General features: G+C 35.3%; 1 pseudogene; it reads left to right on the top strand.

Annotated features, from left to right (window-relative positions):
• Positions 1-15,188: 15,188 nt before the first annotated feature.
• On the top strand, positions 15,189-58,487 carry LOC119254316 (40S ribosomal protein S4, X isoform-like; annotated as a pseudogene).
• Positions 58,488-72,089: the final 13,602 nt, after the last annotated feature.

Genomic DNA, 72,089 nt, shown 5'->3' with positions numbered 1-72,089 from the left:
GTCAGTCAGCCAATGCAGTGATAGAATGAGAAAAGAAAGCAATGCTTATTTTATCTTATTATTGTTTTATAAAAACAGTTGATTTATTTAACATTAATTTATATATTCTAAGGCAAAAGGAAAAATAAACTACAGAATTTTTTTTTTTTTTTTATTTTTTATTTTTTTTAATAGAGGCATGTCTTATTTATTTATTTATTTATTTGTTTGTTTGTTTGTTTTGTTTATACATGCACTGGGTACAGTCAGAAGCGCGGGAGGGTGAGAGAATTCACCAGAGCCAGAGCTGGGAGCAGAGCAGGCAGAAGGACCGAAGTACACTGCTGAGGGGAGCAGTGGGCGGCAGGAGAGATCTGCGCGCCATGTGGGACCCTCCTCTGGTGGCCGGGGAGCAGCCGGGGATCGAACCGGCGCCGCAGAGGCTTCGGGCAGCTTCGCAACCCAGCGCTCAACCGCTGCGCCACCGGGAGGCCCAAACTACAGAATTTTTAAATCAGAATTGCTAGCAACTCTAGATATGTTACAGTACAAGCATTTGTTCATGCAACAGGTTTTCTAGAAGCTATCTTTTCTACTTGCAGTGAAAGCACCACTATCGCTGGACTATGACAAAAACATGTTGCTTTTGGGTAGCTGAAAACACTTGTTAGAGAGATCAATGTTTTTTATTCCTCATGGCCAATTGTTTTCTGTCATGGGGTTCCATGTCTTTAGTTGAAGGGTCCTGCTCTCTGTTGTCCTGCAGGGAAGAAATGACTTCATTTCATTTGTAAATTTAGGAGGAGCTTGACATGCACATACACTCTTCTAATTCCTGCTTCCAGGAAACTCATGTTCTACACTACTTTCCCAGACTATAAATTTTGCAATTTGGTAAGCCCCAATGTGGACAGAGCATTGGTCGTTTTCCAGTACAGCTTGCATCTAACTAGGATTCATTAATGGAAAATTCATTTGTCTTTATGAATATAATAATAAAAGCCACATATTAAAGTTGGATATTGATTCCTATATGCCTGATTCCTCTCTACTCTCATTTTGTCACAAGGTCATGTAAGTGTAGCAATGATGATATCTACCTGTATAGCACATAGATTGCTATGTATAGGGGCTAAGTGCTTCAATATAATGACATTTCAATCTGTATTATTCTCATTTTTCACATGTGGAAACTGAGGCACACACAGGTACCCTTTGTTATATAGACTGTGAGCAGTGGGGCTGGAATTCAAATCCAGGTCTCTGGCCTCCTATCTTAACCTGTGCCACAAGGCATAAAGCTGTTCTCTTTAAAGTCCCTTCAAGTTCTAATTCTCTAAAGTCGTAGACTTGTCCAAAACTGGCATGGTGGCCTGGTGTAAATGACAGTATTCTGGAAGAGGCTGTGTGAGTGTGAAAGGAGTCTGAAAACAGAATGTATCCATCCTCTCCCCATGCTTTCCTACAAAAACTCTCCCCCCCAAATTAAATGCAACATTTTGCAAAGTGGACAAAACCCCTGAAACAGAGAGAGATTGTTATAAGTATTCATATCAGTTACAACAGTATGCTTCTTTATTTCTTGCCTATTTGAATTCATAGGCTGAGATTTGTATCTGCTACATAAGAGTGGAAACTCACAGCTCTGCATTATTGAATTGGGTTCATTTAGTCAATTTAGGCTATCAGTAAGCCATGCACGCTGCAGTCACCATTTTTAGTAAAGTAGACATTCAGCTGTGTTGGCATAAGATTAAGGTGATTCACTATTTTATCTGAAATATTATAGAATTTTGACTGATCTTAATTTTTCATTAAATATAGATGATAGGTAAGAGGAAAATATGGAATATACTACCTATTTGATTACACATAAGTCTAAATACTGCAGTAAATGTAGCACTAAGTAAAACTCATTTCAAAACTGTTAGAATCTTGCTTCTCTATATTGCTTCTCAGTATAACAAATATGACTTGACTATATTTTGACAACAGGCTTTATGTAAGCTGTGCTTTTTATAGTTCTTGCAATTGCTATCAGGCTTCACTTGTTTAGTATATTCATAAATGATTTAAGCATTTATCTAGTTTTGTTTATGCATTACATATTTTAAATGGTAATTAATCTTCCTTATATTGTCATTACACACATATTATGTGAAATAAATATAGATATGCAGATAAGGATAGACTCAAAATATCTCTATATTGAGTTATAATTGTTCTAAATAAATTCAATCTTTTTTACAATCCTCCAAATTATATATTTTTGCATCGTTCTAATGCTTATTATATTTGTTGAACTAACAATATCTATGGATTATTTCACTAAATAGCAGTTAAGTAAGTTCTAATACCAGGACTTGTTTTTATACTGAGGATACAGAGTTGAGAAAATTCTTTCTATAATGAAGTTTGTGTTTTAGCAGTTAGTTTCTGGTCTGTGGTGAGAGAGAAATTCCTTTCCTTGCTTTTGACTTTAGGGCACAATTGTTCTGTATTTTTCAGTAAGTATGGCACTTGTTGAAAACATGTCTGACATGCTTTTACTAATTTGAGAATATCCCTCTTATTCTTGGTTTGTTAAAGGGTTCTTATCAGGAAGTGGGCTTGGATTTTAATACTTTTAAATTTTGCATCTATTGATATGGTGGTTTTCATTTAGACTCTTAATATCACTCTGTAATGATTGATTTTCTTTTTCACAGTTTTATTTTTAAACCAATTTATTGAGGATTGATTCACATGTAAAGTGTTGTACATGTTTAATGTATATAACACAAAGTGTTTGAGGAGAAGCATATGCCAAGACCCCTGATAATCACCAGGGGTGATTCTCTGAGTTTGACTATAAGTTTATGTTACATTTGTCTTTTTGTCTCTGGCCTTTTTTCTTAGCTTAATGTCCCCCATGTCCATCTGTATTATCACACAGTGGCAGAGTTTCCTTTTTTCTTAAGACTGGATAATCTAATGTATGTATATATTATATTTTTTTCATTTATCCATTAATGGGTATTTAGAAAAGTTAAATAAACTGCATTCAGGAATAAATTCCAACTGGTGATACTGTAGCGTCATCTATGTTCATTTGTGATACTGAAATTTGGTTTTCCTGTCTCTATTTTTTGTATTATGGCAACACAGACCAGAATAAATGAGGTGAGAAATATTTTCTACTCTTCAATTTCTGAAAGTTTCCATAGAATTAATGTTACTTCTTTAAAAATGTTCATTCAGCATTGATGAGTGAAGTCATCTGCATCTGGAGTTATCTATAAGAGAAGGATTTCCACTGCACATTCAGTATATTTATAAAAATTGGGTCATTCAGACTATTTGTTTCTTCTTGACTAAATTTGGTAGCATGTATTATTTGAATTTTCTCCATTTCATTTACACTGTGGAATTTATTAGTATAAGATTGTTAATAATAGTCTCTTAACACCCACTTATTATCTGTAGACTATGTAGTAACCCCAAGTAATATTGCTGATACTGGCAGCTTACGACTTTTTTATTAATACTAATTAGACTGGTGAGAGATTTATCAAATGTATTGATCATTTCAGAGAAACAGCTTTCCATTTCATTTGATTTTTCTTGTTTACTACTTGATTGATTTTCACCTTGACTGTTAATAATCCCCCCTTTGTCCTTGTTATTTGGATTTGTTTATTTTAGATTTGTTTACTTTTCCTTTGCTCTTTTAAGGGAGAAATGGAGGTCATATATTTGGGACATTATTTTTTTCTGATATTAATTTGAATGCAATGATTTCCTTCCTAATGTTGATTAGCTTAATCTCAGATTTATTGCATTTTCATTTCTATTCATTTAATTTTGATGATGAGATTCTTTGATAAATAGATTATTTAGATGTGCTAGCTACTCATTTCCCAAATATTTTTTTTTATATCCTTTTGGTATTGTTTTATGATTTAATTTCATTGTCTCATAGAACATAATTTTTATAATTTAGAACATTTAAAATTTGTCAAGGCTTGTTTTATAACCCTAAGTTGTTTTATCATAACAAAGAGTCTGTTTGCACTAGAAAAAAATGAGTTTTCTGTTATTTAGAATGGAGAGTTCTATAAATATCTATTAGGCAAAGTTGTTTAATAGTGTTACTAAACTCATCTCTACCCTTACTGAATTTCTGGCTACATTCTAGATTAACTACTGGGAGAGAGGCTTTACATCTTTGACTTTAAATGTAAATTTGCAAATTTTTTCTTGCAGTCATTTCAATTTCTGCTTCATGAATTTTGAACTTTGGCTATTTATACACATAATCATTTTAAGTTTGTTAAAGTCCTCTGGACAAAGTGACTGCATTATCATTATGTTATGGCCCTTTATGTCCCTGATAATATCCTTTCCTTTGCAATCTACTTATTCTGCTATTAATTACTGCTCCAGCTCTTATAAGGCTAGTGTTAGCTTGATAGATGGTTTTCCATCATCCCATCTTATTAACCTATAGATGTTTCTATATTTTAAATAGGTTTCTTTGTAAATAGCAAATACTTTTAAAAATATTTTTATTGTAGTGTTTAGACTAGTTATGTTTAAGATGATTGTCAATATAGTTGCCTTTAAATTCTATTCCATCTCTTTCCTTTTCTTAATTTTTTATCCTGTTTTTACTATTTCAGATTTATCCATTTGTTGTCTTATTAACTATTAGTTTGTTCAGGCTGCCATAACAAAATACCATAGTCTGGGTAACTTAACTCAAAGAAATTTATTTCCTCACAGTTTGGGGGAGGGGTAAATCCAAGATCAAGGTGCAGTCAAAGTTGGTTTCTTCAGTGGCCTCTCTCCTTGTTGTGTGTGTGATTCTTTCTTTTTTTATTTTTTTCATATGAAATTTATTTTTACTGAGGTGACATTGGTTTCCAACACTCTATCTTACTTTTTTAAAGATTGATTAATTTATGCACACAAGAACTGGGGTACAGGCCAGAGGTGTAGGTGGTGAGAGGATTCACCAGAGAGTGAGGAACAGAACAGGCAGACTGACTGAAATACACTGCTGAGGGGAGCAGTGGGCGAGACAGGAGAGGTCTGCCTTACCATGTGGGTTTCTCCCTGGCTGGCCGGGGATTGAACTTGTGCTGCAGTGGCTGTGAATAGCTTCATAGTGCTGTGTCTCAATCCCTTGCACCACCAGGGAGGCCCCCAACACTGTATCTTATTCAGTGGTATAAGATCACACCCCTTGGTGATTATTTTCTTACTGCTTCTTCACAAAATCATCTCTCTGTGCTCATGACCTTAGTGTCTCTTCTTTTGAGGACATCTGTCATAGTGTTGTTTATGACCTCCCTCCCCAACAATGGAGTCATTTTAACTTAAATGTCTATTTAAAGATCTTTGTTCTTAATACAATTACATTCTGAGATACTGGAGGTTGGAACTTCACATGTGAGTTTTGAGGGGACACAATTTCGTCTAAATATTGGCTATAGCTCTTTGTTGCATACCTTTATTTTTTGATTTACAGTATATCCCATTAACATGTAGCAGTGATTCGGCCTCCCCTGGTGGTGCAGCAGTTGAGCACTGGGCTGAGAAGCTGTCCACAGCCTCTGCAGCGCCGGTTCGATCCCCGGCCACCAGCGAGAGTCCCACATGGCTCAACAGGCTTCTCCTGCCGCCCGCTGCTCCCCTCAGCAGTGTACTTTTGTCCTTCTGCCTGCTCTGTTCCCCGCTCTGGCTCTGGTGAATTCTCTCACCCTCCCGCGCTTCTGACTGTACCCAGTGCTTGTATAAATAAATAAATAAATCTTAAAAACAAAACAAAACATGTAGCAGTGACATTGTAGCACTTAATGCAGTTTCCACTTCCCTTCTTCTGACTTTTGTGCTGCGATTGACAACCGTTTCACTTCTGCATATGCAATAACCCAGAATATATTGGCATTATTTTTTTCAATAGTCATTCATCTTTTAAAGATATTTAGTGATATATTTGTAAAAAAAAATATCCTTTACTTACACATTTCTTTCTAATGTATGTAGTTTTATTAATTATAATATCTTTCTCCCATATGTGCTATTTGGGATGTTTCCTCTGGTATTTTCATTTTTCTTTTGGTATTTTTAATTCCTGTTGTAGATCCACATTTCTTTTTCATTTTATTTCATTTACTGTACTAATATCAAATATCTTGTTCATAATGGTTAATGCTTCTAGAAAGCTAATTATTTAGATTTTTCCTGCTAGGGCAGTAGTAACTAATGTTAATAATGTTGATGAGTCAAATATTAACCTTAATACTATTGAGGGCTAAGTATAGACTTGAATTATTTGCTATCATTTCCATTCCCTCTGAAGACCTTCACTAAACATTTACAAGTCTGCTAGCAGTGGATCTTTATTTTTGTATTAAAGAAGTCTTTGTTTTTGAAACTTTATTTCTTAATCCTGTTTCTTTTAAATTTTATTTTTTGAAAATATGACTTTGCTGTCTTATGGATTTGATAAGCAAGTTGCTGTTGTTTTTATTTTATATACATATAATGTGTTTATATTCCCTGCTTTTAGATTTTCTCATTTTTACAGTTTTAAAAAATTTTAGTGTGGTTTGTTTTGATTTAACTGTATTATATTTCTTAAGCTTAGGGCTCATTGCATTTCTTAAATCTGTGACTATAATTGTCATCAGATAGGCAGAGTATTTTAAATATAAACATTCAATAAACATATTACTTTTTGATTTTTTTTCTGTTAACCCCTTCTGAGTCTCCTTATTTCAATTTATTAGGCCACTTTAAATTATTCCATAGCTTGATAGTTTGTTAATTTGTTTAAATATTTTTTCTCTATAAACTTTATTTTGGATAGTTTCCTTTGCTTTGACTTCTCAATCATGAAACTTTCCTTTGCTATGTTTAATTTCCCTTAATTCCATTCTTTATAATTTTTACCTCAGCCATTAGAACTTTCATCTTAGCTGTCCAGTTCAGATCTTCTAAAAATATCTTCTGTATTTCAATTTAATATGTTTAATCTTTCTTTTCAATATTTGTTCATTAGGAAACCATTAGAACACTATATGATATACGCTTCTACTAATTTAATGTCAATATTATTTCTAGATAAGTGTTTACTGATTATTTTTCCCCCTCCTCATGGATTCTGTTTATATGACTAAGTTTTGATTGGATGCTAGGCATTACCTTGCTGGGTTCCTGGATATTTTTGTTTTATTCTTAAAATTCCTTAAATGTTCTTTAACTTTGTTTTGGAATATTGTTTAATTACTTGGAAATGATCTTGTTTTTCAACTCTTTGGACAGTGTCAGATAAATATTTTGAGTTATTTTTTGCTTATTATTGAGGCAAGGCTCTGACTGTACTACTCGGTATCCCATAAATCATGGGATTTTCCATTCTGGTCAACAGGAATCACTCTCTTTGTTTTCTTTGTCCAAATCTTGAAAACCATTACTCATTAATATTCCTCTTTTGCCCCCGACCTTTCATTGTCTCTTAGGTGGAAGTGATGGTGGTAAACCTAGGTCCTGTTACACCATCTAGGCTAAAAATATTTAGAAAAAAAACATATCTTTGTTAAAAAATAAAGTTTACATGTTTTGATAAAGGTATAAAAAAGCTTATTTTCTAGTTTACTGTGTTTTGTTTTATTGTTTACATTGGTAAGTAATGTAGAACCACTTTGCAAACCTTGCATAAATGATGTGAAGTTCTACCATAAACCTATGGAGATTGTGTGAGTTTTCAGCTTATTGTTTTAATCTTATTTCTGATTGAAATGTGTTTGATGTGAGTTCAGGTGGTGATTATTTTATGATAAGTCATTTCTTCTATACTATGATTTTATAAGTAAACTCATTGAAAGTAGAAGGGTCACACCCTTCAGGTATATATAATAACACTGCACACACAGAAGTCCGCAAATATATAACCTCTTCGGCCTCATCGTCTACTGCTGTGCTGGTCCACAGGACTCTTCAAAGATATAAAGTCAAATTCCAGTGATTTTTACTCCCTCAAATTATTTTAAAAGCCCTAAGCAATCATTGTATGATAGAGGCACAACTACTACAACATGACAAGCACTAAACAAATATCCCTGAAAATTATCTGACATTAAACATAGAGTCTCAAAAACATTTTATCAAAGTTGATACATAGTTAATCATTTTCAAAAGACTCTTATGCTCACAACATGTTTACATCAATTCTAGATGTAAATACATGTATAGTATGAGAATGTTGATTCTAAAACCTAAACATCAAATGAAGTGTTGAAATAGTGGAGTCGTTCAATGTTTGCAGACACTTGTATGTTTTTCAATTAATACATTGAAAATATTTATACACTTCCATGTTTCATTTTCATAAGTTTTCAATAATCTTTGAAACATCTTGGTAAATCCTGTGATTCTTCATATAAAAATTTGATTATAAAAATCACTGACCTTGGCAGTTACATGATACCTCATAAAGTTATGATGCATTTATTTTCAATTCATTTTGTTATTTTTAAAACAGAATTTGTCCCACATTAGGATGTGCAATTTAAACATTTTTTGAGATAAGAGAAATAGATACAAATGTAACAAAAAAATATTTAAATTGAAGATAATTATTTATAAAAAATGAAAGAAAACAAGTGTTTGTCAGGGACTTTTTTTTTTTTATTTCCTCTCTTTTTTTTAAAACTTTGCACTCCGCTGTCCCCTCTAATGGGACATCGGAATTCTAGCATATCACCCGGATGTCCCCTCTCAGGAGACATTGCAATTTATTAGTGATTATGGGGAATTGAGTTATTTCAATGCAACTTTTTGAGACATGCATGTTTCCCTGAAGTTTTATCTTGAAATGGCACAAGAAATTAAATCAAAATATCATAAAATTACTAAGATATATACAAGAAATGTCAGCGGGTTTTGTGTCGGACAAGAACGTGAGATGCGTGCTCATGACGGTCTGAGCACTTCGCGACGCCACTTGAAAAGAGCGATAAGGGGAGTTTGTAGAAGAAAGGTCAGTTTTCGAACATAGCGCGCACTGTATAGTGAGATATATAATTACAAATAAACGAGTCTACATCTGGAGGAAAAGATTTTCAAAGCTGAGCTCATTTTGGTTTGAAGCTTCACGCAGTGCACATAGATCTAACGAGGAGAAAATCGGAAAAGTGATTCTTTTCTTAGTGAATAAATTGTTTGGTGAAAGCTATTTTGGTAAATATCATCTTGTCAGTAATAACAATTAGAAATTTTCAACCCATGCATTTATTTATATTTTTTATTAGAACAATAGCAAAGCATCCAACCACAAATGAGTCTCATGACACAAGTAGTAGTGAAGATGAGCTCCAGATAGACCTCTATACAGACATGTCAAACATGCACTAATCAGCCTGCAATGCATATTGGGGAGTGTTACAAAACATCATACTGTACAAAATTATAAACAATATTGTTTTTTTTGCAAATATACATTCCTCGATATCACCCAGTTCATAAGGACCAATTCATAAGTCCAATATCATTATAATACGTTACTTGGTTCCAAAATTATACTAAATAATACGAGGGTCTGTAAATGCACGTTTCCGCCGCAAAGTAGCGTCGAGTACCTCGAGTACCTGGTAGCCAATGTCCAGAATGGTTCGGAGTGCAAAGGGTTAAATTTTATTTTTATATTCCCTATACAATTGCAGCCCCCTTATTTTGACCCCAAACTCTCCTTTCCCTGTCCCCCCCATAGTGTGTCTCTGGTTCATAGTTGTTTGTTGATTTTGATTTTGATTTTGATTTTGATTCTTTCTTATATTCTTTTTCCTGGTCCCTTACATCCGGTATTTTTCTTTTTCTTTCTGGCTTATTTCGCTGAGCATGATCCCTTCCAGCTCCATCCATGTTGCTGCAAATTACATGTGTTTATCTTTTTTGAATGCTGAGTAATATTCCATGGTGTATATGTACCACATCTTCTTGATCCAGTCATCTATTTTTGGGCATTTGGGTTGTTTGCAAAGCTTAGCTATTGTAAATTGTGCTGCTATAAATATAGGTGTGCAGGTGCTCTTTGGTATTAATGTTTCTGTGTCCTTTGGGTAAATACCTAGGAGTAGAATTGCTGGATCATATGGAAGCTCTATCTTTCGTAGGTTGAGGAATCTCCACACAGCTTTCCATAGTGGTTGGATCAGTTTGCACTCCCACCAGCAGTGCAGGATAGTTCCTTTCTCTCCACATCCTTTTCAACATTTGTTGTTGCTATTTTTTTTTTTTTTAATATGTGCCATTCTCACTGGTGTAAGATGGTATCTCATTGTAGTTTTGATTTGACTTGCATTTCCCTGATTGCAAGTGATGTTGAACATTTTTTCATATGCCTGTTGGCCACTTGTATTTCCTCTTTGGAGAAGTTTCTTTTTAGCTCTTCTGCCCATTTTTTGAATGGATTATTTTCTTTGTTTTTGTTGAGTCTCATCAGCTCTTTGTAGATTTTTGTGATGAGTCCTTTATCCTTAGTGTTGTGTGCAAAAATATTCTCCCAGTTGGTGGGGTTTCTCTTTGTTTTTGTTATTGTCTCTTTTGCTGTGCAGATGTTCTTTAATTTGATGTAGTCCCAGCTGTTTATCTTTGCCTTCACTATCACTGCTTTGGGACTTCTTAACATTGGAGGCACACCCTCAACACTTCACCTCATCTTTCCTATATATAGATTTTACTTTTAACAAGATAAGGGTTTTTTTCCATATAAAGGTTGATGGAGGGGAAATTTTTAAAGTCAAGAACTTTGAACTACTGCTGTTTGAGTAGAAAAAGAATTTCAAATATTCCTTAGAAATAACTGTCTCATTAACTTCATATGGATTTTGTCAGCACAAAGACTGTATGATTAGGCATTAAAATTAATTTTCTAAGAAGCTCAAGGGAAATTAGATTTCACATGGGCTCAGTTTGGCTAAGTATTTTTTTTTTATCAGAGCTGTAGGGTCATTTACAAGAAATAAACAAATTTTCGAAGTGGATACAACTAATATACAATATGAAGAATTTTTACTAATAATCATCTGCATGTATCCATTTATACCATTGCTAAACATTCAACAGAATACCAGTTGATAAAATTACCAGTATTTTTCTTAAGAAAAAGAAAAAAAAAAGCTATATTTTTCTCTGTCACCTCTTAATTATTCCTCCTTTTTCTAACACCTTACATACACCTAAAAGTGTTTAATCTGAGAAGATGTATTAGAAAATTATTACAAAATAATAATTTAATTATAATCAGAACATCTTAAGAACTTAAGCTTGATAGATTATACTCATAAAAATATAACAAAATGTGGCTCTATAGATTATACTCATAAAAATATAACAAAAGTGGTTAAATCTTAGCACTATCATGCTAAGATTTTGAACCCAGGCCAGGGAGCTAACTCACATGGGTCAGCAGACCTCTCTAAACCTCTCCTGCTCCTCTCAGCAGTGTATTTCAGTTGATCTGCCTGTTCTGCTCCCTACTCTGTCTCTGGTGAATCATCTCACCCCTCATATCTATCCCCTACAACCCAGGTTTGTATGCATAAATTAAAAAAAAGCATTTGAGGCAATGTTCTAAGATTATTAAACTGTGCACTATTTTGTATTCTGTTTTTCCACTGACCTTATACTCTAAACATAAAATGCTCTTTTTGTGACATCATTTAAACTTAGCATCTCTTAGCTCTCTTAGCCAAATTTTTCACTGTAGATGCAAAAAAAGTTGTAGTGGTATTGAATGATTTAGGTAGGGAGAATGTAGTGTCTGTTTATACAAGAGTTATTGTCATAATAAGGAATCATGAGAAAATAAAACAACTTCATGGATTTTTAGCCAGGTTAAAATTATTCTGAAAGAACATCTACATCAAGAAATGCATCTTTTAGCATTTCATTGAAAATTCCAGGGCATATTTAATTTCATAAAAGAATATTAGATGTTGTGTATTTATTTTAGTAAGTGCAATATAATAATCTTAGAACTACTAAACTGCAAAATTTCTGCTGCATCAGCCAATCCATGTTTGTATCTACAACTTTGTCAAAAGCCAATAAAGCAAAAAAGCTTATTCATCTCGCTAAGGGGTTGTAAGCTCTATTTATTTAAAATGGAATTCAGAGATTGGTTTTTCCATTTTGATATGAGTCGTGTATCACTTTCATTTAGTGGCATCAAATGTTAAGCCTCAGTAAAACTGCCTTATAGAAGAAAATATATGATGTTGACTCCATGATAAACAATTCTTAGATGAAAGAGAGCACTAACACTGAGATAAGTTGCATATATATATGTATGTATATATATATGTTAATAAATAAATTCAGGTATTATGTATAGTTTAGAAAGGCTCTATTAGTAAAATAATAGTTCCTACTTTGGGATGCTAAATGTAATAGTGTACCATCTCCATTAAATCACCTTGGCTGGTGTAGTTTTCCCAACTGATAAGCTGGAAGGAAATGAGAAACTGAACAAAGACTCCTAAACTGAACCTGTGGTTAATGATTGTTTTTCTAAATCTATAGCTCTCCTGCAATCCAAGTGTGGAATATTGTTGTACTCACTGATAGACTTCTCACCCTAATTCTCCTTAAAAATCAAAACAAGAGAGAGAAGAACACAGGCACTATGACGATGGTGCACGGGTGAATTGGTGGTGGGAATTTTACAGGGAATGCACCTGAAAGGAGAAAGCATACAAGCATGTGTTGTACAAAATTGAACAATGATGAAATATATATATATATGTATAAATTTAATTATATATATATATATATAAATATATAAATCCAGTTAACAGATTATACTGATTTTTCCCCTGAGATATCATTGTGTGCCTCCCTCCCTCTTTTTCTTTCTTACTGTATTTATTGAAGTATCATGGCAGGAAGGAAAGACATGTGAGAGGCTGCTCCTGGTCCATGCTTATAGCAGCTGCAGTATTAGGGCAGTGGGCTCTTCAGTGACAACGGTTGATGTTATCCTGGCCCCCTGGTAGATTCAACTTTCATATACATTTTGATTCTTCTGTCCCAAGTCATTGGGACCAGTCTGACCCTTTGCTATGGTTCCGATGGTGTGTTCCTTGGTCTTTTTCTGTAGACTTTGCAGCTCTGGGCCCACCCTGATCTCCTGGACATCTGCCCATGAATGGATGGATGATTGTGGAATTTGGTTGCAAGTCTGTTGTTTGAAACACTGTCTCCTCCACTCTGTCCTTTCAACTTCTCATCAATTAAAAATATTCAAACACGCTGAGAGTGTGCTTTTGTGCACATGGGTATCCAAGCCCTTACCAAGGGCAATGTGGGTTTTACCCCCTTAACATTTGGGTTCACTGGGCACCCCTTGGTAATATAGATTCTCACCAAAACCCTAGTGATCTTCCATATTAGACCATTGGTCCCCTCTTTCTTTTGCTCCCAACTTCCGACCCATCCTCTGTTCTCCTCATCCATTAGCCTCAGTTCTGTAATAAGATTTCTAGGATTTGTTTTGGTTTGTTTTTGTCCATTTCCTTTCTTTATTTTTTTATGTTCCACATTTGAGTACAACCCTTTGTATGCATTTTCTACTTTTCATTTTATAGTTACCATCTTAGAATATAGAAGTGGGTGGGCCTCCCCGGTGGCGCAGCGGTTGAGCGCTGGGTTGCGAAGCTGCCTGCAGCCTCTGCAGTGCCGGTTCGATCCCCGGCCGCCAGGCAAGGGTCCCACATGGCTCGCAGACCTCTCCTGCTGCCCGCTGCTCCCCTCAGCAGTGTACTTCGTCTGTCTGCCTGTTCTGCTCTCCGCTCTGGCTCTGGTGAATTCTCTCACTCTCCCGACTTCTGACTGTACCCAGTGCTTGTATAAATAAATAAATAAATCTTTAAAAAAAAAAAAAGAATATAGAAGTGGGTGAATATTGATTTTCCAAGATGGAAACTGCCTTTATAATTAAATTTAAATGTTTGGATAATTCTGTCATTATAGTCTTAGTTTCCCCTGTATTTTATTAAATATGGTTATATGCAAGTGTGACCCATAGAGGCATTTGAATTTGTGAAGCCTTGCTATTCAAGTCTTCTCACACATGATGAAAGCTCCTGTGCAGAATTTCTTCCTTCTAGCCACTCAGTCCTCTACACAGGCAGCCACTCTACACTGGCAGCTGTAATAAACTTCTTTAAATACCTGTACTAAGTCATCTCATTTTTGTAGCTTTCCACAATTCATGATAGTCTAGTATCAAGTATGTTTTATATTCTAGTTCTGTTGAACTTCAGTAAACATTGTTCCTCTTCATCTGACCCCTTTACTCATATTAGGCCAGCTTAGCAGATGTTTTTTATGTGTGTCAATTCACAATCTTTAAATATCTAATTATATTTACCTTTGAAGGGGTCAAATTTGTGTTCATCAACCTTGTTTGATGGTGTTCCAGGAACAAAGGATACCCAAGCATAGGAAAAGTTAAACTTTGAGTGTTATTTCTTTCTTGTAGTGTAAGTCCACTGATCAAATGTTAGACTGGAATAATAATAATAATAGGGTCTCCCTGATTGTGCAAGGGGTTAAGCACCACACTATGAAGCAATCCGCAGCCTCTGCAGCATGAGTTCGATCCCCTGGCCTGCCAGGGAGCAACTCACATGGTACAGCAGACCTCTCCTGTCTCACTGCTGCTCCCCTCAGCAGTGTACTTCAGTCAGTCTGCCTGTTCTACTCCCCACTCTGTCTCTGGTGAATCTTTTTACCTGCCAGCATCTCTGGCCTGTACCCAGCTCTTATATGCATAAATAAATTTAAAAAATCTTAATAATAACAAGAAGTTACAATTAGGGACTAACAAAGTGCCAGTTACTCTACTAAAAATCTTAGATGTGTTATCTATTTAATCCTCCCAACAAGCTCCTGGAAAATATATTTTTATTTCCCTTTTATAGGCAGGGAAACTAAAATAAATGGGTTTATGGAGTTTGTCCATAGAGTGGGAATTACAGTTCAGCAGGTCACTAATTTAGGCACTCACAGTCATTATCTTTTGTCACTAAAAAAGAAAGAAAACAGATTCCAAAATGTTTAAAGCTGTAGATATACTAAAAAGGAGAGAGGGTTTCATTTAATCACTCACATTTACTTGAGTGCCTATTTATGTATGAGGCAGGGCTCAGCATTAGAATATGTTGACAGACACAGCAAACATCACTGACTTTATGGAGCCTACATTACCATGGAAGGAAGCAGAAAATCCAGGTAGGAGCAAAGCAAGTAGAAAAAATCTTAAGTGAACGAGATATTTTATAAAGGTCCATGCATGTTGTTAATTGAATGGTTCAACTGGTTTAAGCACACAGGGTCACAGCTCAGGACATTATGTGAAAATTTCTTACATTTCAAATAATGGTTAAAATTTGAAGATCCCCTCCCTCATTTTAGTAAATAACTTGGTGGCCAGAATTAATCTTGGACTCAACTTCTTGATACAAGATTATTCCTATTTCTTGTCAAAAAAAGTCATCACAGCACTGTTTTATGTTCAATACATATTCACAAGGAATTAATCAGTGGGTTTTGTCGTAAATATCAATTACATGTTTGTATGAGAGTGTATATTTTTATCAGTTGCAAATACAGTTAGCGGCCTTTTATTGGACTTTTCAATTTTATTGCATAATTCTCCTGAGAATGTTCAACTATCTTGAGAAACTATAATTTTGTACATCTATCAGATGTTCCTAAGTGTAGTTTTATCATTTTTCCATATAGAATTGCTCTGAACAAGTAAATGAACAAGAACACTAGATGGAATTCTCTACAATGGTTGGCTCATGATTTTTTTAATCAGGGTAATGACAGGCAATGACAGCTTCAGATATTGTTTTGGGCCAAAAGTAGCTCTTAAACCCCAATCAGCTATCTCTCTTTTATAAAAGTAATGATCCCTGAATATCTTAAAGAATTCTTCAGTGATTTGGGGAAGAGAGAATATTATTAAAGATCTTAGAAGACTAATTTCTTGCATTGAGATATGTCAGACAATCATGTATAACAACACACACACACACACACACACACATACACACACAGAGTTATTACCTCTAACCTACAAATTATACAATTGATTATTTGAGAGATTAACTGGCCCAAAGCATAAAACTTGTGCAGACCTTGGGTGGGGATTTAAGCCTATTGTTGCAGAGTCCAGATCTTGCATGACAAGACAAAAACTTGCAGTTTTCTGTATTATGTTGTGAAACATTGGTTATTCAGTTGTCTTTCCATGACTAGATACTTTTAGCTAAAGTATATTCATTAAAGTCATGTAAAAACAAGTCTACAAAATATCATGATTAATCATCACTGAGTTTTTTCCGGTGGTCAGCTCAAGAATCAGGACAAATTCTAATGCAAATGCCACTATAATTGGCCCCATTGTTTTTGTATAGCTACTTGCACTAATAATATAGTAAACACCACAGAAGGAAGATAACTACCTCTGTAAACTGATCTACCTGGTGCAAATGACAATAACACCCAAAAAACCCTCTGCATTTATGTTATTTTTTGTAAGTAATATTGCACTACATAGAATGAAAATAAATGCAATCTCAATCTTATTTATTAGTCTCTTATTTTTCTACCATAAATGATATTTAAAAACTATAATCTTTAAATTGAATCAGCACTAAGACTGAAGTATCCTTTGTGGATACTTCCTGTATGGATTCATATGGATAAATCTCTAGATTCATTCAATTCTTCACAGAGAATATGATTGCAGAGTTCCTAATTCAGCATACCTCATTTAAGTAAACAACATCTCTTTCAGCATTCTCTATGTAACAATGCCAATAAACATTTTATGGGGGAACTGCACAGTGCCAAATAACTGAGAGTCTTATTCTTTCCTTATAAAGCTAATCTTTTAGCAAAGTGCACAATCCTAAGTCTGTTTTCCAAATTAATGACATTTTAAAGATAAACATTGTTTTCCTGCATAGTGATAATAATATTTGTTCAGTGTAATTTATGTCTACATGGTGGAAGAAAAACTTTGCTATTTTCCCATTCATTTTTGTGGAAGGACAGAGTGCACTTTCATATTCTGTGTGTGTGTGTTTGAGGAGGTATCATATAAGCATGTGTGCACGCTAATTGATTTCCTTATACATGCCAGCGCCATGGAAGAAAATCTCTAAATTAGTTCATGTGAGTCTATCCCAAATCTTTAACTCCTATGAACCATATTAGCTTAATTACAGCTATCTCCCATCGCTGGATTTTTCAGTGGTTTTTAGAATTAGTCTAAGTATATTTTATGAATTTATTGATAGTTACCATTTTCTGTATGTCATATCTCCTGAAGCAGAATAAAAGCAATTATCTTGCTTTGTATTTAGTGGAAACACAAACATTTTTAATTAAATAAAATGATTCTTTCACTTCTGTTGTTTGAAGTTTTTATAATGAGAAAAATTGGGAAAAATATTACAGTGAGAGAAACTTAAATTCCCATAACTACTCCTCAAGGGCATAAATAATCACTATATTTAATTAAATAAGTACATATGTAAAACACACACATATGTTATTTTTAATATTGTATATATAATATTTTTAGTATTGTATCTCAAAAACATAAGTAGTTATAACTATTTTAATGAGTAAGAAATTAGTTAGATCATTGATGGACTGACATTAACCTTTTAAATAAATTCTTGGAATCCTTAAATCTTTATTGTTATATAAACATTCCCTATTTTGGAATAGAACCTCTCATTGGATAAGTATATATTTGCCACAAGCTATGATAATTGAGTATACACATCTTTCATAAGAGAAACTCATTTTCATTCTTAAAATTTCTCAGAGGATATTCTTTGCCTAGTATATGTGAAAAACCTTGCTTGTTATACTGAAGAGAAATTCCAGACTGTGTTTCTGAAATGCTGGTGATTGTAAAACCCTTTCAAATTTATAGAGCCTTACTCCTCATTAAAATGAAGTGGGGATCTGTGTGAGGAGGCACTGGGCCCTCACAATGGGGAGTGTGGAGGAGACTTAGTGCACTTCTTCAGGGAGCTGGGCACCAAGTTTCCAAAATAAGCCAGAATAGAAATAGTGAGCCTTGCCTGCTTTTCAAAAATCCTAGAAAATAAGTAGTTTCCCCTGACTATTCTTTAAAAGAAACATTAAAACACACACACACACACACACACACAGAGTAATGGTGTCCTCAAGTGAACATATTTTGACTTCAAAATTCTGAAAGTTGTTTGATGAGATTCTATTCAAGGAAGTGCTATTTTTGAAATTCAATTGGTAAATGTTTAAAGCATCGATTCAGACAATATCTTAAAAATGTGGGCTAACATAAATTTGCAAATAGGTAAATTTTTATGTCTATCTGTTTTGATGAATTGAGATTTTACTTTATTTTTTTAAATTTTTTAAAAAGATTTATTTACTTATTTATACAAGCACTGGGTACAGTCAGAAGTGCAGGAGGGCGAGAGTATTCACCAAAGCCAGAGTGGGGAGCAGAACAGGCAGACTGATGAAGTACACTGCTGACAGGAACAGCGGGTACTGCACGAGAGGTCAGATCCCTATGTGGGACCCTTGTCGGCAGCCGGGGATTGAACCGACGCTGCAGAGGCTGTGGGCAGAGGCCCGATGAATTGAGATTTTAAAATAAGATGCAGCAGAGATGTAATTTTCATAATATATTAATCAGGTCATCTTATGTGGAGTGTGTGAATGGGCTGCGAGGGAACAGGCAGCTCAGAAACACCTAAAATGATACCCTGTGCATGCATGTACGCCTTTATGGGAGGAGTGTGTGTACCTTTCCTCAGATTCTCACAGTCTTTGCCTCTAAAACCTTTAGGTCCTTGACTCTAAATATTAAAAATACGTCACCTTTTAAATCTTGTACTGGTTAATAAATGTGCCTGTCATCTCTTGGATCATCATTTTTAAATATTTTATTATTATTTATAGTTTACATCATTGTTCATTTTTAAACCATATTTGCTTCCCCTGGTCCAGCCCCCCCACCTCAGGTATAGTCCCCACAGAATTTCCTTCACCAATGCACCTGTGCACCATCACCACAGTCCCCTGGGCTCTTCTCTCCCTCTGACCCCTCTCCCTCCTCCTCCTCTGCAGTATGTCTCTGGCTTATAATTGTCTGTTTTTGTTTTGTTGTGTTTTGTACTGTTATTGTTGTGTTTTGTACTGATATCTTATTTGGTTCCTCTATATTATTCCTATAAGTGAAAGCATCCGATATTTTTCTTTTTCCTTCTGACTTATTTCACTGAACATAATTCCTTCTAGTTCCATCCACGTTGCTGTGAGTGGCATGAGTTTAGGATCCTCATTTTTTACTTTTTCTCACACTAGGTCCCCAGAAAGCTGTACTTTCTTAGCATTTGTGGCTTAACATTCAATATAATAATTAAAAACAAATCCACCAAATATTTTGTGAAATTGTGGAATCAGTATTTTATTTCACACAGAATTGATTCATATATTCTGATTTTAGTTCACTCTGTTCTCCTAATGTATAGCTAGAGGATGTATGGTGATGGGAAGTGGTTGGTCTCTAGAGCCCAGTGTTCCGTTTCTATGCTTACTCTATGATGTGACCTCATGCAAAATAATTGGTCACTATCACTAAAAATAATAATAATAACAATAATGATAATAATAAAAACAGTATCAGTTTGATGGTTGTTTTCTGAGAGATAAATGAAGTCATCCACATGAACCTCTGAGAAACATATTAAGTATACAATAATTGTATCTATCACTAATATCAACTAGGTGGGCCTCTCATGAAATTATATTAATTTCTTTAGCTCCCATGACAATCCAGTAATACAGATTTTATTGTTATGTCTTTTTAACAAATGAAAAATTGAGACATGAAGAAACAATTGACTGTCCATGGTTAGGTATTCATATGTTGCAAAGTCTGTTCAGAACCTGGCAATATTTATTCTAAGCAGCACTTCATCTTTTTCAAGTTACTATTACCATTTTGTCTTTTAAAAATTTCACTGTCTTGGATGCCTATTATAATTGAAATATCTGTAAAAGAAACCACAGTAAGAGAATTCTTAGAAAATATGTAGATTTCACAAAGGTATATTTCTTTGTAGTGACTGGACAATAGCTTTTTTTTTTTTAAGTTGTGTATCTGGAAGAAATACATTCTAGCTAATGTTGTTTCTAGAATGTCAAACAAAATATATATTCTAAAAAGAATGGAATCATATCCATATCTATCTTTATGGCCTCATGTAGGAAAAAAAAATAACCAGTGTCATTTTCATTTTAATGATAAAAGAAACAGTTTTTAACTGATGAGAGATAAATATTGGTTATTTGCATGAGAGGACAATATCCACAAGTCAATGCAGACAAAGACAGAACTGAACTGACTCCCAGTGTAGTGATTTAATTACTATATTAAATGGAACTGATTTGCAGAAAATCAAATGGTAAGTTTATAAAGAAAAGACTTCTGGATTTTACCTCAGAAAAATTTGTGCTGAAATCATCAATTTTATCTCCAGGTGCTGGAGTGCAAATTATATATTTTCTTCTTCAGCAGCTATTTCTGACAATAAAATGATGGGATATATAATCCACTGTTTTAGAAATAAAATGACTAAAGAAAAATGTGCAGACTGAGTCTTTGTTTTAATAGCTGCCCAGGATAAATGAATCCAGAGAAAATCCATAGCACTGTCATAATGAAATGAATATGAATACACAAAGAAACATGAAAATTATTACTTGTTTTCTAATATTAAGACCATCTTATCCATGTCAAGTATATGATAAGGCTGCTATATAAAAATATATAAATGTCTGTAAAGTTCACATATAACAGGTGATCTGAGCATGAAATGCATTTAAAGCAAAACCCGAAAAAGACTATCAAATATAATTTAAGAGCCTCCAAATATGTTGAAAGGACATTATCTTTGATATTTCAAAGATTGATTGATTGATTGATTTATACAAGCACTGGGTACAGTCAGAAGCACGGGAGGGTGAGAGAATTCACCAGAGCCAGAGGGAAGAGCAGAACAGGCAGACTGACGAAATACACTGCTGAGGGGAGCAGTGGGCGTAGCAGGAGAGGTGTGTGCACCATGTGGGACCCCAGCTTGCGGCCGGGTATAGAATTGGCGCTGCAGAGGCTGTGGGCAGCTTCGCAGCCCAGCTCTCAACCACTGTGCCACCAGGGGAAGCCCTCTTTGATATTTCATAGTGGAAATATGTTCTCCTATGATCGATGTTTTACCTTTTACTTTCACATTTCTTTCTACCAGTAACTTCTTTCTTTCATAATAACTTTTAATTTTCTTTAAACTTGACACTTTGAGCTTTTAACATGTATTCTTCACCTCCTGTTGCATGCTATTGAAAGAGTGACCTGCTGTTACTCTACTCTCATCTTCCAGAAGATAAACATGGTTAGTCTAAAATAAGCAATGTCCAGCTACCCAATAGTCAAATGAAAAGCGTGTGCTGTTATTTTATTCCTCTGTTTCCCCACTGCTTTGCCAGCCATTCTCATGGCAGGTGCAGCTACAAAAATATAAAGCCTGGCACCCAAAGTCTCTGTATGACTGTATAACCCAAACCCCTAATGATAAGGAATATACATGTGTTTAGAATATAATAAGAATGTAAATTTTATATTAGGTATAAATGTTATAGATTTATATAGATATAAACATCACATATACTTATATAATATGCAGTATGTTTTATATTCTATATTGTATTTATATATAAATGATCCATCACATATAATTATGATAAATATGTATAAATGTTTGTTGTATTTCATTTCTGAAAATATCAAGACTATTGTATGGATATGAACTGCTCTATTCTCACTAAATGTGCCTTTCTTAACCCCGTACTCTGGTTATGACTCTCTTTCCCATTTTCTGCAACTTTTAATAGCAAATATTGAAGCCATGGTGTGCAGTGGAGTTCCTACTTGTTCAGTTCTCATTCTCTACCTACATGGAGTCTTTGAAAATTACAGATTTGAGTGTTCTTTCCACTCAACTGGATCTATTATTTTCAAGTGACTTTTCTTGTCAGCCTCAATAGTTTGTACTTAGATCTTGCTATATACTCAAATACTTGGTAGCATTTGAAAATATCACTACTCTCTCTTCCCTTACCTGCTCATGTTCCTCTGACCACAGCGGCTCCTACCTCTCCATCTCTGTTGGGGGCCCTATTCCTCTTCAAAGTCCTTTCAGAATGTCAAAGAGTCTGTGTCCCTTTTCCAGCTAAGTTTCTATTTAACTTATTGTGTGCCTCCATTTTGTAACTATTGGGTGTGTATATCAGTGAACAAAACAGACAAGAATTCTTGTCCTCATAGAGCTGCCATTTTTAATGGGGGGAGACAGGTCAGATAAACAAGATAAAAAATAAATAAAGGAGGTATGGAGTTACTGAGGTGTCAGTGCATTTCTGAATTTAGATTTCTGCATTTTACTGAACATTTCAGTGACTAAAAATGAGATTCATATTGCTACTGAAATTCAGTGGAAGACTGAATTATTTAAGAGTGACTGAAAAATATTGTGGGGTATATCTGGTATTTTACTCAGGGTTAAGAAAATAAGCAGACTGGGTACAGCAAGTTTTGGAAAAAACAAAACTATGACAGGAAAAAAAAAAATAAAACCTTCCCCCACCTTGCTTGAACCTCTCAATTTCAGTGTTTTCAATAATAATAAGTATTTTATAATAATTTTTTTTACTATTTTTGTTCATATGTCATTTTGTTGCTTTTGGTGTTGTTATCAAGTGAGGCTTTAAAATGACCAATCTATAATGTCACTCTTCTGATATAATTGCTTTACATTCAGACTACAAGCCAGTCACTAATGAGAGTCTACATAATCCTATGTGATCTGTTCCCTTGATTGACTTTTCAACCTATTTCCTATCATTTTTTTTTTCCTGGCTCATGGTGATGCAGACAAACCAACCTTTCTGCCATTCCTGAAATATTCCCAGTGCACTTGAATCACTAAGCCCCTGCCTTGGGTATTTGGAATTCTGTTCAGAGCATTCTTCCTACAAATATAGGGATGGCTAGGATTCCTGAGGAAATGTTCACTTCTCAGACAAGTTCTTTATAAAATATTACACCACCTCATCTGATTCACTGTTATTTCCATTCTGATACATATTATTAGGAGCCTTTCTGGAAACTCTCTGGTCAATTGTACATCAGTGATAACATGCAAGAATAAGAATGAAAGAGGAATGAGCCAGATACATATGATACAAATGACAGAGGTATTTCTGTGAAAGGAAGACAGATGCTGGTATGAACTGTATCTATTACCCTCTCTCTACTTTGCCATCAGGAAGATGAAAAGGTCTTAGTAGCTCAGGAAGACTAAAGGGCCTTAGTAGCTCATTGGAGAGAACAGGATATGATTTCTACCGATTGTCCTCTGACCTGTTTGGTGGAATACATCTGATTCACACAGTGCAGTTACACAGAAAAGACACATCTTTTTTTTTTTTTTAATAGAGGCATATTTTTATTTATTTATTTGTTTGTTTGTTTGTTTTGTTTATACATGCACTGGGTACAGTCAGAAGCACACGGGAGGTTGAGAGAATTTACCAGAGCCAGAGAGGGAGCAGAGCAGGCAGAAGGAACAAAGTACACTGCTGAGGGGAGCAGTGGGTGGCAGGAGTGGTCTGCGCGCCATGTGGGACCCTCCTCTGGTGACTGGGGAGCAGCCAGAGATCGAACCAGCGCCGCAGAGGCCATGGGCAGCTTCGCAACCCAGCGCTCAACCGCTGTGCCACCGGGGAGGCCCAAAAGACACATTTTGAGATGGGGCATAAGAGATGTCTTTTCTGTCTCTCTGTGCAAGTTTCTCTGGGTTCTGCATTGTCTCTGAATTTAAAAGTAAGTGCCATCTCCCCAGTCTAATAAAGCTCACATTTTCCTTACTCTGAACATGATGTCCCATGATAATTTGTGAATAGGAAGATGATCATGATGTCAAAACAAATGAAGGAAACCAGCATAATGGAGAGAGCCTGAATTGAGAGGCTAAAATGAGTTTCTAGCATTTTATTTAATAATTGGTAAAGCGAGTGAAGGAAATAAAACTGTTCATAAACTGGAATAATAGCATACAAGAGCTGGGGTACAGGGCAGAGATGCAGGGGGGTGGGGTGAGAGGTTCCACCAGAGACAGAGCGGGGAACAGAACAGGCAGACTGACTGAAATACACTGCTGAGGGTAGCAGTGGGCGAGATAGGAGAGGTCTGCTGCGCCATGTGGGTTTCTCCCTGGCTGGCCGGGGATCGAACTTGTGCTGCAGAGGCTGTGGATTTCTTCACAGTGCAGTGCTTTATCCCTTGAGACACCAGGGAGGCCCTGAAAAAGTATTTTCACATGCTTTGAGTGTTAATTTTGGAAGCAATATTTAAATCCTTTAAAATAAAATTTTAAAAAATGGCAGTACTCAAAGACAAATTGAAAAATTATTTTAGAAAACCCTGTCACATAAACCTTTCCAATATTCCAAAATTTATTTGGAATATCTGCATTTGTCATGTCACACTACAAATTGTGAAGAATGATTTTAGGGAAAGTGGGAGTAGAGTTCTAAAGGTCATTTTAGACTATTTGCAACAATTAAGCTGTGTCTACAATAAAAACAACATAAAACTTTTCAACATTAAAATGAAGACATTCAAAGTCAGCCAAAGTTTATCTTTTTTTGATTGCTGAGTAATATTCCATGGTGTATATGTACCACATCTTCTTGATCCAGTCTTCTATTTTTGGGCATTCGAGTTGTTTCCATAGCTTAGCTATTGTAAATAGTGCTGCTATAAACCTAGGCGTGCAGGTGCCCTTTGGAATTACTGTTTCTGTGTCCTTTGGGTAAATACCTAGGAATGGAATTGCTGGATCATATAGAAGCTCTATGTTTAATAGGTCAAGAAATCTCCACACAGCTCTCCATAGTGGTTGGACATGCAGTTTGCAGCAACATGGGTGGAGCTAGAAGGGATCATGCTGAGTGAGATAACCCAGAAAGAAAAAGAAAAATACCGGATGGTCTCACTCATAGCAGGAATTTAGAAAACCTAAATAAGAGACCAGGAAGAAGACTAATCAATACAAAGTAAAAATCAAAATCAACAAGCAACTATAAACCAGAGACACACTACGGGGGAGGTGGGAGGGGCAAGGAAAGGAAGGACTAGAGTCAAAATAAGGGGGGGACAATTGTATGGGGAATATAACCAAAATGAAAATGCATACATTGTGCAAAGATGAAAAAAGATGTAAGAATTATATAAAATAAAATATTAAAAAACACAATAAATTTAAAAAAAGTCAGCCAAAGTCAGATGTTTATTTACTAAATTATAAATGAAATTGCTTTAAATTTTATAGAATCGTCATAATATATTTATATAAAATCCCTTTGAGAAGAGTTGCTCATTCTCACTTTACGGAAATGAAAGAGGTACTGGACAATAAGTTTGCTTAGTAACTTATCAATAGAGTGTATTTCTATTAATGTAAATGTTAAAAAGAGTGAAAAACAATCTGATAAATTCATATAATTCATCTTTCCTCATATCCTACGTGCCTAGTTTGCAATCAACTATTAATCCTAAAGCGTATGTATATAACAAAGTAACAACTATAGCTTTCAGTATCAGATAACCAATGACTTAATGTTAAAATGCCCAGAACCAAGTATTCATTCTTTTTTTTTTTTTAAGATTTATTTATTTATTTATTTATACAAGCACTGGGTAGTCAGAAGCGCTGGAGGATGAGAGAATTCACCAGAGTCAGAGGGAAGAGCAGAGAAGGCAGACAGATGAAGTACACTGCTGAGGGGAGCAGCAGGTGGCAGGAGAGGTCTGAGAACCATGTAGGACCCTTACGGTGGCCAGGGATCGAACTGGCGCTGCAGAGGCTGCCGGCAGCTTCGCAACTCAGCGCTCAACCCCTGCACCACCAGGGAGGCCCCCAAGTATTGATTATTTCTTATTCATTGTTCATGTTTACTCTTTTTAAAGACAAAAGCATCTCTTGAGTTCCCTGTTTTAATATTGTGGGAAAACTGAATAAAAGAAGAGATTAGATAGATCTCATTTGCATTGTCTTTACTTTCCTTATTTATACAGCTAGGAGAGTCTACAGGAAGACCTGCAAATTTCTTGGGCAATGTATAATCTAAATTCTTTAATTTACATTTTCCTTCTGTTCATTTATTGGATTATAACCCCCCCCCTCAAATATTTTAATCAAAAGCAATGAGAGCTGTCTTTGGAGAGTTAGTACTAAATCTGTCATTTGGTTCCCTTTTCAAACTCAGTCATATAAGACTCTAAATTGTTAAGTCTTTCTGATCTCAAGTGGTACTCATTTTCAACATTAATTTGTTCAACACATGAATTTATATTTGTTATATCCTGAGTACACTACTGAGTGTGTCAGATAGAGTGGTGAGCAACATAAGTTAACAACAATGGCTTTATTATGGGGGTCGTAGACAATAAATGGACCATTCCACAAAAGGATGCAAATGATAAGGATTAATTTATTGCACTATGGAAGCACACATAAGTATTTCCAGTTTATGAAAAGCTTCCTGAAAGTCAAGAACCATAGTAGATGGTATTGTTATGATGACTGAGAGTTGAAGGGGTTGAGGTATTGACAAACAAAGGAGTATAGTGTCCACACTTTTTAGCTGTATGATCTTGGAAAAGTTAGTTTGCCTTCCTGTGCCTAAACTTATAAATAAAATAAAAACTGCTTGAGTGTTTATGATTGTTAACATATAGATAGAGAGATAGATAGATAAGGAAATTACAAAGGCACATAATATATTGGCTTTAGTATTGATAATGTAGTCCTATAAGAGAAAAGAACTTGAAAAGTTTGGAATCAAAAGAAAGAACATAATTTCATGTGACTGATATTCGTTGTAATCTGCGGGGTAAAAATGATGTTGGGCAGATCAGTAGATATCAGTCAGTGAAATACTTCACTTGTATTCTGAAAAATTTGCAACTTTATTCAAATTGTTTCAGAAAAATAATGAAGGGCTATAAATTAGGATGTGGTATGATTAGACCTGCTTTTAGAAAGAGCACTCTGGTCACTGCATGGGCAATTAGTTGGAAGCAGAGTCAGTGAGACCAGAAGCAGAGACCAACGCAAAGGGTATTGTCGTGACCTAAGTGAGAAGTAATGGTAATTCGGGTATGTCTAATATCACTAGAGGATTTTCACACACACACACACACACACACACACACACACCTACACCTACCCACCCCCCACACACACCCCCAAGAGGTAATAACAGATTTGTTTATTGATCAAATATGGAGGGGAGGGCCTCTCCGGTGGCACAGTGGTTGAGCGCTGGGTTGCAAAGCTGCCCACAGCCTTGGCAGCACTGGTTCATTCCCAGGCCATAGGGCGAGGGTCCCACATGGCACGCAAACCTCTCCTGCCGCCCGCTGCTCCACTCAGCCTTGTCCTTCGTCAGTCTGCCTGTACTGATCTCTGCTCTGGCTCTGGTGAATTCTCTCACCCTCCCGCACTTCTGACTGTACCCAGTGCTTGTATAAATAAACAAATAAATCTTAAAAAAAAAAAAAAAAAACAAATATGGAGGGTGGTGATGAAGAACAAACCAAGAATGGAATTCAGGGCTGGATTTAATCAAATAAATGAACGGTGGTATTACTCGCCAAGAATAATAAGAATGGAAGAGAAGACAATGAAACTCTGTTTGGGGTGTAGTGATGTTGAAATTCCACAACAACCAAGTGGCTTCACCTTGTGTTCTCTGGGTGTGTTGGAACTGATTCATATCAGTTTTCAAAAGCCAATTGTTAATATTCAGGAATTATATAAACTAGCTGTTAAACTATTGGTAGCTTGAAATTAAGCATAGAGGGAAAATTTATCCCAGAGGAATTTGCAAATGCTACAAATTATGCCTTTTCCCCATGTAGATACCTACTGTACCTTTTGATTTCAGGAGAGAATTCTGACTAGGAGACATGAACTTAGTAATTACCATAATTTTATGTAATTCAAATCATTCAAGCAATCCCAATTATTTCAGAAAAGATAGTCAAAGATGATGGTCTGACAATTCCAAAATAAATGGGGCTTGTGAAGAACTCAGCAAAGGAAATACAAGAGGCCTGAGAAGTCATCAGGAACTCTGGAGATAAAAAGCCAAGAAAATAAAACATTCAAGATTGAAGATATAAAAGAGAAAACAAAACAGGACTCTTCTTGGAAAGAAATTTTCCAAAAATTTATTTTGGGTTTAAAGTTAAGATAGGGGATCAATAACTGCAAAAAAGAAATGACAAAAAATAAACCCACGAGTAGAAATTGGTCCCTCATGCATCCTTAATGTAAGTAGGGGAATTTTCTCCCTAAAAGGATATATGAAAGTTGCTCATGTTAATTTGATATGTAGTGGTGTTGGTACTTTATGGTATTGGAGTCTTTATTGGTGAGTGTAAAGGACAAGTTGCTGTTGCTCTTGCAGGTATCACTCAGAAGGCGATGATGCCCTCATTATGATATGGGATATATCAGATGAATGTTGTTTGTTCAGACTTATAAGATAAAAGACAGTCTTTCACCCCACAAATATCTCATAAAAAGAGACTAAAAGCACAACTAAACATTTTTGAAAAGATAAAGCACTTACCATAAAATTTGAGAGTCTCTTGCCTAGGAAGATTTTGCATTATTTAAGAATGCATGAAAAAAACAAACAACCTTATAATCATTTATTATCAGGGACATGTAAGTCAAAACCACTGTGAGGTAACACCTCACAGCCATAAGAATGGCCCTTATCAAAAAGGCCAGAGTCAACAAATGTTGGCACGTTTATGGAGATATAGGAACCCTTCTAAACCATTGGTGGGAATGTTGACTGGTCCAGTCTCTATGGAAAACAGTTTGGAGGTTTCTCAAAATATTGAAATTAGATTTACTATTTTATCTAGCAATTCTTCTCTTAAATATTTACCCAAAGAGTACAAAAGAAAATCACTCATTTGAAGGGAAAGGGATGTATGCAGCGCTTTGCTCATTGCAGTACTATTTACAATGCTAAGCTGTGGAAAAGCCATCCTAAGTGCCTAAAACCAATAAGTGGTTTAAGAAGACTTATTATATATGCCATAGTGGAATATTACTTTTTAAAATGGAATGTTACTCATTAATTTTTTTTTAAAAAAGGAGAAAGATTCATACAAGGCATTGTACTTATATTGAATATAGAAAAACAAAACGAAGGAACACCCAAAAACAAAACAAACCCTTGAACTCTGCCTATAGAACTGAGACTAACAAAAGACAAATCAGGGGTTGGGAACAAAGGCTGAAGGAAGCTCAGTGGACAATTTTGGAGAATTACTGGGACTTTGGTGGTGGGGGTGGTGCAATATCATGCATTTGTAGGGGTGTGAACCTGTACTCTTAAAATATATACTGCATTATAAATCAATATTACCTCAAACTCTTTTAAACATATTTTTGATTACAAACAACAGAAAAATTTACTTTTATTTGAAAACAGGAATCTTTTTTTTCTCAAATAGCAAGATATCATAAGGCAGTTGTCTACTGACTCTGCATTTCTCTATCCCTCATGGTCACAAAGTGGATGTTGCATGTGGTTGTAAGCAATTCCCAGACAACTCCAGCATATCTGCTGGCTTGGCTAGAACTGCATTACTTTGCCACTCCTAGTTATAAGTTAAGCTCTCTAACATTCATATTATAAATATTCAGACAAAGAGAGAGTTGTCTGGGGCATTGTGTGATAAGTGTTCAATTTATCCTTCACATTTCTTTCTTCCTACGTGAGAATGCCACAAGCTAGAGATGGTGATGGTGAATAGAGGAATAAATAAATAGAGAGTAAGAATCTCATGACACTAGATATAACTGACATCTTTCAGCTAATTCAAAAATAAATCTATTCCCCAGAGATACACATTTAACATGTAGTGTGTGTTTTGTGTTACTGAAACAGAAAGAACAGATGAGAATGTGAGAACTACCTGTCATGAATTGGTCATCATAATAAGGTAAATAAGCCTTTATTTACCTTTGAAAAGCCCAAATATCGTGTTTGAATTACTAAATGCTTCTAAACCCCACTCCAAGTGGATAACTATCATTAGGGGAAATCTGGGAACCTGATCTAATGGGAATCACAAGAGACTATAAGACCAAAAATTTGGTCCTTATCTCTGACTACTCTTACATTAACTCTCCCTCAGTTGCAGCCAAAGAAAAGATGCTTCAGATGATGTTGTATCCTGTAGCTGACAACATCTGCTACCTACCACAAGCACAGCCATTTGTTTGGCTAAATAAATGTGTGACCACAGGGAAATCACTCTGGCAAATTTACTGACATTGCCAGGGTGTTTCAGTAATAAACCTGGGAATCAACTTATCTTATGATACAGATGGCTGCAGCAGGATTATGCCACAATGGGCTCTAGGAAATGAATTATCCCACCAACTAGTTTGTGCTCTAAAATGATTCTGACTTACTCTTGATAATTGACTGGAACTTAATGAGAGTATTATCCCATTATACTTAGTATGGCAGAGCCTCTAAAGATTTCTCAAGTAATTTAGGGTTCAGACATAATTGCAACACTTGTATTTCTCTTAGGGGATTTTGCAAGGCAGTGGCCTAACTATTTGGTATATTTTTGTACATGCAAACTTGTTCATTTCTGCTCTTCCTGAACCTGGGTCCAGTAATTTATGTGCCTTGTCAAATTACAGCCATTTATTTACCAATGTTTAATTTTCTATTTATTTACTTCATCAAAGGGACTTAATATCACAGTTTCTTGTATTTACAGTATCTCCCTGGGTATCCATGTGGTATAAAACCACATTTAAATGAATAATTAAAATGATACAAATAAAAATAAATCTCCTATTTCATTTTAACTGACATAGACAATAAGTAAGCATACTTTGTACCAGTGGTTTCGAAATGTGCTCCAAACCACTATCAACATAACAAATATTAGGCACATGAATGTAATAGTGAAAATTCTGGAATAAAAATGTCTTAATATTTTTAGCATAGCTCTATGGTTATGTAATCACTGTTTAAAAAAATCCGTGTCACTCTTTTCTGATTAGATAACATTCATCTGATTAGATAGGAGGTAGTTAGGTAGATAGATGGATAGATAGGTAGAAGATAGGTAGATATAATAGATGAGAGAGAAGCAGACATTCAGTTACACTAGGCATATGGAAGTGAGAGGGAACTCTTCTACAGTTTGAAACAATTTATGTATTTCTCAGAATTTAGTTATCACAAAAGCCACCCACACAGCTTGCTTTCACATGCATCTTTACATTACTTTCATCTTCATAACAGGGATGCGTATTTTTGAGAAGGGAACACATCTGTCTAAAAAAGGACACAGGGACAACATAGGTGTACTGGAGAAATATACTGGGTTGAGAAAGAATTCTCTTCTTGCCAACAATTAGTATCAGTGTTCTATGACAACTTGGTTGAGCTCTGTTGGCAGCACTTTCTACACGTTTTAGGAGTGCAAACTTTTAGTCAGACAATGCATCTTGCTAAAAAACAAACAAACAAAAAAAGGGTGTCATTCACTTCTGATTTACTCTAACTTGAAAATGAAGAAAATTTCATGAATGTACCTTACAAGCTAACACAAAGTACCAGACCATCCAATAAGAATCACACACACGGGTCTCCCTGGTGGCACAAGGGTTTAAGACACAATCTATGAATCTATCCGCAGCCACTGCAGCATGAGTTTGATCCCCAGCCAGGGAGCTACCCACATGGTGCAGCAGACTTCTCCTGTCTCGCCTGCTGCTCCCCTCTGCAGTGTATTTCAATAGATCCACCTGCTCTGCTACCTACTCTGTCTCTGGTGAATTCTCTCACCCCCCGAGCCTGTGGCATGTATCCCAGTTCTTAAATGCATACACAAATAAATCTTAAAAAAAGAATCACACACACCAGAGACCTTACCCAGTGCCAAACAGGGGGACGTCTCAGACGTGGAGGGCAAATGCACATCCTTTCTACCTTCATGAGCTGCAAACATGTATTCTATAAACATTAACTTCATGTTTCAATTTTCAAGACAATATTTTCTTTTTCCTGTTTCTGGTTATATTCTCATGATAGGAACTCCATAAAGGGTCAGAGTTTACCCTACTAAAAGCCAACAACTTAGCATGTCAGTGGTTCATAGTTACTGGCAGAAAAAAAAAATTGAGATTTGTGGGGCAGAGAGAGACAAAGATGCTATTTATTACTGACATCAATAGCACTAGCTGGGGTATCATCTCAGCCCTTGCTCATCAGACCTAAATTCCCACAGGACTTCAATGAAAGAAAGCACTTCTCTGCACTTATAGGGGATGCATTATGAGAGAGAAACCCTGCTATTAGAAAGCTGCTGTCTTATAGGGGTTCCTGGTCAATCTGCTGGGAGGGAGGATTTTTTGTTTTTATTACTTGTAATAAAAGCAACCCAACACTGGCAAGGAAAGGGGGGTGTCCCTCTTTACAGATGTCTCTCTTTACATCCTGCAATGCCTCCAGGGGAGGGAGAGACATTTTTGTATCTATTATTTTAGAATGTAAGTACATCTCCATGGGGATCACTATCTCTGTCTTTCAGAAGTGGTTTATTCATACAGGTCATGTTTGAAAATATAGTTTGAAACATAATGTTAATACCTAGATATGTGCAAGCATGAGAGATTTATGAGAAATTATCATCCAATCCAAGAGTCGAAACATATTATCAATTAAGTATACCTCCCTTTATTTAATCTTTAAACAAAATAATTAGTCAAGTAATATTTGATTGTATAAGGATGAGTGGAAACTTGTCATGTTTTTAACTCATAGAAGATGAGACTTTCATATTCTCTTCAGATGAGGAAAGTATGAAGGGAGCTTCTGCATTTTACTCCATATCAAGATTAGCTTTGAATTGTATGTTGTTTTTAATTTCAGGGCAAGGAAACAACAAGCCCCTGCTTTAACTTTAACACTACAAATAGTGTTTTATATGGATTTTTTTTTACCAAAACCTGCATCTTTTTAAAGATTTATTTATTTATGTATACAAAACTGGGGTACAGGCCAGAGATGCAGGGGTGAGAGGATTCACCAGAGACAGAGTGGGGAGCAGAACAGGCAGAGCTACTGAAATACACTGCTGAGGGGAGCAGCAGGTGAGATAGGAGAGGTCTGCTGTGCCATGAGTGTCAGGTCTCTGCTGGGGATGGAAATCGTGTGCAGTGGCTGCAGATAGCTTCACAGTGCTGTGTCTTAACCCCTTGTTCCAGCAGGGAGGCCCCCCCAAAACCTACACCTTAAATTTAATAGGTCATTTTTATGAATAAATGATTCTAGCTTAGGTATCATATTTTGGGGGTGGGTGTTTTATCAAATAGAATCCTGAAAGGGAAACAGAGAAGAAGGTAGCTTTTATGCCTAACTAGCTGTGAGTTGTTTCCACTGTATCAACAGAAAGGAATTCACAGGGTTAAAGCCAGGCTAACCTGCAACAAGGAAGGATTACAAAAGAATAAAAAAAAAAGAACCTGAGGAAGAAATCTTAAAAAATATTGGTCTCAAATTTGTTGAGGTAATAACCTTTGCTTTTTACCTCTGTCATGGTAGCAAGTGACAATTTCATAAACTTATATATAGTTTCAAAATAAATACTTTTTCTCCACGCCAGGGTGGGATCATTTATCAACCCGAGAACACTGTCAAAAGAAAATAAGGAAATACAACTCTAGTGATGCTGTTACTATCCTAGATGATAACCCAAGATGTAGAACATAAGTTAGGATGGGAAAGAAAGGACATCTCTTCAAAGACTCTCAGATGAGATGTCTTGAGGAATGACAGAGCCATCCTTGAAAACTATCAGACAACAGAAAATCAAAATAATAATGACAAGAAATTACAAGCTTCTCACTACAAAAGGAGCAAAAACTATCTAGAATACTTACACAGCAGGGAAAATTATGTTTATGCAATGCACCTGAAAACTTAATTTGCATATCATTTTTGTCTGACTTATTAATTCTAATGAGTACTTATTAAGCACTTAGTGATGAAAAACATTATTTGAAGTAATAATAGAGTACAAAGTATTATTATGCAAATGAATATGACAAGGTGTATAACTGTAAATTGTAGTTCTTGCTGATTTTATTTCTGCAGCATTTTCTTCCTAGAATTTATCTCCGAGTTCCCATTTCTGACACTACAAATCATTAGATTTTTGGCATCCATTTCAACTGAACTTCTAAAATGCTCCAAAAGTAATTTTTTCAAACTTAGCATGGCATTCATGGCCATCTTTTTGTTCATCCCAATCTATCTTCTTAGTCTTATTTTTCAGCACACATACCATCTATCATTCCTCAGTCAAGTCAAGGTTGTACCTATTCTCTTTGCTGTCAGAACATATGTCACTTTCCCCATGTACTTTTTCCTGCATATTTTCTCCATATTCATCTTGTCTTTCTTTAATGTCCTCAAAACCCTTATTTGTTCCTCCTTTGTGGATATTATTTGTGTGATTATTGTTTCGTGCATTTTAACTTTTATTCAAGCTACTCTATTATGAATTCTGAAAAGTCAGGAATATGCCATGTTTGTATATCTTTCAAAACCCGGGAGGATTGTGTACAAAAATGTTTTATGAATTCAGTGTCAACAATTTAATTACCTAGATATTGTGTTTGTTATTTAAAGTAAATAAAACAATGACATTCCCCAAGGTTGCTCCCTAGCTACTGAGAGTTCTCTTCTTACCAGATAGCTATTTATGGATGCTCTCCAGGGGCAAGTTGTAGCAGCAGTTTTAAAGGAAAGGATGTTTGTAGTTTCCAGCTTCTACTCTTGATTCCTTCCAGTGACACAAATCGTTTAATCCTGAATTGCTTATTGTAAGTAAATCTAAAAAATAAATGGCTCATTGGATTTATTCAAATGTGTAATCACAAATTACAGAAAATTCCAAAACAAACAAAATATTTGCTTCATATGTAAATTACAACTCAATTGAATGGGGGAAAATCTCCACCACCATGCATGGAAATGTAGAGCAACATGTTGTGTATATGAAGGGATTCTATTGTTCACAATGAGAAAATATATCAGGATATTTGAAATAACTCTTCTCTATTGTCATGTATTTTACACAATGCATTCCAGAGGTGTCAGCCTTTGTCCTCTGATGACAATAGAGCCAAATCTCCTCCAATAACATAATTTTTTTAAAGGATAGGGTAGGCTCAGGTGGACTTAAATATCAATGAGGATAGCCTAAACCTATGAAAGTCATGGCCAAGAAAATATTAATTTCTAGTTTAACAGTCAATAGTCTCAGATGAATATTTTTATATGTTCTGCTTCTAACATATTTCTTGATATCTGACCATAAATTATAAAAATCTGAAAATTACGCAAGAAGTGATCTAGTGTAAAACCAACAATTTGCGAATTAAGGAAACTTGTGATTCAATGAGAGAAAACTGATTTGTTCAGTCACTAATTAACGATGAATTAATATTAGACCTTAGTTGTCTTGACTCAGACTCAGATGTATTTTATTTTCCACAGATAGTACATTTTATCAAAGTTCATGCAAATAAAGCACACAATAAATATTTGTTATGTTGGATCTGTTTTATTTTGTTTTCTTGTCCTTATTTATTGTGTTCATTCAATTACTTTGTTCATGTAAATATCAGCTCTGTGCTTCTAATACACCTAAATAGTTAAACCAATCAATCCTGATATCTATCACCTTCTTGCTTTCACAGAAGAGTTAGGAGTAAATATTTATTTTAAAAAGTGAATTTAATGTCACACTGAGAGACACAAGGAATAGAAATGTGTGAGGGGTAGTCATTGATAAATTCATTTACGGAGATACAGTTCAGAGCACTGTAGATTCAACTATAGAGGTCAAGAAAAATTGACTGGTGCTATTATAGAAATAGATGACTTCTAAATCTAGAAGACTGATAACCTAAAAACACAGAGAAAAAAAAAACATTTAGGAATGAATGACCTTAAACTCAATAACTGGCACATATAGTGTTGTTTTAAGACAATATGTCAATCTAACAAGAGACTGGTATCTTTCAACATCATGAGGGACATAAGGAGAAATTTGTGGAATTCTAAGTCTTCCCCACAAGAAAAGCCACCTGTCTGAGTTCATCATCATTTTCTATGTGTACAAGTACAAATTATTTTATGAGACATGAGCAGATGTTCGTGTATCAAAGCAAAAGTCTGCTCCACTAAGAGAGAAAGCTTTTAGAGTTCTCAGAAAATTGTCTCCCAGCATAATCAAATCAGGTTATCATTTCATGCACTCAATATTTTATGATAGTAAGGAGGCCTGGTAAAGCTATGATATACAACTCCATGCAGCATAAATATATATAGTGGGTTGAATGGTCTCCCCGCTAAACGCAATAGTCAAGCCTGAACTTCAGTTACCTATGACTATGATTTCATTTGAAAATATGATATTTGTAGATTAATTAAATTAACAGTCTTGGGATCAGATAATCCTGAATTAGGGTACCCCTAAATGGAATTACTGGTGTCTATATGAGGGAGAGGAGAGCAAGGACTGAGACTCAGAACACAAATTGGGCAAGGAGTTGTGGAGTTATGCAACTACAAGACAAGGTATATTGAAGACTGCTGGCAGTCATCAGAAGTCAGAAAGAGGTATAAAGCAGACACTCCCTTAGAGTCTCCAGAAGAAACCATCCCTCCAGACACCTTGATTTTGGACTTCTAATTTTCACATCTTTGAGAGGATAAATTCATATTTAGTTAACTCACTTTTGCTGTGTTAATTTGTTACAGCATCCCTAGCTTATTAATAAATATATCTCAAATTTTGAAATAGTTGGCAGTTGTTTTTTGGAAAGCAGGTCAGAAAGTTTGCTCTCTAAAAATATCTATGCATCCTAATTTCAGAGTAACATAATTTACTATGTGTGAAGTCTTTGTTCTTGAGTATTGGTGTACATCAGGAGTGCTTTCTAGTAACCATTTTAGTGGACACGATTTATGTCATGATATAAAATAATTTCCTAACAAAACCAAGTCTACAGATTATAAGATTTTTAATTTGAGTTTAATTATTTTCGCTGTTTCTTTTATTTTCACTCTAAGAGACTCGTTGATTCTGGTAACTAAGCACATACGTAAGCTCCCTGGTTGAGCAAAAGTAATTGACTCTGATATATTTTTTTTCTTGAGGTAACATTAGTTTGCAATACTGTATTTAATTGAGGAATGTATGTTTACACTTCAAATGTGTGTTACCACACCAGGCCCACCACCAAAATACCAATAATCCTTCACTATAGTCAGTTGGGCCCCCTAACAGCTTACTCCCCATCTCTACACCCCTCCTCTGGTAGCCTGGATTTCTGCAACTGATTTTTCTAAATAATTGCCAAATTTTGTTCTAATCTTGTTAGTTGAGAAATCTACATACTTTCTTCTTCCTTAAATATTTATGTTACACTTACTATGTTTAAGCCATTTTTTCAGGCTCTAATGAACCAAAAACATGCAAGCTCTAATCGCAGGAAGCTTATAGCCTAGTGAGTTGAAAGAAAATACAAATATGATTATAAAGATGTTAATTAATTATGGTAAATGCTATGAAGAAGTATATTATAGTACTATAAAATGCATAGGGAGAACTAAACTATTCTATGACAATAGGGAAGGCTTCATTGGGAAAGTGACATTAAAAAAAATCTGAAAGATGATCCAAGTGAGATAGAAAAGATGGGCTTGGTGAGAAAAGGGTTAAATGTAGGTGAAAAGTCTGTAAGGGACCGTGGGGAGCATCCCTTGGCTGGGGAATATATCAAAGTGGTAATGATCAGAATTCTGGTTATTTTAGATAGTGGTATTGGAAAATGATGAATGGGGAAATTTGTGTTAACTAAGAATGCAAATAATTGAGGCCCATTTATGATTTCCTAACTGAGATCATCTGGAAATGGAATGTAGTCCCCTTCTTTGAAGCAAACACCTAGGTAGTGCATATGGACAATACCAGTAGTTTAATATTTGCTGAATTAAACAATGTACTCAACAAATTTATTATTATATCAAATGGAAGATATAACCACACAATGCTAGACTTTAAAAATTGGATCCAATTCTGGAGACATTTCATTCTTTTTTTTTTTCTTCTTTCACTCTATTTTTTCTTCCCAGACAATAATAAAGAATTATATCTAGGGGATACAGTAAAAAAATAAAAAAAAATTAAAAATCCTCTTTCTTTTAACTACTGCCTCATAAACTATCAAAGGACTAGGTAGGATCATCTATTTCTCTTATGTTACACATCAGAAATGGTAGCCAGAGAGGTTAATTGCCTTTCTGGGAATCATATTTTGCCTGAAGTAGTGCAAAGGTCTTCTGACTCCAATGTCCACCCTCTTGCCCTTAGATCCCCCATGTCCCTTTATCTCAGCTGGGGGTCATTAGTATTTGTTCTTTTCCCCAAAAGGCACTTTTCACATGAACTCGATCTCTACTCAAAGAAAATAGAAAACAATAGGAAATGCTAAATGTTGAACTTTTCACAGGTGATGTTTTCAGAAATTGATGTCAAGAATAAAATAGCTGTTGGCACTTACAACTGTTTGGATGTCATTTTACAAAACAATTGCCTATGAAGTCTTCATGGATTAAAGGTTTCACATAAATTGGGGAAATCTGGCTGCCTGCTCTCCCTTCTGACCTCCTCTCCCTGGCATTTTTTTACATAACTACACAGAACTGCTAGGTCCCATATCTGCCAAAAAATTTTTTTTGCCTGAAAAAGTTATAATTATCAAGAAAGAAAAGCTTCATCCATAGGAACCATAAGAATCGTCAGAGCTGGTTGTATTTATTATCATGTGTTGATATACCATATCCCCTGAGTTGGAGTGACTGGTATCAATTGTGAAATGGGTGAAATGCATCTCCAGAGATTGTTCAAACATATCGGGCTCAGCTGCATGTAAGAATAAGGTGCTGTGAAGTTTGTCCCTCTGAGTTTCTAAAACAGCAACTAGACTATATGATGTTATATGCTTTTGTGTGCCTCCCACCCCAGTAGATATTGAAATCTGAGAAACTGGGACTTTAGGAGGTAATTAGGCTGTGTGAGGGCATCCTAGCTAATGGGATATAAAGGAACACCCTTAAAAAGAGACACTAGAGAGCTTGCTCACTTACTTTTCTCCCCACCAGCCAGATATGAAGAGATGAGCTATCTGCATATCAAGAAAAGTATGTTCACAAGTCACCAGATCTGCCAAGCCTTCATCTTAGACTTCCCATCCTCTGGAACTATGACAAATGAATGTTTTTTAAGCCACTCTGTGGTAATTTGTTATAGCAGCTTGAACTCAGACAGGTGGAGCCATTCTTAGACTCATGTCAGTGAAGGGAGTAATTAGATATAGCAGAAAGTCTCTTTGATGGTGTCCAGGATCCCATCTCCAGTTATTCACACTTTGTGTATTTCCTTCCCATTGACAGCACTCGGGGTCTGTGACCTGCTTCTAAGCAACAGTGTATGACAAATATGATGATTTGCACATGGTTACATAAAAAACATACTGTTCGTCTTGCAAGGAGATGTCATCTCCCTGTCTGGTTTTGAAGAAATAAGCTCCATGATGTGTGTTGTCATGTGGAGACAGCCACATGGCTAGGGGCTGAAGAGCGCTTCCTACAAGAACTGTCAATAGGAATTGGAAGCCCTCCTTCCAGCAATTTGTTGGAACTGAATTCTGCCAACAACTGAATTATCAGTAGATCCTTCTCTGGTAGAGGCTGAGATGAGACCAAAACTATGGCCAACAGCTTGAATAAACTTCAGGAAACACCAAGCCAAGGATTTGGGTTAGTCATTCTTGGGACTCCTAACCCTATGAGATAATAGGTGTGTGTTGTTTTGCACTGCTAAGTTGGTGGTAGTTCTGTTATACAACAGTTTTTAACTGACATATCTCATCAAATCACTAATCTGTGCAGAAAGCAGATTCCTCAAGAGATCTTGGTAAGGAGTCTATCCTGTGTAGTCTTGGTAAGGGGTATAGGGTGTGAAATGAAATAATAACCCAAACTGAATAATCAAGCATGATGGGAGAAGAACAATATACTTGGGGTGGGGGTAAGTTTCCTCTTTTCAAAATAGTTACTAAAGCAACAATAAATCACAGCGTTGTATCTGATTTTTAGAAAGCTCTATGGCAGCCCTCCTGCCTGCCTGTGACTGTGCTGGTATTTATTGTCACCAGCCTTTTCCCTCTGCAAAGCAGCAGGGGCAGCTCTGACCCTTGCTGCCACCTGTGGTTATGCAGGTGTTTCTTTTAGTAAACCTGTCCCTTTCAGGAGTAGCTTTTCTGCTCGCGGTGTATGTGCAAATGTCCTTTACTTTTCATTCCCTTTTTAATAATAAGCCTGCCTTTTGGGATATAAAGGATAAAAAATAGAATAAAATAATTCTTTGTCTTATGAGATGGTTTTACCAAAAAAAAATGCTTTATAAACAAGACTCTGCTGATGTCATAGCCTAGTCGCATTAAAATTCTATACAATGCCAGATCAAATTCTGTCTTTGAGCTCCATTTTGCTGCTGATATGGTCATGGGCTTGGACTAGTCTGTGAAGTACCTGTACCTCTTCATCACTTGATCTTGTACTGCTCTTCATCTTCTTATTTTCTCTAACTTTTTTTGCTTTCCCTTTCCATTATTTCTGTCTCAGCTTAAGTGCTATTTATTTTAAGAAGCTCTTCATGAACACCTAAATCTAACTTAAGTGTTCATCCATGGTAGGCACTCTGTTCAGTAAGCATTTAATCTACTACTGTATGCTTGCCTCTTCATTGAAATGTCTTCATTATCCTGTCTCCTTCCGTAGAGATCAAACTGAACATAGACGGTAGTTTCTTATTCACCTACTTAGCTCCTATTTTCTAGCCTCTGTCTTGGTGCAAAACCACACACTCAAATGACTTTATTTTATATAAATGAAAGAATGCCATAGTCAACAAAGTAGATAACCAGAGTCAGAGAAATCTATATTCAAATATCAGTTCACTGTGGAAAGCTGTGTGGAGATTCCTCAAACTACTAAAAATGGAGCTACCATATGACCTAGCAATTCTGCTCCTAGGGATCTACCCAAAGGACACAAAAAACATTAATTCAAAAGGATACCTGCACCCCTATGTTTATTGCAGGACCATTTGCAATAGGTAAGATATGGAAACAACCCAAAGGCCCAAAAATAGATGACTGATCAGGAAGATGTGGTACATATGCGCAATGGATGCTATTCAGAACCAAAAAAGATAAACTAATGCCATTTGCAGCAACATGGATGGAGCTGGACGGATCAGGCTCAGTGAAATAAGCCAGAAGGAAAAAAGAAAACTATTGGATGGTTTCATTTGTAGGAGGAATATAGGGAACCAAATAATGGATCAGGGGAAAATACATAACAATAATAATAAATGAATAAAAAATACCAGGCAACCATAAATCAGAGACATTCTGCAAGGGAGAGGGACAGAGAGGGACCAGAACAGGGGAGGGAAGAGCCCAAGGGACTATGGTGATGGTTCACAGGTGTATGTTTAGTGGGAATTTTATAAGGACTACACCTAAGAGTAGGAAACATCCAAGATTACATTGTACAAAATGAACAATATTGTTTTATAAATACATATTTATATATAAATTAGAACAAATAACTAATTTCAGTTCACTATGGGTTAATTATTGAATCTGCATCTATAGCCTTCTTCCCTCAACTAGAAAAATGAGGAAAAATAGCTACCATTCATTTTTCCAATAAATACTTCAATGTAGTTTTTATAGTGTGTCAGGCATAGTTCACAAGTTGTGGATAAAGATATATATGAAAGACTCCAAATCCCCGCCTCTGGAAGCATGAAATATTTAATAAACAAGATAGATGTAGCATATAGTAAGCTGGATAGTGATAAGTACTCAGGAGAAAAATAAGAGCAAGAGGAAAAATGTGTGTGTGTATGTGTGTGTTTGTGCAATTTTAGATAAGATAGCCAGAATAGTCTCATTGAGAAGGTGACATTTGTTTAAAAATATGAAGGAAGTACTTCAGCAAGATATGTCAATAACTAGAGAAAGGACATTTCTGACAGAGAGGTTGGAATTTATTGGAATAACCTGCATAATACCTGGCACATAGATATTCTCAGAAAATGTTTATAGTTGCCTCAGACCTATGTTTTTCCCCTATATTGCTATGCATTACTTTCAGACTATATTCTTGTTAGTTTTGGGGTTTATAGTCCTTGGAAAATGCCTCAGTCCTATAGACTATGAACAGACTCAATGTGTTACATAAGTTGTGGAAAAAAATGTATTTCTTGTGATTAGTCTAAGTGGAAAGATAGACATTAGCTCTGCAGGCCACAGGTAGGAATAGTCACATATTCTTTCTCAATTTTCTGAGTAGAATAATAGAACTTCAACACTGTCAGGCAAGGAGCCCATAAGGAAATTTTCAAGATGCTAAAACTTCATTTTTTGTATAATGTTCGCCCACGGTGGGAGTTCATGTGTAGCCCTTTGAATCACAGTTCCAAAAATACATATTATTTATATCTTGTCATTTAATCTGATTTTGATTCTGTGTTATGCTACTCCTGGACCTAAAGACATGTCAACTCAGACATTCTTGGCTCTCCCTGGAAGCAGAGCTAGTCTTGAAGGCTTAGAGAGGCTCATTTACTGTCTCAGTTAGTAATGACCTTTAGATCCAATGATTCTACTATATCTGTGTCACTCTTAGAGCACAGTGGGGATGGGAAACTAGTGCCCAGGATGAGCCCCTCTCTCTATCACACAGCTCTCCATGCTAAGGGCATGCCCCCTCTTGACGACATTGTCCTAGGATAATATTTGATATGCTACCCTCTGTCCTGCTATGAGTCTGCATTAATCTTTAATATCTCAGTGCATAGAGACATGTTCTTCATCTTGAGTTTGGCTTTCAGAAACAACTTCCAGGGTAGACTATATCTTATATTTAATGTTACTTTCCTACCAGTCACATATATCTCCACTATAGCAAAGTATAAGTAGACAACCAACTACTTGTAGAGTAAAGGGAAATGATAAAATACAAAGTTGGGAAATCTATGAACTAATATTTTAAAATTTATCAAAATTAAGTTGAATGGTAGTATCTCTGAAAGTATTTATACTTAGTGGACATCCATATAAATTTTAATTTATGTGAGATAATCAGTTTTATATTGTATCAACCCTCCTCTTTAATCTCAGTATGATTTTCTTTCATACAACAATGCTCTTCATAATTATTCTTAGAAATACCTGCAGCAATTTCCAAGTACTTTACATATCATATTGAATGTTGAATAATAAACAAGCAAACTAAATTATGTTTGTGCATCATTAACCTCAGTTCCTTTTGGATCAATAAGTCACAATCTGAGAAAATATGAAAATAATTGCGACCTATTATCTTCTTTTATGGTAAATAGTGTTCGTGATTTCCTCTAGGAAGTCTATCAGAACATGATTCAAAGTCAGTGACCCTAAATCAAATGATAATCACTGACTCTCTGAGGTTGTAGCTAGTAAACACTTTTAAATTTGGTTGCAGTGATATTTACCTACATTAATTGATAGAACTTTAGCTAACCCAACAAAGACAGCAAATATGCTTGGTCTAAAGTTCTTAAAATCACAATGTCCCCTGTAAATTCAGAGGAAGAAGAAACAACAACAATGAGACATTTTAAATTATTTATTGACATGTATTTCAGTAGTTACAGCTCATATTTCCCTCTGTAAAAATCTCTCATGTGACTGATTCTTATCCAATATCCTCTTGTACTACTTTCCATAGAAAGGCAAAAGAATTGCTATAATTTATAATTTGCCTTTCTCGGAACTCTAGTACTCCCATATTCAAAATCAGGCAATATATTTTATAATTAAATTACATTGTATTTTTATTTAGTGGTTTACTATGGGAAAGCTTTCATTCTCTAGCTAAACTACAATTTTACTTTTTGAGAAAATCATCATACATATTTGTATTTCTTAGATCTCAATAATCTCAACATAGATTTTTTTTTTATTTGAGTTATTGGAGTATTTACTTCATGTATCATCTCCACCAGCATTTCATGTTTGCATTTCATTTAATGCTCATGTAATTCTTATATATTTCATTAATACATTTATAGTAATGTATTATACCCTTTTTCTGACAGGTGAACTTAAGTTCATAAACTGAAATGACTCACAAATGTGCTTACACAACAAAGACACAGAACAAAGTCATAGAACTAGAATTTAAACACTTCATTTTCTGAATTCAAGTTTATATTCTAAGCCAATATACAGTAATGATTTTTGATAAGCTGAATGCTTCCTGAAAAGTAATGGACAATTTGTGAAATTATCCATCAATGGAGGTCAGAATTTTTTTTTTTAATGATATACAGGTAATATGATTTAGTCTATTTTTTCTCCACTTGAAGATAGATATTCTTTTAGATATTTGGCATAACGATCTGTTACCCAGGAATCTTATAAAAAAGCATGACAATTAGATGCACAAGCTATATGTGTAGGGTGATATACACACTCCAGAATGACAGTATTTCTTTTTTTTTTTTAAAGATTTATGTATTTATATATACAAGCACTGGGTACAGTCAGAAGTGCAGGAGGGTGAGAGAATTCACCAGAGCCAGAGCGGGGAACAGAACAGGCAGACTGATGATACACTGCTTGAGGGGAGCAGCAGGCGGCAGGAGAGGTCTGCACGCCATGGGGACCCTCGCCTGGTGAAGGGGGTTCGAACCAGCACTGTAGACGCTGTGGGCAGCACTCAACTGCTGCGCCAGCGGGGAGGTCCTGGAATGACAGTATTTCAAAGGTCATATAAATGGATTAATTCACTAAGCATTTATTGACACTAAATCTCAGGCGCTGTGCTAAGTGTCATGAATACAAAAAAGAATGGCATGCTTCTTTGTCTTTACAGATTTCAATCAAGTGGGGAAAAGCATTTCTATAGAGAAAACCAAATTTCTGATGCAAGATAGAATTGATCACTCACCTATCTGCACTCCCATAAATAGGTATTCAGTTTAAAGGACATGAGAGATCCAAGGGAGTACACATGGGTGAGTGATTAATGCTGTCTAGGTAGGGTGTTGTGGGAGATTTAACATTCCCTAGAAAAGGTGATATTTGACCTATAATTTTAGGTATAATTTGAAAGATAAGGCAATGTTTCTTAGAAAAGTACTGATGGCTGCGGTGCAAGAGACAGGAGAGAGTTGTCTAAGATACAAAATATGTCTTGTTTGTGGACATTATATGTTGGTGTTGTGTGTAAAAGATGGAGGATGAGACATAACAATGAAAAGTTAGAGGACGATAGATATTAAATGTGTTTTTTAATCTCAACTTTCTTCAGTGTTATAAATCCCCTAAAATACCATTCTGATAGCAGATCAGAATCCCACCCAAAGCACATAGAGAGATATTTATTAAGCTGACTTATTCCAGCAACTATATTCAGAGAAAAGAACTTTGGATTTGATTCAAATATCAATTGCAGATTCTTCAAATTCTTAAAATGTATGCATTTTTACCACTCTCACAGCACCCTCTGTATAATTGTTTGCATCTCAGTTTGGTACTTGCTATTGACACCTGTGACCATATAAAAATTTGTAACAAGTCCATTTGAGACACAGTATGGAACTCAGTATATATGGTTAAGAAAGCAAGTAAGGGTCTCTCTAATACTCTTCTGCAAGATTCATTTATATCAGCTAATTTCAGGGTATTTGTATAGTGGTTTCAAAGAAAAATGAGCTCTCTGGAGGCATAAAGCTGGTCTCATTTTTCAAAGTTTCATTTAAAATGTTTTTCTTTCTAACTAGTTTTGACAATTCAAGAATAGATCTCCCCATTTCTCCTACACTGTAACCATCTTTTCACCATATTAAAATGCATGGTCTCTTACACCATTTTAAAATTTGCTGGAAAAAAAATGAACAGTCACAGAGAATGAGGTCAACTCCTTTTTTTTCAAACTTAACAAACTTTTCTACTTGATCTTAAAACAGATTTTCTAGTTACATGTGTACAAGTGGGCAATAGTGGGTTTATTATTTTTATTTTTATATTTTTGTCTTTAGCAGATCTTGTGGTACATATTCTTTGTGGAAAATGAAAATCAAATAGATAAATGAGTACATTCAGTTACAGCAAAATGATTTCTGAGAATGAAAGTAAACTTTTCTATTGGCTTTAACACAATCTACTGAAAACAGGTAACAAAATTATATTTAAGGTAGCACTTACAAAATAACATTTTTTTTCTAATAAAAGATCTTTATTGTAATATAATTAATAATAATGCATTTTGAAATTTACATTTTGATACTTTTTGATGAGTCCATCCACATATAAAATTTGTGCCCCTTTTTTTTTTTATTTCTCCAGTCCGTTCTTCCTTGCCTTCTCCTTCTTCATGGTTATCGTTTACTGAAACTCGAAAAGTCAATATTTTCTCAAGTTTTTATACAAGTAGAATAATAAACAATCTAATTTTATATTTCTTGAAGAAACATCCTTTTCTTGTTCCCTTCAGAAAATTACTTGTAGATATATCTATCTATGGTGTTACATATATCAATAACATTTCTTATATTCCTGAGTAGTGAATATTCCCTTGCATAGGCATATGAAGATTTGTTTCTTCACTTACCTATTAATGGGTTTACATGACTTTGCTGGGGTGGTCATAAACACCACAGACTGGATATCTGAAACAATAGAAATATATTTCCTCATGGTTCTAGAGGCTAGAAGTCAGAGGTCAAGGTATCATCATGGTTGATTTCTTCCAACTTTTCTGTCCTTGACTTTTAGATGCTTATTTTCTCTTTGTTTTTCACATGGTCTTTCCTCTGTGTGGGTCTGTGTCCTAATCTCTTCTTTTTAGACACCAGTCATATTGGATGAAAGCCCAGCCTTGACCTCAGTTAATCTTACTAACTTTGAAAGATCCAGACTTTTGGTAATTATAGTAACTGAATTACTTTCACTTTTTTTCTTTTTTAGGTTCTGAAACTGAAAGGTTAGGTCATTTATTTGAGAGATTTATTTTCCTACTATAGGCATTAATAGCTATAATTTCCTGATTCAGAAATTTATTGCTATAATTTTACCTTCAAACAATTTTCTTGCTATATCCAGTATATTTTCATGTGTTACATTTTCATTGCCATTAAGTTAAAGATATTTTTTCATGTAATTTTCAATAATTCCTTGATTTACAGGTTGCTTAAGAGTGTTTACTTAGTTTATACATATTTCAGGATTTTCAAGATTATTAAAAATTGATTTATTGATTTTTGAATACCAATTGATCTTTTTTATATCTTGTAATATTATTTACCCTAAACTCTTTGTCTGATGATACTGCCACTCATTTTCTCATCTTGTAGTACTTAGTTTTTTGGAGCATTTATATTTTTGCGTCCTTTTAGTTTTAACCAATACGCGTTATTAAAGCCAAAGTTAATTTCTTGAAGATCTCATAGAGTTGGGACTTAGTTTTTCATGTAATCTAACAATCTGTGTCATTTAATTGAGTACTTTGAAGGTTTATATTTAATTTTAATGTTAATAGGCTTAGATAAAATCCATTTTTCCATCAGTTTTGTTCCATCTCCTTTTTATCAGTATTCTTTCAAATTAATGTTTTAATAATCAGTCTGTTTTATCTGTTTTGCTCACTGTATCTGTAACTTTTGATTTCTATGTTTCTGGTTACTTTAATGTTTATAGTGCATAATTTTAACTCCTCATAGTTTGTCTTCAAGTGTTGTTAGACAAATTAATGTGTAAAATAAGTACCATAAATGTTCCTCTTTTACATCTCCCTTGTCTTTGGTGCTGTTGTTGTCAGTGTTCTTAATGATGTCTCATATTATATTGTAAAAATAATTTAGTCAATAATCTTTTTGAAAGGTTTGAATAATAGAATCGATACTTGTTATTATGTTATCTAAGAAATAACCATTTCTGTTTATTTTTCTTTCTTTATGTACCTACAGATTTCCATCTGATAATTTTTCCTTCTAACTCAAAGACTAAGGTTTCTTTTCACATGAATATTGGTGATTAATTCTTTCAACTTTTATCTGTCCAAATAAGTTTTTATTGCATCTTCTTCTTTGAATGATACATTCTGTTTACAAATAAATCTAGGCTGGCATTTTTTTTTTCATTATGTGTTTTAAAAATTTTGTTGATATGTTTTCATTTTAAATGATTTCAATCAGAAATTTGCTAATATTCCAGGTTTTGTTATAGCTGCATGTTACTGTTTCCAAAACATTTTAACTTTATTATTCAATTACAACAATTTGATTCTGTTATGCTTCATATTTCTTCATGATTCTTGTACATGAGTTTTATTTGAACTTCTTGGATGGTATTTGGCCATAATTATTTTTCCAGTTTGCTTTGGGAATGCCAATTGCCTATACAGTTGGCTGCATAGCCGCCTGAATTGTCCTTCAGGTTCCTGATACTCTATTTTTAAAATTATTTTTTTCTCACTGCATTTCAACTTGTTATATCAATTTTTACCTTCTCTAGTTTATAAATCTAGCTTCTGAAATATTCTATTTCTTTAATCCAGCTATTCACGTCATTAAATAAATATAATGATCATGTAGCAATGCCAATAATACATCATATAATTGCTTAACAGATCTTCTTCTATTTGAATACTTACACTTAACTTCAACATACATTTACTTCTTTAAATATTTTCAAAGTATGTTGGGCATTCATGTTTCTGGGCTTCCTCTTATGCTGTTTGCCCATTTTCTACCTGTTAAAATGTAAGTGAAGTTATTAAAACCTATATCAAATGAAGTCTTGCAAACTGTCCTTTGGAGACTCGTTTTTCTCTTCATGTTTTATCAGGTAACACTTTTGAATATCTTTTAATTATTAGGTGTATTCTGAGTCTGCCTTCTGTTGTATTTAAATATTTAGGGTATTCTCTTTCTTTCTTATGTTGTTCATACCTTTAGATTAAAAACTGCAGTTTCTTTATCAGCATATGTTGTTCCCATCCCATATTTTACTCACCTTACTGCTCACTGAATTTGTCAGAATGAAACATCTTTATTGTAGCAATATTTCACTTTACATTTATCTTTATCCCATTATCAAGACATTTCAGCACATTTTTCTAAAGAACTTAGCTGTCTAGGAGCTATGAATCACTGGAGGTTTTTACAAAAATAATTAAACTAAGAAATCTGTTAAAGTTTGGAACCTTTCATCATGATAGTTGTGCCTTCTTGTGGGTTCAAATGTACCTGATAAAGACAAAAACAAAGCCAGCTCAGAGTAGCTAATTAATTTTTATTACGTTCCTGAAGGCATGATTCTCTTACAGACAAAATAAGGTGATATCTCAGGTTCTCTCAGAGGGCTGTATTCGGCCTACGGGGGTGGTGTGTGTGTGTGTGTGTGTGTGTGTGTGTGTATGTTTGTGTGTGTGTGTGTGTGTGTGTGTGTAGATGGGAAGAGAGTGAGTGAGAAGAGAGTAATCACAGAAACCCCTTCTTTCCAATGCGTGGCCAGAGAAAAAAAATTGATGTCTAACTTTTCAGAGTCCATACATTCTTTATGACATCCGGGTCAAATGGTATCCTGGAGGTCTTTTTACCACTTCATATTTTTAAGGGCCACGATCTAGGTATTAAAAACTTCACATTATCAAACTTTTATAGACAAAAGGGAAATCTAGGTTTTTCCCTGGGCTACAAGATTACTATTTTCAAGGAAGTTATGCAAAAAGAACTGTGCTATCCTAAGGCAATTAGCAAGGCTTAGGACATTAGTGAAAGGAAAAGACTAAGTGTTTGGACTTTGAACCCATTCATTCTGATTCAGTCTGAGAATAACCAGGCAAGACAAGCAGGATTCTGAATTCATTCTGTTTTCCTGAATAGTATATTCCATTCTGTTTAATATTAATATTCATAACCCTAATAAATAGTTAATTAGGCTTGTCAATTCCCCTTTTTATTATAGATATCATTCACTCATCCTATCAAGAGTCAGGAGATTGTCTGATAAACTATGCTGTTTGAATAATGAAGGTATCTGATGAGCCTGCTCATCAGTGTTTCTCAAATTATTATGTACATATAGATCACTTGGAAAACTGGTTCAAATGTAAAATTAGTTTAGTGTAAGTGGGGTGGGCATGGCCTGAAATTTTGCATTTCTAATAATCTCCCAAGTGACACTTATGAATCTGTCCCATGCATTATATCCCGTCAGATTTTTTTTTAAAGATTTATTTATTTATACAAGAACTGGAGTATAGGTCAGATGTACGGGAGGGTGAGAGGATTCACCAGAGCCAGAGCAGGGAACAGAACAGGCAGACTGATGAAATACACTGCTGAGGGGAGCAGCATGTGAGACAGCCGAGGTCTGCCACGCCATGTGGGATTCTTGCCAGCTGGCCAGGATAGAATCCATGCCGCAGAGGCTGCAGACAGCTTCAGAGTGCAGCGCTCAACCGCCTGCACCACCAGGGAGGCCCCCATAAGCAAAAATTTTAATGTCATTTCCTAATTAGATGTTTATTTTCTGTAATTGGGCCCTATCCTGCTGAAAGAGAATCTCAAGTTTTGGGGCAGAGCCCAAACGTGAATGCCCTCAGCATCATTCTTCAGTTTTTTACAAAATAAACCAGTTTGTTTTTTTTTCTCCATTTGTTTCACTGTTGGAGTTCTCATGTGGATCACTGGCTCTTTGACATGTTTTTGTGTTTGGGATGCTCCGGTTTGTCCCGCCTTCCTCTGACTGCCTGCCATCACCTCACAGCCCTGTCTCTTAAAAGTCATTCAGTGATCACCTGGATCAAAAGCTGCTGGGATGCTTATTAAAATGAAGCTTTTGGTGACCCTCCAAGAACATAATATCTGTAGGTGATGCTCTGCACTCTGACATGTGTGATCTGAAATAAGCACACTAAAATTGAGAGCCACTGTCATATTGCATTTCTTGCACCCTACTTCCAAGTTGTAAGTTATTCCTTGCTGTCAATCTAAGTTTAATTCAGTGTCTTATTCTTATCTCTGAAGAATCCCACCCCAGAATGCGTGTCAGATTCTGTTTTGAGTTCTGACCTGATAGGTTTCAAAGTTTAATCTTTTCTATGAATTAGCTTTGGTTTCCTTCATTCCTGCCTGTTAGGTCGTTTTCTGTCTATCTTTTGAACACTTTATTCAATGACTCCACCATAATGCTGAAAAACAATCATAAAAGAATTAATGTCATTTCACTATACATATGATTATCTGATTCCAAATAAACTCTATCCAACATATATTTAATAAGCATTTGCGTGGCCATGGACCAAGATGCTCTGATGGGACATAAACATGAGGAAGAAGCGATGCCAACTTTAAAGTGTTTCTACTTTAGTGCTAAGGGAAACTTAGAGCTCTAAGCATTTATCACAGCCCAAATATTAGTGGTACCCCCATATTTAATGCATTGTGTCCTACCTCTTATGATTGTGTTGCTGTCTTAACCATTTACAGTTTTAATGGCTTAAAACAATTGTTATCTTACATTCTGTAAGACAGAAGTGCAGGAAGCAGCTCAGTGAGGTAAAGTCAAGCAAAGGCAAGGTCTTGGTTGGGCTGAGTTTCTTCTGAAAGCTTGAGGGGAGGATATCCTCCACCTTTCCCAGCTTCTAAAGTCCAGCTGCCTTCCTTGGCTCTCAAACTCCTCACAGCAATGGCAGCACCTTGACTGCTGCTGTGACTCTCACCCTCTTGCTTCCCTTTTGTAAGAATCTTTTGGTTACATTGGTAAATCATCCAGGTAATCTAGCATAATCTCTTTGTCAAGGATTAAAAAAAAGCAAAAAACAAAAACAAAACTTAACCAAGCATATCTGCAAGTTCCCTTTTCCTACAAAAGACAAGTTCAGGTCATAGACTTCTCTGTTGAGGGAGAAGACATTTCTCAGCCTACTACACCATCCTTTCTTGGTTTAGTCCACATGACAAGGCCGGGGCTCTTGCTATCCTGACCCCCTTCTCTCTAGTTAAGACTCATAATCCAGACTGGGAACTTAGTGTTCTACCTTCATGGCCACAGTAATAAATTCTGGAATGGATCTATGTCCCAAACTAAGAAAGTATGATAACTTCTTGTTACTTTTCTCAGAAATAGATTTAAGATGCTCTTTCTTTTAGATTTACTAAGTTCATGAGGTATGATTCATAACTGGTAGCCACATTTGTCCCTACATGGAAAACTTTTACTAGAAAATAAAATGAAAACAGAACACATTTGGAGACAGAGTCAGGGAAACATATCCTGGTGACATTTTGGAGCTCAATATAGAAGGCAATAACCCTGTTCTCCTTTTTTTTTCCATCAAGTTTAAGCTGTTGCCATCTACTTAAAAGCATGTCAGTGTAAATAAGTTATGGTGGATTATTTGAAACGAGTATAAGGAGAAAAAAGATCAAGTCAAGAAGACAATGGGTGAAAACCAAGGAAGCAAAAACACTGGGCAGGAGAATTATTAACACTAAACCAGTGCAAGTGATTCTGAACTTGTGGACATTCCACACATACCCTGAATGATCCTTTTGTGGGTTGACCTCTTTGTGTTGAAGGACTGGGTATAGTAGCTTAAGTAGGAGTGTGTGTATGTATATACATATACACACTTATATATACTTATATATGGATACATACATGTACGCACACACTCACACATATATGATACTGTAGGCCATTAACATTGTAGGTAAACTGCTATAATGTAGAATTAAAGTAAAAATTCTAGGGTAGAAAGGAAGGTATCTTACAGAAGAACACAACCCAACTGAAAGAGGAAGCATTACATCAACTTCATGACTGAGCTTATTTTAAAGAGGTTAGTGATTTAACTCTGTAGAGAAAGAAGCATAAAACTTTTGTTCTTTTCTTATTAAGACTTCCCAAGTTAAATATTTCTATTTAATGGTCAGGTTTTTTCCTTCTTGTTTTATGAAAATGGCTCTAACAGGCAGATGGTTCAGCTCTCACTCTGTCCTGCACAGTTCTCTGAGCATTTCACACACGAGGAGGCCCTGGATTTAAAAGGAGATCCCCAGCTATGAGAAAGAGATGACAACACTGCAGATCCAAGCCCCAAACAGCAGGCTTTGTGGCACAGCAGTGGGGCATTCGGATATTCACCAAGATTAGAAAACTTCAGAAAGAGTTGCTCATGAAAATCTGAACTGATATTTAATTAAAACTATAGGAAACAAAGTCCTCCCCCACCCCTGCTGCCACCTTTTCAAAGCTGCTGTGAATGGATGACAGATGCAAGATTTATTGCATCAAGAATTTAATAAGAAAAACATATTTTCATTGCTAGGAATGTAGTAAATTGTTTTGTTATGTGGAAGAAAAATACAGACAGCACTCCCGTGCACAGTTGCTTACTTCCAAGTCCTATTGTTTTCTTAATGTTGTGAAATACTCAGTTCTCCTTTTAATCAGACAACTAAATGTCAGCATCCACTGGAATATGTAGAGAACCCTAATATATCATGTTTCAGTTATGGATATGGCTAAAAATTTCTGTTTTTCCAGCTCCATTTAACAAGAACTTCACAATGACAATATCATTCAAATTGTTCATGAAGGCTGCTCTCTTGGCATTTTCTAAAGTATCTGGAAAATACAAAGGACTCTAAAAAGTCAAAGTAAACAAATAAAAATTCCTTTAACAAAATATATTAAGAAATTTATAATATAAAAATAACCCTGGTGATAGACTTTATCCGAAGTAAATGAATATACTAAGTTTGCCAGTGATAAAGCTGGGCACTATAACACAGTTCAGACTCTAACCCTGCCATTTGAATCTAATCTCATGTTTTGCTTTCAATAGTAAAGTTCATTATATATTTAATAAAACTTTAAGAGACTCTTTTACCAACATCTTCGTGGCATTTCTGGTTGACTCTTAGAGAGTCTGCGTTGTAATGAAAAATAAAGGAGCCAGTATTTCAAAAGCCAATTTTATTTTTAAATGCCATGTAGAAATTGGACAAGGGAAAGAAAGCACAGCAGAAGGCAATTATAATAGTAAAGAGTGGCCCAAAGCAATGTGCAGGAAGATGCACCTCTGGTCCTGATTTATGTCAACATGACCCCCATTCGTGACACTGAAGTCGATTCACAGGATTATAAACAGGCAGAGCGGTCGTGGAAGAATGGATGAGGCAGACCTCCAGATTCAACCATTTCCCATCTGATCATTGTCAAAAGGATAAAATTCACGCCTAGGCCTCATCTGTTCTTATTACAATCTTTGTCATTGGAATGAGGTGCTGGAATGTTAATAACCATTGCAGTCAGGGATAGCTTGTAGGCTGCAGCACTGTCTTAACCTTTTCAATATTCCATATTTGATTGGCTCCCCAATCCACCCTGATTTCTCACATGAAGCAGAGGTTGTAAAAGGTGATAACAGAGGCAGCCATCCAATCAAATTGCAGAACCTTGAAAAGGTCAAGCACATATAGAGTTGCCTCCCTGAGAACTTATCAGAGAAATAAAATAAAGGCGCTTTTTCTTATCTGAGATTTTATAATATCAGTCTGCGACTGGAACAATTGAAATCACAGAAGTTAAGAAAGGAAACAAATTGCCTGTCTCCATAAAAATAACATTATTGCATTGGAGTGATTTTCTTATTTTGTTTTTGGTTTTAAATGAGCTTAATTCTATTCAGGATACATGTGCATATCCAAATAATGCAAGCAGTATGGAATAGTGTATAATGTGACTCAGGTGTAGAAAACTCAATAATATGAATTCTAATCCATCTTTTAGAATTTGTTAGCTGGGTGATTTTGGTCAATAATGTGTTTTTAAATGATTGTTTTAGAGATAGGGAATAAAATAATCCTGAAATTATGTAGAAATCACGCAGTAAGACCTGTAGCAAATAATGAAGGTAATAGTAGACAAGGTTACAGGTACAATAGCAGAAACAGTTATTTCATGTGTGTATTAGGGAATGGAAATAAGATTTATTTGTTTTTTTTTTAAGATTTATTTATTTATGCATATAAGATCTGGGGTGCAAGCCAGAGATATGGGGGGGTGAGAGGATTCACCAGAGACAGAGCGTGGAACAGAACAGGCAGACTGACTGAAATGCACTGCTGAGGGGAGCAGTGGGCGAGGCAGGAGTTATCTGCCTCGCAATGTGGATTGCTCCCTGGTTGGTCAGGGATTGAACTCGTGCCACAGAGGCTGCAGATTGCTTCACAGTGCGGTTCTTAACACCTTGCACCACCAGGGAGGCCCCTTATTTGTTTGTTTCACATTTTTTTTTAACCAAATAACTATATAGCCAAAAGGCATATACAAAAAAATATTTTGATGAAATGAACATTCCAGAAATTTGGTTTGTAATTCCAAGAACTCAGGAAATTCTACACAACACCAAAAATAGAGGGTAGTCTAATTTCTAATGGACAATGAATATTAAATTATATCTCTGCTTCATAGTTCAAACCTTACGTATTCTAACTTATTCTTGTGTTATCTGCCTTAAATTCTTAACAAATAAATCACAAAGAAGATAATGACCAATACATAAATAATAAACCTAAGGATTATATTTTATATATAAATGAATTAACAGAGACGACTTCCTAGCTGGAGAATACCTAAAAGACTCTTATATCCCACAAGTTGTGTATGAACTGCAAGTGACCACATAATTTAATTTCCTTTCTCCAATTTTGCCTCATCCTTCAGATTTAGATGTAATTTGAACTGTATAGAAATTTAGCTTGACATAGTAACAGCAATAAATTGCTAGGGTCAAAAGTTCAGTAGAACCTATCAAGATTAGTTTTAAAATAAATTTGATTGAAAATACAACTTCAGAGATCTGCAGGTTGACATAGCTAATGAAGTGAGAGAAATTTCATGCTTAGGAAATAAATAACATGAGATCTTATAATTTACCAAAAGATTATCTTCAGTGGAAGAATTATTTCAGAACCTCATTAATACAAATTAAAGATCTGCTATTAATAGTATAATGCTTTCTTGTAGCACTGACTTATTATTTTATCATAATTTTTTTTAGTATTTGCAGGACAGAATATAATGTTGAAAAATGTGTATTGTAGAGGTATATATGCTAGCTTGTGAGGGGTAGTATTTATAAGCTATGATTTCAAAATATCTCATCCTGAGAAACAAGTTCAACTATGTGAAAGTAAATTAAATATTCTGGAATTTTCCAAACAAGGAGATGATACTAATAAACATATTTTTCTTATAGCATTTTCAGCTAAATGAAATATAGAAAAATATCTGCTGGAGTCATTGATTGAAGAGATATTCAAATGACAGAACTTAGAACTCCTGCTCACATATGTCAGAGGTTTAAATATAATGAAAATCACTTTAAAATTAAATTTTCCTTTCCTCCCCTGCATTCTGTCTCTCCATCTACCCCCTATACTTTCTCTGTGTGTGTGTGTGTGTCTCTCTGTGAGTGGGGGTGGGGTGTAAGAGTCAGAGTTTTTTAGAAACCAAGGATATATCTTTCAATCAAATGCGTGTTTCATTGGATATTTGCTACACTGGTTACTCAAAATAAGTGTGTTACAGATGTCTGGTATAATATTTACCCTAATGTATCTGAAAATATAAAAGAGTAGAAACATTTACAACTTATTTACCATCACTCCTCACCCCCTGCCAAAGCCACATTGGATGTATAGTGAGAATTCTTTGAGCAGAAAGAATTGTCAAAGTCTGTAATTTTGGGTAATAATCTTAGTAGATACTAGATAGATATTTGAAGAAGATATGACAAATGAGTAGAATTTGACTCAAAGCAAAGCGAATGTGAAAAAGGATGGAGGATGTTATATGCTATGAAACATTTTCAAAAGCCTAGAAACTAGAAGAAATGAGAAGTAAAAATAACGTAATTTTTTTGACAGCTGGAGAGGAAAGTGATAAATCATAAGAGATGAGGCTGGGAGAATAGGATATGCCCAGACCACATAGGTTTTGGGGGTCATATTATATGTTTCATTTCTTAAGAATAGTGCAAAGGATTTGAAGACTTTAAACAGAGACAAAACATTGACTTGGTTGTTCAGAAGTTCACCCTAGATATTATATACTAAATAAAATGGAAAAGGCTAGTGTGGTTTTAGGAATGAATGGCCACTTAAAAAGTACAGAGTCTGGATGAGAGATGGTGAGGTAACTTAAGACTAATTAAAGGTTTAATTCGGGAAAAAAAAAAAAAAAACTATCTTCTTTGTATGCCTTAAAAAGCCATAGTCTGTGGTCCCAAGAAACATCTGAAACAATGCATCCAACTCCACAGCATTGGATGATAGATAAACTGACCAAGTTTTGCTCCTCATCCATCCACTGACCCCCCACAAACTGAGAAAACACCTCCCTTTCATCCTTTTCCTAGGGAACAAAGTTAAGATGCTCTAACAGGAGAAGAGGTGGGAAAGATGTGTGGGCTATGGTTCATTAAGTGTCAGATCCACACTGATGTAACCTATCTGCTGGTTTCATGGATGTCATCAGTATTGATAAGACTGAAGAGAATTTCTGGCTCATGTGTGATATAGAGAAATTCTTTGCTGTTCATGACATTATACCTGAGGAGGTCAAGTACAAGTTGTACAAAGGAAGAAATATCTTTGCGGCCACCAAAGGAATTCCCCATCTTGAGATCTAGGATGCTTATGCCGTCTGCATCCTGAATCCCTCATCAAGATGAATGACACCATTCAGACTGATTTGGGAACTGGCCAGATCACAGATATTATTGAATTTGCTACTGTGCGTGGTGACTAAAGGTGCTAACCCAGGAAGCATTGGTGCGATTGACAGCAGAGAGGGCCATGCTGGTTGTATTGATGTTGTCCACATGAAAGATACCAATTGCAACTCTATTGCCACGTACCTCTCCAACATTTTGTTATTGGCAAGGCAACAAACCATTCATTAATTTCTCTTCCTTGAGGAAAAGGTATCTGCCTCATCCTTGCTGAAGAAAGAGATAAGAGATTGGCAGCCAAATAAAGCAGTGGGTGAATGCTTTCTAGGTGACATAGTTGGATGGAAGGTCCTTAATAACTTAAAGGTAATAAGTATAATTGGAAGCAAAAAAGCAAAATATTTGGAGGCTAGGGGACATCTAGGTTGATGTTCCCAATAAGGATATTATAGAATTTTGAAAGACTAGAGACCAATATTGTTATTTAACTATTAAAAATCAAATGGATGTTGTTTGTGAGTGCCAAGTTCAGAATGCCATGTAAGGTGGAACAGGGTAACTTACAGAGATTTATGAAGATTGTTTATAAAACATACATCTGTGGGAATAAAATAACAAAGGCATACCTCAAAAAAATACACCTCAAGAGACTTCTTAATGCAGTCAAAATTATTTATATGATCAGGAGATTGAGAAGAGTTCATCAAAAAAAATTAACAATATCTTGTCCAATTTTCAGTCTTGAGACAGTTTTTGGAAACTTAATACATTCTATGATTAGTTATATATTGTAAAAAAGAGGAATGTTCAGACATTTTTAAGAACTGCTGCATCATGTCTGAGTAGACACAAACCAGAAACCTGAGGAGTCATATGCCCACTTAATAGTCATATGCACACTTAAGATTCAATGGGATGCAGTTCATAAAAGGAACCCTGACCTAGCACAGTTCACAACAGCTTAAATGACATTTTCTATGGTCTTTGAATGAAGAATTGGAATAGTCATGCTTGTTAGTTCACAGAAGCCCCACATCGATATCATAACCTAAGGGGTAAGAGTTATAGTGGAAAAGACCAGAGGAAGACTCTGAAACTGTTCTACTCCCTGAGAAAATGACAAAACTTAGTGTTGTCCTTGAAAAGATAAAGGATGAGGCCTCCCTGGTGGCACAAGGGGTTAAGAGGCAACCTATGAAGCTGTCCACAGCCACTGCAGCATGAGTTTGATCCCCTGGCCGGCCAGGTAGCTACCCACATGGCTCATCAGACCTCTCCTGACTTTCCCGCTGCTCTCTTCAGTAATGTACTTTGGTCAGTCTGCCTGTTCTGTTCCCCAGTCTGTCTCTGGTGAATCCTCTCACCCTTCACAACCCATACCCCAACCTATTCCCCATACCCCAGCTTTTGTATGCATAAATAAACAAATGTTTTTTAAAAAAAGATAAGGGATGAATGTATGTTAGTCCACATCTTATTTCTGTTTAATTCACCGGTCTGATTCTTGCACAAACAAGGCAGATATTGAAGGATAACAGAGGGCTAATACAAACTCAACCAAGGAGTACTTCCAGTTGCATCTGTTCTGCCAGATGTAGTATTTTTGGTAGAGCAGATTAATATAGTCTCAGGCATATGGTACATAGCTATTAATCTGGTAAGTATATCCTTACCCATTTCTATCAGAAAAGAAGTATATTCTTATCCATCACTATCAAAACTGTTTACAATTAGTTGGAAAAGAAATATAAATTTACATTCTAGTTCCAGGTCTCTATTAAGTGTTTTGTCCAAATATAAATTTATGTAAAACAAGCGCACATTTTACTAATTTCATAGTTGTTTATTATGCTTATGATGATTTGCTACTTGGTTTGGGGAAAGAATTATCTAGCCCCTAGTAGGTCTTGGTAAGATAATTGTGTTCAGAGGGTGATAGATAAAAGCTAGTTTGATGAAAAACTGTTGCATGAGTAAATTGTTTTATTTTGAGAATGATTCTATTTTTAATAAAGTTTTAGATTTTATAGAAAATGTGAGTAGGGAGTTCAAGGACTTCACATGCCCCTGTATATTTTTCCCTACTCAGTGAATTTCATTAGTGTGTTTCATGAATTACAATAAATGAACCAGCATTATTGATGCATTATTACTATTTAAAATCGATAGGTGGCATTAAGGTTCACCGTTAGGTTATATAGTTCTATGGGATTTGACAAATGGATAATAGCATGTAGGTAATATAAAAAAAATTAAGGCCCCAGTGGTCTGGGTCACACTCAGACATCTAGTCCAAAATAAAGAATGAATATTCCACCCTCAATGTTCCACTACAAAGAAAGAACTACCCCTGGTAGTCTTCTCTTCAGGTACTGAAGACATCATTCTGCACAAATGGGGATATTTTTATGGCATGAAAGGATGTCCACTTTGAGTGGGCACCAAGCAGAATAGAGCTATGCACTGAGTCCAGACAGAGATTCAGGCAATGCTTCCACTTAGGTCAAACTTATGTATTTTAAGTGGTGGGAAAGAAGCAAGATGGATAAAGTGAGAGGATAGCATTAAAGACTTCTAGAATTCTGGAACCAAAGCATTACATAATAATACATGGAGAATTATAGACTTAAAAAGAAGGGGAACAAACTAGAAAAATACCATCTGATAATGGGACATCAAGTTGTCATTGCAACCAGAATTGCCTGTCATGTTTTGTCCTGTCAGATGCACCATGTCATAATGTCAGTGATATTAGCATCAGTACATCTTAAGACTATTTGATTCCCTGATCTGGGACAATTCTTCAAAGATTTCATTGAACCATTAGATAGCAACTTGACTGATATACCACATTTTCCTGGAAAGATAGCAACTCATTTTCGGCAGAAATAGGTCTCTGTTCTAATTTATGTCTTTTTTTTCTTTATTTCCTGCAAAGACTTGGATAACATCATTACTCAGTTTATGAGAGTACTTCATGTATTAACTCTGGAATACAATGTTGCATCAGATCAAGGGTCCTTATAATATCAAGGATGTCCAAAGTATTTACTAGGGATAGCACAAACTACACTGACTTGAAGTTGCTCGCTTCAATTTCAATGGGACAGTCAATTAAAGGCATATCTAGAGGGCCTCCCCGGTGGCGCATCGGTTGAGCGCTGGGTTGCGAAGCTGCCCGTAGCCTCTGCAGTGCCAGTTCAATCCCCGGCTGCTCCCCAGTCACCGGAGGAGGGTCCCACATGGCACACAGACCTCTCCTGCCGCCCGCTGCTCCCCTCAGCAGTGTACTTCGTCAGTCTGCCTGCTCTGCACTCCTCCCCTCTGGCTCTGGTGAATTCTCTCACCTTCCCGTGCTTCTGACTGTACCCAGAGCTTGTATGAATAAATAAATAAATCTTTAAAATAAATAAATAAATAAAGGCATATCTAGAGCAAAAACTTGTAGTTGGATACCTTGAGGGGCAGGGAACTATCCTTCAAGATACAGTTTACTCTAAACAGTGATTTTTATATGGTGCTATGGTTCTGATAGAATAATCATGGAACCAAGGTGAGGGAGTGGCTATCTTCCCATTTATCATAACTTCCTGGGGAATTTGTGAGTCACATTCACACAACTGTGCAATCTGTAGGAGTTAGTTCCTGGTTCTTTTTTTAAGAATTATTTATGCATACAAGAGCTGGGGTACAGACCAGAAGTACAGGGGAGTGAGAGGATTCACCAGAGACAGAGTGTGGAACGGAACAGCAAATTGACTGAAATACACTGCTAAGGGGTACAACAGGTGGCATAGGAGAGGTCTGCTGCACCATGTGGGTAGCTCCCTGGCCAGGGATCTCATGCTGCAGGAGCTGCGGACTGCTTCACAGTGCTGATGCTTAACCCTTTGTGCCACCAGGGAGACCCCAGCTCCTGGTTCTTAAAAGACTATCTCTTGTAGCACAAGAGGCAACATGTTTGAATTGAAGTATGACTGTTAATTACTACCATATACTGAGACACCAGGAGGAATAAAACTAGTAATCTCTCTCTTATGATAGCTAATTTGCCTTGACCAGCAGAATAGATAGGTTATTATACAATGAGGTGAGGGAAAATGTGTTTGGTTTACTGGTCATCTGCTTTGGGGACTTTTCTATTACTTTGAGTAATTTTGACAACAAACATAGAATAATAGTAGCTACACCTTACATGAGCATGATAACCAAAAGTCTAGCCCTTCCACAGATAAGTACTTGGGTTGTAGCTACAGATAAACTATCTGTTGGTGCTATCTGTACATATGCTCTCTGTAGGAATCATGAAGTAGATGCTCCCAGATTTTTATCAAGAAATGAATGGCAGCAAAGTAAGGAGTGGACTGTGGTGGTATAGTATGCTTCTCAGATCACCTCTTGGAAATAAACTTTTCCAAAACTGCTGGGAGTTCTGCCAGCTGACAACTCTCCATTGCCAGCCTTCTTCTTCAGGAGGCCCCTCAGATGTGAGACACTTTGCTCAAAGATATACTTCAATCCTGGAGCAACAAATACTTGATTACTGAGGCACACGAGATGAAAAATTCCTCTAGTGAGGCAGCTCTGAACTGGCATCTCAACTTCACAACCTCTCCCAGAGAATGAGTCTCGACCCTATCTTGTGCTCCATCCAATCCTTCTCTTCTATTCCACAGTGTTGACTCCAAGATCAATCCCTAAAATTGTCCATCCTAGTAGTGCTATCTCAGGTTGGTCCTTGCAACAAAAATAGATGGAGAACTCAAATCAATAAGTAAAACATAAATAACCCACTCAAAGTTTAGGGAAAACATGAATAGACATTTCACAGAAGAAACCATCACCCTTTAAATACATGGAGATGTTATAAATGAATATTGATGAGCAAAATAGAAAAGAAGGTCACAATAAAACTACTTTATATCCAAAGTATCAACAACTATTTTAAAATGGCTAATGTCAAGTATGAAGAGGATATGGATTTAGTTATTTGTTATGAGGAGAGTATATTGGTAAGCAAGGGTCTTAAAAAAATTGGCTTTATGATGAGACTTGACAAAAACAAAGAAAATAATCCAGTCAAAAAATGGGCAGAAGAGCTAAAAAGAAACTTCTCCGAAGAGGAAATACAAATGGCCAACAGACATATGAAAAAATGTTCAACATCACTTGCAATCAGGGAAATGCAAATCAAAACTACAATGAGATACAATGGTGTAAGATGTTACACCAGTGAGAATGGCACTTATTTAAAAAACTAGCAACAACAGATGTTGGTGAGGATGTGGAGAAAAAGAAACTCTCCTGCACTGTTGGTGGGAGTGTAAACTGGTCCAGCCACTTTGGAGAGCTGTGTGGAGATTTCTTGATCTACTAAACATAGAGCTTCCATATCATCCAGCAATTCCACTCCTAGGTATTTACCCAGAGGACACAGAAACATCAATTCCAAAGAGCACCTGCACCCCTATGTTTATAGCAGCACTGTTTACAATAGCTAAGCTTTGGAAACCACCCAAATGCCCAAAAATAGATGACTGGATCAAGAAGATGTGGTACATATATACCATGGAATATTACTCAGCATTCAAAAAAGATAAACCCATGCAATTTGCAGCAACATGGATGGAGCTGGAAGGGATCATGCTCAGCGAAATAAGCCAGAAAAGAAAAGAAAAATACCAGATGGTCTCACTCATAGCAGGAATCTAGAAAACCTAAATATGGACTAGGAAAAAGAATAACTATAAGAAAGAAAAAAATCAAAATCAACAAACAACTATAAACCAGAGTGCTCTTTGTGGAGGGGAGAGAAGGAGGGATTGGGGTCAAAATCGGGGTTGCAATTATATGGGGAAATATGAAAATAAAAAAAAATGGCTTTATATACTGAAATGATAGCTAGAAACCTTTGAAACCTAACTTTTCTATCTTGGGATATTTACCTAAAAGTATGTCCTGATTTTGTGCCACTGAATATGTGGATAGGAGAGTACAGAGGAGCTTGGTTCTCAGTAACCATAACCTTAGAGCAAATGATTCATCCAAAGCTATGCAGGTTATTCACAAGTTGGAATATTCTTCAAAAGTCAAAACAAATAAACTGTGCCTACACAACACATATAGATAAAACTTGGCAAGATAATACTAAATGAAAAAAAGTAAGCATCAGGAAATAAATTCCAGCATAATATACTTTAAAAAACAATAATGTTAAGGGAAAAATGCCTGCAGATGCAGGAACTGCACAGAAGGCAGAACACAAAGATGATGAATGTGGATGCAGAGTTAAAGTCGCCTAGGGTTGGAAGTGGGTAGATTATGGAGAGCCACACACTTTGTTGTATTTTTAAGAATCTGAGCTTTTATCTTATATTATTCAAAACATGTATAAGATAAACATTTCCACCAACAATGCCTGTGAGCACCTGTAGTATATTATTGATTTCCATATAACAAATCCATTTGTTTATAAGAAAGTTCCTCAGTAAAAGGTGATAATTAACAATGAGGAAAGAAAAAAAATTAAAACGGATCATATGCCCAGACTCAAATAACAGACAATGTTGCCATTCAGCAGAAGGACACTATCTTACTTTTGAGAATATCCCATTTTTTGGGAAGATTTATTATTTATTTTTATACAAGAACCGGTGTACAGGCCAGATGTGCGGGAGGGTGAGAGGATTCACCAGAGACAGAGCGGGGAAAAAAAATAGGCAGACTGATGAAATACACTCCTGAGGGGAGAAGCGGGCGAGACAGGAGAGATCTACTTCGCCATGTGGGACCCTCCTCCGCCGGCTGGTATCGAGCCAGCACTTCAGAGGCTGCGGACAGCTTTATAACACAGCATTCAACCACCTGCGCCACCAGGGAGGCCCGAGAATACCCCATTTTTAAAGGTAGACTAATTCATGATGACAAAGAGTTATCAAGAGTCAGTGAGATGCCCCTCGGTATACTGAGTTTGGTAGGCATATGAAGGAGGAATTATTTTTGTAATCTAATAATTTATTGATTTTTTTCACTTCAAAATGCAGTTTGTTCCTAATACAGAAAATCTGAATATCAGAGAAAAATATTGTAAATGTTAACACACCACACCTAATACTAAGAAAACCTTGTGGCGAATGATAAAAAAGCTCAAAAGTCCTGGGGCACAGTTCTTTCCTTTCACTCTATTATGCTTATTGATTTTCTTTAAATGAAATTTTCAAACTTTGAAAGGCACAGCAAATATTGAAAAGCTGAAATTGAAGACAAGGTGATATAAAGAGGTTGGTTGCCAGTCAAATAATTTAGAGTCTGAAAAGTACCAGGAAAGAAATTGAAGGCTGAGTCTACTCATTTAATCATTTAAAAATCAAAAGGTAATAGAACAGAATAAAGTAGTGTATATGTGTAGATTCTCTGACTCTTTAAGAGATGGAAATTATAGATTATTTTGTGCATGGATTGGTGGATTTGGCTAATAGAATTTTTTTTTTTATTGTTAAGTAAAAAGGGAAGCAGTTCTAGAAATCAGAATTAGTTCTCTGTGGACAAGTCAGGGAAAACTTATCTGATTGTTTTTTTTTTTTTTCCTTGAATAAAGTCATCAAAATGGCAAATTGGGGAAACATTGCACAGTTTAAATAAAGTGTTTGATAAATGTCAGGTATATCACAGTATAGTTAGGTGTGTAAGTAGACAGTTAAAACACTGTCATAAAATAAATATAGATTAAAATTTTGTATGCCTAACAGCACACCCTCAAATAAACATCCCAATAATTTCTATAAAGATTAAGGAGACGGTAATCAAATGGGCAGAGTATATCAAAGTGAGAATTGCAGTGAAGATATTCTATTGAAGCCTCTGGGTTCCAACGGATTGTTTCCCATCTTCAGCACTCACCCAATTCTTGGGGAGAAACTTGGAAAAAATGCTATAAAAGTGAGGTTTGAAGGAACTGTTGTTTCACTGGCAAAGAGAATTTTAAGTTAACATAAAACTCAAAGACTATATGAAAATGTTTAAGACCTAACACTTTGAATCACCACTAAACTAATTTTACTCATTGAACACATATTTATTAAATAGCTAAGTATGTACTAAGTACCTTATAAAAACGAGTTCATGCTACAGAGTGATAACAGGCATGGTTGACATACATATGATGTATACATACATATACATCAATTTTTCTAATCTCAATAGGAGAAATATAAAGTTTTCATAAAAATATGAGACTTTCACTACATGTGCTCATATGAAACATTTAAAATGGGTACTAAAAATACAAGTTATTTTTTTTCTGTGAGAACACATAGAAAGAATATTGGCCCAGGAAAATTCACTGAACTAAGCCTTAAAGAAATAGGAGTTCAGAAGAAAGGAGAGAGAAAGTAATTCCAGGAAAAGAAAATGGCGTGTGTAGAAGCTTTGAGGAACGGGTGAGTTTATTCAAGAGAATGAAGATAACAGTGCAACTTAAGTCAATACTTTGATAAAGAACAGTTTTATTAGGAGCTAAAGTTCAGCTTAATCTTAAAAAAGAACTCCATAAAACTTTTAAGTCCACTAATCTGTATATGGAATTTCATGTCACTGACTTTGATCAATGGGGATACTGAACAATGATATGACAAAATCTGCTTTGTGATGAATAGTCAGACTTTTGGCTTATACCAAGTGTTTTTACATGCAGGTGACTTGTTATTCTATTATTGACTCACTATTAAATTTAGAAATTTTCAGCATTGAGGCCTTTCAGCATTGACACCTCTCGTGTCACAAGAGGTTAGGTCTCAGCACTATGAAGGTATTGACAGCCACTGAAGCATGAGTTCAATCCCCGGTCAGGGAGATAAACCTCATGGTGCAGCAGACCTCTCTGGTCTCACCTGTAGCTCCCCTTAGCCTTGTATTTTAGTAACTCTGCCTGTTCTGCTCCCCATTCTGTTTCTGGTGAATCCTCTCACCCCCACACTTCTGGCCCGCACCCCAGCTCTTGTATGGATAAGTAAAGAAAATAACTCTTAAAAAAAAAAAAAATTCAGCATTGGTTGGAAGGAATGTCTCAAAATCCTTCCAAGCTAAAGTTGTCAAAATTATTTTTCCTACAGTAAGGGTGTTGGAGTGTGAAATGCTCTGATTTATTAATTTAAAACAAAAATCAAAAAACAAAAACAACATTTTTTCTTGGTGGTGGCTGTGGTGCAGAGCATTTTTCCGAAGAGGTGTGAAACTATACCTCTGGATCATATATAGTGTCGTAAACCAACAAGACTTATTTTCTATAGTTATGGTTAAACTAACATAAGTGTATTTTTCTCTCCAGGATTATGTTTGGTTACTTGCTGAAATCCAGATTCTTCTCATGTGAGTTACTATTTCAGTATTTATAATTTTGCTTATGGATGAAATATGACATCATGAATTAATTTCAATCAAAGATAATACCAAATTCCATAAACTTTTGGACAATAAGCAGGGCACTATTTCCAGATCAGCATATGATATCAGTGTAAACCTGATATTAAAACCTAATAAAGGTGGTACAAGAAATAGCTTATGTAAACATAACTATAAAAATTCATGACAGAGTGTTAGTCAAGCAATTATTTCGATATACAGAAAAGGAAAATAATTCATGACCAACTGTGTTTTGCATATGGAATGTAATAATCTAGAGAGTATAGTGGTTTAAAGAAAGAAAATTGTATGTAAAGGACAAATTAGTCAAGAAATAGACTTTGTTATATACTGTTAAAGGATTTTTCTTTAAAAAGTTTTATTGGGATATAATTCATTTCAAAAATATACTCCAAAGATATTCATGTCCTAATAACTGGAACCTGAAATTATGTTGCTTTTTATGGAAAAAAAAAAGACTTTGCTTTAATTCTTAAGTAAAGGATCTTGAGGTGGATATCTGGGTGTGCCTAAACAATCACATGGATCTGATAAGAAGGAGATAGTAGAATCAGCATCACAGAGAAGGTCATCTAGCAATGAAAGCAGAGATTGGAGGGATGCACTTTGAAGATGGAAATAAGGTCCACTAGCTAAGGAATACAGGTAGTCTCTAAAAATTAAGGAGTGGGTTGTTCTTTAGAGCCTCCAGAAGTAATACATCTCGCCAACACTTTAAAATTAGCTATGTGAAAGTAATTTTAGATGTTTGCTTCCATAGCTGTAAAAAAATGAATTTGTGGTATTTTTAAGCTGCTATGTTTATGGTAATTTGCTTTAGCACTGTGGTAAAATAATGCAGTATACAACTCACCCACTTAAAGTGTATAGTTCAGAGACTTTTAATATATTCATACAGCTGTGTATTTATCACCAAAATCATCCAAAAAGACATTTTACTCTTTTTAGCTTCACATCCAGTCCCCCACACTCTTGCCATAAACTACTAATTTATCAATAGTTCTTGTCTCTATTTATTGGCCTGGTGAGTACTTCATATAGATGGAGCCATGAAATGAGGTCCTTTCTGATGGACTTCCTTCCCATAGAAGTTTTTACTGTGTTATATCTGTCCACTTATTACTGGATGAATATTTGAGTTACTTAATATTTTGACTACTACATTAATGCAGCCATGGACATTCATGTAAAAGTTTTTATCTGGGAATGTGTTTTCATTTCTCATGGGTTTTTAATTAGGAATGGGATTTTCAAGTGATATGGTAACTCTAATTTTTATCATTTGAGGAAATACCAGACTGTTTTCCAAAGCTATACTATTTGACTTTCCTACCAGTAATGTACAAAGTTTCCAATTTCTACTCATCCTCACCAATACTTTTCATTTTGTCTTTTTTTTACTATTTTTACTCTCCTGGGTGTGAGATGGTCTTTCATTGCAGCTTTGACTTGCATTTTTGTGGTGGTTAAATATGTTGAACGTCTTCTCCTGTTTAATGGCTATCTGTATAAATATTTTTGGGTAACTGGCAGTTCATATTCTCTGCCCATTTTAAATTGTATTTGTCTTATTTTTGAGTGCAACAGAATTTTGCATATTCTCAGTATAAGTCCTTATCAGGGACTTAAACTGATATAAGGAAATATGATTTGAAAACATTTCTTCCTTTTCTACATTTTTAAGTGTATGCTTTAAAGTACAAATGCTTTTAAGTTTGGTAATGTGTAGTTTATCATTGTTTCTTTTGTTATTTGTACTTTTTATTTTGTCTTATTCATAAAATAATTGCCTAGTCCATGAAGGTATATGCCTGTTTTCTTCTGCAAATTTTGAGCTTTAGCATTTACGTTTAGATTTTTTTAATCCAATTTAATTTTATGCATGCTGTGACTGAAAACCCCAACTTCATTCAATTCCCCCGTAGATACCCAGTTATCCCAGCATCATTTGTTGAAAGATTACCCCTTCCATTGAATTATCCTGGAGCCTTTGTCAAAGATCAATTGACCATGAATGTGAGAGCCCATTAAACTTTAATAAAAGTGTCAAGGGTATTCAATAGAAAAGTAAAGTATCTTTAACAAATATCATAGTTATAACTATGCATACTTGGGATATATGATTAAATTTCAATGTTTAACTCATAGAATATATATCTTTGCTTGAAAAATAAAATAACTATATATGAAATATAGAAGCAAATGTTTTGGAGTGAACATAAACATTTTAAAAAATAGGAAAATTTAGAAAACGCAAAGGAAAAATATTATAAAATTGAAACATAATGAATGGAGAAATGAAATATAGAAACCTCTAATATTGACAAAAAACAAAGAGATGAAAGAAATAATCAATATCAAGAAAGAAATGCACATTATCAATATAGACTGCAGATGGGTATCAAGAGGTTAAGGGGATACTACAGACTCTATACACACATGGGCTTGACACCCCAGAAGAAATGAGTACACTCCATTAAAAACACAGGTTCCCCTGTTTCTTTTCTTTTTTAAAATATTTATTTTATTTATGCATGCATGCAAGAACTGGAGTGTAGACCAGATGTGCGGGGAGGTGAGAGGTGTCACCAGAGACAGAGTGGGGAGCAGAACCGGCAGATGTATTGAAATATACTGCTGAGTGAAGCAGCGGATGAGACCGGAGAGGTTTGGTGCAACTTGTGGGTCAGCTCCCTGGTGGGGGGATCAAACTCATGCTGCAGTGGCTAGTGATAAGTTGACAGTGCTAAGACTTTAACTCCTATGCACACGGTAGGCCTGACTCCCCTATTTCACTTTGTATAAAATGAATAAATAACCTTGTCCTTGTTAGGATTTTTTAATTCATAGTCAAAGAATTCCCATGGAAGAAAACTTCAACTCTAGATGGTTTCACTGAAGAATTCTATCTCAGTTTAAAGAAAATTAACAACCAGTGCACAGGTTTTCTCAGACAATAACAGTAAACACTTCCGAATCCAGTTTATCTTGTTATTATTACCCTGAAACAGTGTGATACAGAGAAACACAGTACAAAATAGTACAAAAGGAAATCTACAGATTCATTTTATTTTTATGAATATAGTCCCAGAAACTATTAACAAAATATTAGAAAATATACAGTATATAAAACAAATTGAGTAACAGAACCAGGTAAAGTTTGTCTCAAGAACACAAAGTTTGGGAATCAATTATATTTATTCACTATGTTGATAGACTAAAAATGACAATATCATTATTGAACAATACAGAGTAAGCATTGGACAGAATTCTGCACCTATTTATATTAACAATACTCTCAGAAAAATTAAAAAAAAGTAAAAATAAAGAAACCTCCTGAACTTGGTAAAGAAGTCTAAGGGGTATACAATTAACATTATACTTAATTATGAGAAATGCATTCTTTCACCTTAATATCTGGATTAAAGCAAGTTGTCTTTGCTTTCCTCTCTTACACAGCATTGTGTTTATAAGCTTTACTCAGAGCAAAAAAGGCAATAAACAAACAAATTATAAATAATAGAAAGCATACTTCACTATTCCATCAAGTTCCCCTGAATTATTAATTTTAAATTAGATAAATATAGCATGTAACAAATAAATTTAAGGTGTACAGCTTGTTACTTTGATGTTCTTATATAGTGTAATACAGTAGCCACTGTAGCTTTATTTATCACATTGTATAGTTATGTTGCCATATTACTATGCTCATTATACTATGCATTCTATCTCCATGGTTTATTGACTTCTCATAATAAGTTTATTTCTGCAAACACTATCAGACTCTACTTTTCTCATTCCTTATTGACCAAAATTTTATGCCCTGTTTTTCAAAGATTTTATTATTTTTTATTGTAGATTCCTTTTATAAAGGATACCATACAGTATTTGACTTTCACTGTATGATTTACCTCATTTAGCATAATGTGCTCATTGTTCCCCCAGGTGTTCATAAATGGTCAAATATCCTCATTTTTCAGCATGTGAATATCCATTCATTCATTGATAGGTATTTGGATTGTTTCCATAGATTAGTAATTGTGAGTAATGCTGTAAAAAACATGGAAATGCACATATTTTATCAAAACCCTATTTTCTTTTTCTTTAGTATATGCCTAGATGTGGAGATGAGGGTTGTATTATGGCAGACCTACTTTTGATTTTCAGGAAGCCTCTACATTTAAAACCCCATTCCTTAGGACTATTACATTTTTGTAAGGTCGGAACTTAACTCTGTTTTTGTGGGAATTATTAATGATACTAATTTTCAGAGTAGATTTATGGACACACTTGTATTTTTGTTTGTTTGTTTGTTTGTTTTTGTGATGATAGGCTCTCTGAGAAGTGTTTTGCAGAATCACAGAGGTTTCACATAGATAGAAATGCATAGCCACTTTTAAAGAAATGTAAAAGGGAATACTCAAAACAATACACAACTTCATGGAATGGAAATTAATCTTTTTTTTGGAAATAAATCTTTAATATAT

Source organism: Talpa occidentalis, unplaced genomic scaffold (genome assembly GCF_014898055.3).
Source record: "Talpa occidentalis isolate TD23 unplaced genomic scaffold, MPIMG_talOcc4v2.1 talOcc4.3, whole genome shotgun sequence".
Taxonomy (NCBI): Eukaryota; Metazoa; Chordata; class Mammalia; order Eulipotyphla; family Talpidae; genus Talpa; species Talpa occidentalis.
This window is presented reverse-complemented; position numbering and strand designations above follow the sequence as displayed.